The sequence below is a fragment of the Furipterus horrens genome, unplaced genomic scaffold, assembly GCF_987537825.1.
Source record: "Furipterus horrens unplaced genomic scaffold, mFurHor1.1.pri manual_scaffold_1, whole genome shotgun sequence".
NCBI classification, from domain to species: domain Eukaryota; kingdom Metazoa; phylum Chordata; class Mammalia; order Chiroptera; family Furipteridae; genus Furipterus; species Furipterus horrens.
This window is the reverse complement of record NW_028327171.1, coordinates 85,465,315-85,537,403: the sequence shown is the minus strand read 5'-3', so window position 1 is coordinate 85,537,403 and position 72,089 is coordinate 85,465,315. Positions and strand designations below refer to the sequence as shown.

Sequence of the window (72,089 nt, the reverse complement as noted above, 5' to 3'; positions counted from 1 at the left end):
CATATCTCTATTTTACTCTTTTCTTGCTCCATTTTGTCCTTCTTCCATTTTCTTATTGTTTTTTATTTTTTCCCTTTCTTTGTTCTTTTTTTGGGCAATTTCCTCTTTCTATTACTTAGGCTTATTGTTTCTCTTCTTTTCCTTCTCTTATAATAATTTTTCTTTCCTTTTGTCTTTTGTATTCTTTTTCTTCTTTTACCATTCTACTTCTCTTTTCACCTTCATTATCTTTTGCTGTTTTTTTTTTTTTTTTTGTTTGTTTGTTTGTTTTGTTAATAAGGTGGTTGTTGTTGGGGATTTTTTTGTTTTTTGGTTTTTTTGCTTGTTTTGGGTCCTGTTTTTTTTTTTTTTTTTTTTTTGTTGTTGTTGTTCTGTCAGCATTTATACAGCAGCATATAAGATATGGTGGGGGTTGAGCCTTTTAGGGATCCAGCTGGAAGGGAGATCCCAAGAACAAATGGGTCAACAAAAAGCAAGACCCAGATATAACTGGAGAGCCCACAAAACCCACACAAAGGACATTGCTAGAGCACCCAGCTCAGGAGATCAAGGAGACTCTGCTGCAGTGTCCCACAGGACTCCTATCACATAAGGCCACCCCGTAAGGATAAGGAACCAAAGCAGACCTACCAAACACATATAAACAAACGAAAGAGCCAGCAAAAATGAGAAAACAAACAAAATAAGGAGCCCCCATAAAAAGAGATAAATGAAATTGATGCAAGCTATTTATCAGGTATAAAATTCAAAATTATAATTATAAGGGTGCCCAAGGAACCCAGTGAGAACTACAAAAACCTTAGTGGGAATTACATCAGCATTAAAAAGGACATACAAACTATAAATAAGAACCAGTTAGAAATGAAGAATGTACTATCTGAAATGAAAAATACACTAGAAGGAATTTAAAACAGTCCAGTTGAAGCAAAGGATCAAGTCAGCTATTTGTAAGACAAGGTATAAAAAACACCAAACAGAGCAACAAAAAGAAAAAGAACTTAAAAAGAATGATGAATAATTAAGGGAATTTTGGGACAACATGAAACAACAATATCTACATCACAGGGACAACAGAAGGAGAAGAAAGTAAGCAAGGGATTGAGAAACTTTTGAAGAAATAATGACAGAAAACTTTCCTACCTGGTGAAAGAAAAAGTCATGCAAGTTTAGGAAGCACAGAGAATCCCAATCAAGATGAATCCAAAAGACCCACACCAAGACACATCATAATTAAAATGGCAAAGTTTAAAGACAAAACTTTTTAAAATATTTAATTAATTAATTAGTAAATTTTGGAGAGAGGGGAAGGGAGGGAGAGAGAGAGGGAGAGAAACATCAATGTGTGGTTTTCTCTTGCATGCCCCCAACTGGGGATCTGGCCTGCAACCCAGGCACAAGCCCTGACTGGAAGTTGAACTGGTGACCCTTTGGTTCTCAGGTCAGCACTCAATCCACTGAGCCACATCAACCAGGGCTAAAGATAGAATCTTAAGGGCAGAAAGAGTAAAACAGTCAGTTACATACAAGGGAGTTCCAATAAGACTGTCAGCTTATTTCTCAACAAAAACAATTAAAGCCAGAAGGGACTGACATGAAGTATTCAAAATAATGAAAAGCAAGGAACTGCAACCAAGGCTATCTATTCAGAAAGCCTATCATTTAAAATTGAAAGTGAAGGACTTCCGGCCAAGGTGGAGGCATAGACAGACACACTGCATCTCCCTCCACAACTAAGAAGAAATACAACTACCTCAAAACTAGAAACAACCGGAAGTTCCAGAATATCAAACTGCATGGAATTCCAGTAAACAAAGATATAAAGAAGAAATACTCATCTAGACAGGTAGGAGGGGCGGAGCCAGGGTGGAGAGGATGCGGTGTGGTGGCAGCAACAGAGGTGGCAGCAGCAGGCCCATGAAAAAGCACAGTCACACATTTTAAAGAGTCAGGAGTGACACCTGGGGAGCTTTCCCAGCTCCTCACCTGACATCACAGCTCACGGTCCCAGCACTGGGAAAAATCAAGCCTCATTGCTTCTGACAGTGCAAACCAGTGGGGGTTGGGATGGAGGCAGAAACTGCAGAACTCAGCAGAGTTTACTTATTTAAAGGACCCCCCCATGGTTCTAGAATGTCCACAGACCCACCTACTCTGGGAACGACAGCCAGGGCAGCAACTAGAGGGGCACCAGTCTGGTGCGGAAGTGGGAGAGGTGCCTGGAAAAGGGGCGAGTGCTGGGCAAGCGGCAGTGTTTCCTCTCGGACCCCTCCCCCACATACAGCGCCACAATGTGGTGAAACAGGTCACTCTGTCTGACAAAACCTTAAGGCTCCGCCCCTTACAACATAACAGGAGTGACAGCTCTACCTGGGACGTGGAGGCAAACAAACACAGGAGCTTGTCAGAATGAGGAGACAGAGAAGTATGGCCCAAAAGGGGAAACAGATCAAAGTTCCAGTGGGAGAACTAAGCGATGAGGAGAAAGCCAACCTAACAGATGAGGAAATAGACAACCTAACAGACGCAGAATTTAAAACCCTAGTGATAAAGATGCTCACAGGTTTGACAGATATGCTTGAGTATGTCAGACACATAAGAGAAGAAGTGAAGGCTATGATAAGTGGAACGAAGGAAAATCCTCATAAAACCAATGGTGAAGGGAAGGGAACTGGGGTTCAAATCAATGATTTGGAACATGAGGAAGAAAAAAACAGTCAACTAATGCAGAATGAGGAAGGAAGAATTGAAAAAAGTGAGGAAAAATTTCCAAATTTTGCAAAGGAGATGGACATACAGGTCCAGGGAGCACGGATGGTCCCAGGCGAGCTGGACCCAGAGAGGACCATACCAGGACGCATCATGATTGAAATACCAAAGGTGAAAGATAAAGACAGAGCCCTGGGGGCAGCAAGGAAGAGGCAGAGAGCTGCCTACAGGGGGGTACCTATAGGACTATCAGCTGGTTTCTCAGAGGACACTTTGCAAGCAGGAAGGGACTGCAAGCAGTATTCAATGTGATGAAAGGCAACCTGCAACCAGGATTACTCTATCCAGCAAAGCTATCATTTTGAATGGAAGGGCGGATGAAGTGCTTCCCAGACAAGGTAAAGCTAAAGGAGTTTATCATCACCAAGCTATTGTTATATGAAATGTAAAAGTGACTTAAGAAAAAGATCAAAACTATGAACACTAAAATGACAACAATCTCACAACTATTAACAACTTCATCTAAAAAATAAAAACAAGATCCAACTAAGCAAACCAGAATAGGAACAGGGTCATAGGTATGGGAATCATTTGGAGGGTTATCAGTTGGGGGGCTGGTAGAGGAGGAGAAATGGAGATATGGTGCAGGAATTAAGAGGCATAATCAGTTGGTACGAAATAGACAGGGGGAAGTTAAGAATAATATAGGAAAGGGTGAAGCCAAAGAACTTATATGCATGACCCATGGACATGAACTAAGGCAAGTGGGATTGCTGGAGTCAGGGGGATACTGGGTGAAGGGGAGCAAAGGGGAAAAAAAATTAAAACTACTGTAACAACGTAATCAATAAAACATGCTTAAAATTGAAGGTGAAATGAAGAGCTTCCCAGACCAAAAAAAAAAAAAAAAAAGGCTAAAGGAGTTCATTAATACCAAACCAGCATTGCAAGAGATGTTAAAGAGACTGCTTTGAAAAGAAGAAATAGAGAAAGAGACGGACATAGGTACGAAGGAATGAAATAGCATTCAATAAGTACCTATTGATAACAACCTTAAATGCAAATGAATGAAACGTTCCAATCAAAAGATACAGGGTAACACAATCGACAAAAAACATGACCCATATAGGTGTTGTTTACAAGAGACTCGGGTCAGAACAAAGATTTACACAGGCTAAAAGTGAAGGGATGAAAAAAAATATTCCAAGCAAATGGAGACCAAAAGAAAAAAATAAAAAAAGAAGAAGCTGGAATAGCAATATTTATATATGAGAAAATAGACTTCAAAACAAAGGACTAACAAGAGACAAAGAAGGTCACTACACAATGCTCAAGGGATCAGTACAGCAAGAGGATATAAGTCCTGTAAATACATTGGGCCCAGTATAGGAGCACTTAAATGTATAAAGAAAATCTTGGAGAACTTTAAGAAAGACCAATAGGAATACAGTCATTTTAGGTGATTTTAATGCCCCATTGTCATCAATGGATGTTCCAGACAAAAAATCAACAAGGAAACAGAGACCTCAAATGTCACACTAGATCAAATAGATTTAATCAATATTTATAGAACATTTCATCCCAAAGCAGCAGAATACATGTTCTTCTTAAGTGCACATAAATAATTATTAAAGATAGACCACATGGTAGGACACAAAATAAGTCTCAATTAATTCAAGAAAATTGAAATCATATCAAGCATTTTCAAGGATCACAATGGCATGAAACTAGAAATCAACCTAAATTTTAAAAGCTCAAAAACATTCAAATACATGGAAGCTAAATAACATGTTATTAATTAATGAATGTGTCATTGATGAGATCAAGGAAAAAATTTAAAAGTACCTGGAAACAATGAAAATGAACACAGAACAAGCAAAAACCTATAGGACACAGCAAAAGCAGCCCTGAGAGGGAAGTTCATTAGCATTACAAGCTTACCTCAAGAAGATAGTAAAATCTCAAATAAACATCTAATCCTACACCTAAAAGTACTAGAAAAACAACAAAGTTCAGAGCGAATAAAAGGGAAAACATAATCAAGATCGGGGTGGAAATAAATGACATAGAGACTTAAAAACAATTCAAAAGACCAATGCGTAATGGGTGAAAAATTAGAAGAAATGTAATAACAAACAATAAAATATTTTTTAAATGTTTGTTGGACAGATAAATAAATAAATAAATAAATAAAACAAAATAAACTGTCCCTGACAAAGACCAGATATCAGATATAGTAGATAAAGACTTTAAAACAATTGTTTTAAAGATACTCAAAGAATGAAAGTAATATGATGAAAAGGTCAATAAGATGATATATATTCAAAATGCAAATATTAATAAAAACATTACAATTTAAAAGGAGATTCTGGAGGGGAAAAGCATGATTTAAAAAGTTCTATGTTCTTCCCTCTATATAAGAAAAATAAATCTTTGCTCTTACTTCACACCACACACAAAAATTAATTTAAAATTTCCCATAGACCAAAACACAAAAGCTGAGCTATACAACTCCTACAGTAAAACAAGAAAATGTTGCAACTTTGAGAGCAGCCAGTTATTATTTTAGGGAGAATACAAAACATAATAATCATTAAAAATTTTTTGATAAATAAACCTTGTAAAAATATAAAACCTTTTCTCTTCATTGATTGTTTGTTTCCCTGATGTTGAGTTGTATGAGTTCTTTATATATTTTGGAGATCAAATGCTTGTCCAAGGTATCATTGACACATGTTTTTTCATACAGTTGGTCTCCTTTTCTTTTTGCTGATGTTTTCTTTAGTCATGCAGAAGATTTTTAATTTGATGTAGTCCCATTTGTTTATTCATTTCTTTTTAATATATTTTATTGATTATGCTGTTAAGGTTGTCCCAATTTCTTTTCCCTTTGCTCCCCTCCACCCAGCAACCCCCCTCCCTCCAGCAGTCACCCCCTTCCTTAGTCCATGTCCATGGATCGTGCATATAAACTCTTCTTAACACCCCCCTGTCCATTCTGCACCCTCCTAGTATTCTTCTTAATTCCTGCACCATTTCCCTCCTTCTCCCCTCTTCTGCCTCCCAGCTGACCTCCCCCTCAAGCTCCCCATTCCTATGATTCTGTTTTCACTATGGTTGTTTGCTTAGCTTGCCTTTGTTTCCATTCTCTAGCTTCTGTTGTTGATAGTTGTGATATTGTTTTCATTTTAAAGGTCACAGTTTTGATCTTCTTTTTCTTAAATAAGTCCCTTTAACATTTCATATAATAATGGTGTGGTGATGATGAACCCCTTCAGTTTTACCTTGTCTGGGAAGCACTTTCTCTGTCCTTCCATTCTGAATGATAGCTTTTGGGGATAGAGTAATCTAGGTTGTAGGTCCTTGCTTTTCATCACTTTGAATATTTCCTGCCAGTCCCTTCTTGCCTGCAAAGTTTCTTTTGAGAAATCAGCTGACAGTCTTATAGGTACCCCATTTGTAGGTAATTCTCCCCTTCTCTTGCTGCTTTTAAGGTTCTCTTTTTATCCTTAACCTTTGGCATTTTGATTATGCTGTGTCTTGGTGTAGTCCTGCCTGGGTCTAGTTTGTTTAGGATTCTGTGCTTCCTGGACCTGTATGTCCATTTCCTTCCCCAAATTTGGGTAGTCTTCCTTCTTTTTTTTGCATAATTTTTCATCCCTATAATTCAGATGTTGGCATGTTTAAAGCTATCCCAGAGGTTTCTAAGTCTCTCTTCATTTTTTTTTCAGTCCTCATTTTCTCCCTCTGTACTGGTTGACTGTTTATTTCTCCCTTATGTTCCAGTTTGTTAATTTGAACCCTGGTTTCCTTTCCTTCACCACTTGTTTCATGTGGATTTTCCTTTGTTTCACCCAAGATAGTTTTCATTCTTTCCTGGTCCTTTTTAATCTTTTCTGTCAAGTCTGTGAGCATCTTTATCACCAATGCCTTAAACTGTACATATGTTAGATTTGGTATCTCCTCATCTGTAAGATTTCTTATCTGCTCATTGCTTAGTTGTGTCACTGGGACCTTGATCTGTCCCCTTTTCTGGGCCATACTTCTCTTCCTCCTCATCTTGATAGTTTTCTGTGTTTGCCTCTGTGATTTATGTAGAGATATCACACCTTTTACATTATAGGGCCAGAGCCTTAGGTATTTGTTAGTGCTGGTGACTTGTTTCATTGAGCTTTGGCCTTGTATGTGGGGGAGGGGTCTGAGAAGGAACAGTGCTGGTTGCTGTCTCTTTTCCAGACACTTTCCCTTCCCGTACTAAGCAAGCTGCTTCCTTTTTGAGACTGGTAGCTTCTTCCTCTGCCCCAACCCCCACTGGCTTTCACAGTCAGAAGCAATGCAGTTTTATTTTCCCCATCACTGGAACTGCAAGCTACCCAGTCTGGCCCGGGGCTGGGATCGCTTCTCAGATTTAAGCTGTATGACTGTTTTTCACCATGGCTACAGTTGCTGTACTGCCATCTGCACCACAGACTGTACCCACCAGCTGCATGCCTGCCAAACACTGCTCCTCTTTCTCTTCATCCCACCTCTGCCCCTCCTACCTTTCTGGCTGATTATTTCTTATTTCTTTGCTAAACTTACCTGTAATTTCAACTTTCTGGATTTTCTGTTTTGTTTTATTTTAGTTTTGAAGTGGTTGTAAACTCCTTCTTAGTTGTGAGGAAATGCAGCATATGTATTTATGTCTCCATCTTGGCCATTTGTTTCTTTATATCCTTTGCCCTAGGAGCTATATCAGCAAAAATATTGCTGCATGGAATATCTGAAAGTTTACTGCTTATGTTTTCCTTTAGGACTTTTATGGTGTCACAACTTACAATAATTTTTAAAATTAACTTATTATTGTTTTATTACAGTTTTCCCATTTCCTCCCATTGCTCTTCCCCACCCTGCCCACTCCATTCCCTCTCCCAAAGTCAGTTCTCACCCTGTTGTCCATGTCCATGGGTCATTCATACTAGTTCCTTGACTAAACCCTTTCTTTCTCCACCCCCCTTCTCCCCTTCCTCTTTCCTCTTGGTCACTGTCTGTCTGTTCCTTGTTTTCATATCTTTGGTTCCATTTGTTTGTTTTGTTCATTAGGTTCCTGTATTACGTAAGATCATATGGTATTTATCTTATGCCGCTGGCTTATTTCACTAAGCATAATACTCAAAAATATATAATGCTTCACAAATGTGCGTGTCATCCTTGCACAGGGGCCAGCTAATATTATCTGTATCATTCCAATTTTAGTATATGTGCTCCCGAAGTAAGCACACAACTTATATTTAAGTCTTTTATGCATCTTAAGTTTATTTTGGTGTATGATGTAAGTTGGTGGTCTAGTTTCATTTTTTTGCATGTACCTGTCCAGATCTGTCAACACCATTTATTGAAGAGGCTAGTTTTATGCCATTTTAGGCTCCTGCCCCCTTTGTCAAATTTTAATTGACCATAGAGACATGGGTTTATTTCTCAGCTCCTTATTCCATTCCATTGATCTATGTGTCTATTTTTATGCCAGTACTAGATTGTTTTGATTACAGTGGCCTTGTAGCATAGTTTGATATCAGATATTGTGATTCCTCCTACTGTGTTCTTCTTCCTCAAGATTGCTGAGGCTATTCAGGGTCATTTTTAGTTCCATATAAATTTTTGAATTATTTTGATCTAGGTCTTTGTAATATACCTTTGGTATCTTTGGGTAGTGAGGACATTTCAATGATGTTAATTCTTCTCATCCATGGACATGGTATATGCTTCCATTTAGTCGTATCTTCCTTAATTTCTTTCTTCACTGTTATGTAGTTTTCTGAGTAAAGGTCTTTTACCTCCTTGGTTAAGTTTACTTGTAAGTACTTTTTTTTCTTGTTGCTATAGTAAATGGGATTTTTTTCTAGTTTCTCTTTCTGATATTTTAGTGTTGGCGTACAGAAATGCCTTCAATTTTTGAATATTGACTTTTTACCCTGCTATTTGGCCAAATTCACTTATTAGGTTGAGTAGTTTTTTGGTGGAGTCTATAGGGTTTTCTATGTACACTATCATGTCATCTGCAAATGACAGTTATACTTCCTCTTTTCCAGTTTAGATGCCTTTTATTTCTCTTTCTTGTCTGATTGTTGTGGTTAGAGCTTCCAAAAGTATGTTCAAGAGGAGTAGAGAGAGCTGACATCCTTGTCTTGTTCCTGATCTGGGGGGGGAATGATTTCAGTTTTTGCCCATTGAGTAGGAAGTTGGCTTCAGGTTTCTTGAATATGGCCTTTATTATGTTAAGGTATGCGTCCTCTGTTCCCACTTTGCTCTGTGTTTTCATCATAAATGGATGTTGTACATTATCAAATGTTTTTTCAGCATGTGTTGATATGATCATGTGATTTTTGTCTTTCGTTTTGTTTATATGGTGTATTGCTTTTATTGATTTGCAAATATTAAACTGTTCTTGCATCCCTTTGATGAATCCCACTTGATTATGGTGTATGATCTTTTTAATATATTGCTGGATCAGGTTTTCCAGTATTTTGTTGAGGATTTTAGCATTTATGTTCATCAGCAATTTTGGCCTGCAGATATCTTTGTTGTGTTTTGACCTGGTTTAGGAATTAGGGTGATATTGGCCTCATAGAAAGAGTTGGGGGTCTTTCCTCTTCTTGGATTTTTAGAATATTTTGAGAAAGGTAGGAGTTAGTTCTTCCCTAAATGTTTTATAAAATTCACCTGTAAAGCCATTCGGTCCAGGAATTTTGTGTGCTGGGAGTTTTTTTTTATTACTGCTTCAATTTCTCTCTTCATTATTGGTCTATTCAGGCTTTTTGCTTCTTCTTGATTCAGTTTTGGAAGATTATATGTTTCCAGAAATTTGTGCATTACATCCAGGTTGTCAAATTTCTTGTCATAGTAATTTCTTACAATCCTTTGTATTTCTGTGGTATCGATTGTGATTTCTCCTCTTTCATTTTGGATTTTACTTATTTGGGTCTTCTCTTTTTTTCTTGATGAGCCTGGATCAAGGCTTGTTTATTTTGTTTATATTTTCAAAGAACCATCTCCTGGTTTTATCAATCTTTTGAATTGTTTGTTTAGTCTCTATGTCATTTAATTCTGCTCTGATCTTGTTGATCTCTCTCCTTCTACTCGTTCTGGGCTTTGTTTGTTGTTCTTCTAGTTCTTGTAGCTGTTGGGTTAGATTTTTTTATTTGAGATTCTTCTATCCTTTTCAGGTAGGCCTGTATTGCTATGAACTTTCCTCTCAGGACTGCCTTTGCTGTGTCACTTAGGTTTTGGGCTGTTGTGTGTTCATCATCATTTGTTTCCAGAAACTTTTTTATTTCTTCTTTTATATCATTCTTAACCCATTCATTATTTAATAGCATGTTATTCATTCTCCATGAGTTTGAATATTTCTGAGTTTTTTCCTTGAGGTAGGTTTCCAGTTTCAAGCCATTGTGATCTGAGAAGATTCTTGATATAATTTAAATTTTATTGAACTTGTTGAGGCTTGTTTTCTGTACATCATGTGGTCTATCTTTGAAAATGTTCCATATGCACTTGAAAAGAATGTATATTTTGCTTCTTTGGGGTGAAAGTTCTACATATATCAATTAAGTACATTTGATCTAGAGTATTGTTTAATGCTTCAATATCCTTGGTGTTTCTTTGCTTTGATAATCTGTCCATTGTTGACAGTGGGATGTTAAAGCCCCCCTACTATGAGTGTGTTGCTGTTGATATCTTTCTTATGGTCTTCTAGTATTTCCCTTATATATTTGGGTGCTCCTATGTTGAGTGCATACATGTTTACCAAGGTTATATCTTCTTGAGGATTGTACCCTTCAGTATTATGAAATGTCTTTCTTTGTCTCTTTTCATGGCCTTTGTTGTGAAATCTGATTTGTCTGATATAAGTATCGGTACCCCAACTTTATTTTCATGTCCATTTACTTAAATTTTTTTTCCATCCCTTCACTTTTAGTTTGTGTAGATCTTTTGTTCTGAGGTGGGTTTCTTGTAAACAGCATATATGTGGGTCATGTTTTCTTATCCATTGAGCTACCCTATGTGTTTTGATTGGAGTATTTAATCCATTTATGTTTAAGGTTATTATTGATAGGTACTTATTCATTGTCATTTTTTCCTTTGTACCTGTGTTCTTTTCTCTCTCTCTTTTTCTTCATCTTCTTAAAGCAGTCCCGTTAGCATCTCTTGCAATGCTGTTTTAGTGGAAATGTATTCTTTTAACCTTCTTTTGTCTTGGAAACTCCTTATTTCACCTGCTCTGAATGAGAGTCTTCCTAGGTAGAGTAGTCTTGGTTGTAGGCCTTTGTTTTTCATCGCTTGAAATATTTTTTGCCATTCCCTTCTGGCTTATAGTGTTTCTGTTGAGAAATGCGCTGAAAGCCTTATTGGAGGTCCCTTGTATGTTACTTGCTGTTTTTCTCTTGCTGCCTTTAGGATTCTTTCTTTGTCTTTGAATGTTGCCATTTTAATTATGATGTGTCTTGGGGTAGGCCTCTTTGGGTTCATCTTCATTGGGACCCTCTGTGCTTCTTGGACTTGCATGACTTTTTTCCTCTTCAAGTCAGAGAAGTTTTCTGTCATTACCCTCTCAAACAGGTTTTCTAACCTTGTTCCCATTCTTCTTCCTCTGGTATCCCTATGCTATGGATATTATTACATTTCATGTTGTCCTGCAGCTCTCTTAAATCCTCTTCATCCATTTTCAGTCTTTTTTCATTTTGTTACACTGTCTGGGAATTTTTTTGTACCTTGTTCTCCTGCTCACTAATCTGATCCTCTGCTTCATCCAGCTTGCTTTTTATTCCTTCTACTGTGTTCTTCAGTTCAAAAATTGTATTCTTAATTTCCTCCTGTCTCTTATTGATAGTTTATATGTCCTTCTTAATTTTGGTGTATTTCAAATTAAGTTCCTTGTATCTTCCCGGAAGTTCATTGTAGTTTTCTCTGAGTTTGTTGAGTTCAATGAGCTTCCTTATAACCATTCTTTTGAATTCCATGTCTGATAATTTGCTAGGTTATGTTTCATCTAGCATCCCTTCTGGGGATTCCAGCTTTCTTTTAACTGGGGGATTGTTTCTTTGTCTTTCCATTTTAAGTGTCTCTTCTTATCTGTTTTGTTTCTTAGATTGGTCTGCTTTGACTTCCTTTCTTTGTGGTGTGGTCTTCTGTGATAGGAGACCTGTGGGATTCAGTGGTACAGTCTTTATGATCTCCTGAGCTTGATGCTCTTGGGATGCTCTTTAGACCATTTATTTGGACTGTCTGGTTGTATTTCAATTTTGGTTTTTGTTGTTTCGCTTTTTGGTGGGGCCTTCCTTCTGGCTAGCAGATTGAAAGTCACTCCACCAACAGCACTGTGAATACTTTTGTGGGGTGCTGTTATAACATAAACACTCAACCCATGCAAGAAACCTACACCCACAAAAATATCCCCACCCACAATCACACTATCAACAGCAAATGAGCTAGTAATGAGATTAAGACTATTATACTAAAGAAAAAAATAGATAAGAGTTGACTAACTGAAAGAAAAATGATTTTTTAAGACAGAAATTGGAGGAGCAATAATAGTAGCCTGTAGGGACAAAGCAATATGATACAGTAAGTAAAATTTACATTGTATGTTAAAAAGGGAGGGAAGAAGGCAGGATGTAGTAAGAGAGGGGAGGCATATATTATTAGGTATAAACAGAAATTACAGAATATATATTTAATGTGAGAGAGAACATAAACAAAACAAAATATAAAGAAGACGAAAAGGAGGAGGAAGCAAAAGTAGGAACTAAATTAGAGAAAATCTTTCTCTCTAGTACTATTGATAACAATTGAGCTATGATTAATATAGGTGGAATGGGAATAAGAAGGAAAAAAGAAATAAAGAAAAGCTTAAGAGATGTCTAGAGGAAAGGAAAATGAATTTGAGATGATAGAGCTAGGAGGAATAGTAAGCGTGAGGAATGAAAACCAGGGTAAGAGTGGGAAAAAAAAATTAAGATGAAATAAAGAAAGGGCTGGAGGAAGGTATTAATGGGGTAGAAGAGGGAAACTATAGTATTTGAGATTTGAAGTGCTGAAATAGTGAAGATCTATAAATAAAATTGCAGTAATACCACAACTACCACCATATCTACAACCAATGCACATGAATTTATCAAGTTGTAGAGAGAAAAGTGTATTTTATGAGCGAGAAAAAGAATGTGAGATGACTACTGAGAAGAAAAATGGTTTTGAGAGGCTGTAAAAAGGAAAAATAGTAAGGGTGGAATGGATACAAGGTGTAGTAAGAGAGAAGATAGAATTTAAAACTCGAGTAAGAAGAAGTGATTGATGTTAAAGTGGAGTAATAGAAGGGAGGAACAAAATATAAATTTTGGAATAAACTATAACCACTAGTGACTAAAACTGGGAGGACAAGAAAATAACTCGTGGAGAAGACCACGGTGGAATTCATCTCAATAATATCTGGTTTTTACCGCTTTCTTCTCTTTCTGGACCTACCCCTGGTCAAAGTTCCATGGGTTTCATATCTTCCTTTCTGGCTGGCTGTGAGGAGACCTAGTTGGATGCTGAGACTGCTGTTCTCTCACTTGTGGGTCTGCTAACCTCTCCCCTTACTGTAGCTCTCCGCTGTGAGCCATAGTGCATTGGGTCCCACCCACTGGTCCTGCGGTACCCTCTAGTACTCTGAGTTTTTGTTTAGCAGATCTGCTGGGCCTGCACACTGATGTCGAGCCCAAGGTTCCTGCCAAGCCTTGGGTCTTGCTTCAGCTTTCCTTCCAAAAGTCTCTGTGGCCCCTTCATTGCAGCACCAGTATGTATTTTGGTTTAGCAGAACTGTAGTGCCTGTGCGCAGGCCTACAAACCCAAAGGTCCCTACTGTGTCTTGGGTCTTGCCTCAACTTTTCTTCTAAAAGATAGTCTGTGTGGCTCTCTCACTGCAGTGCCATCCCCTCTGCACCTTTGTTTAGCAGAGCTGCTGTGCCCACATGCTGGCATGCATGCCCAGGATCCCTGCCAAGTCTTAGGTCCTGCCTCAGCTTTCCTTCTAAGAGTCTCTGTGTGGCCCCCATACTGCAGTATTGGTCCCTGAGGGCCCCATTCACCATGCTCTTCCCACCTCCAAAAATCACAGTCTCTCGCAGTCAGGGCTGGCCTCTGTCTTTCCATGCTTCCAACAGTTTCATCCAAAACTTCTTGCTGAATCCTTCCTGGACATCACTGGGAAGGGTGCCTATGGTGGGAGCAGAGTTGCCTCTGCACCACCCTGGCCTTCTCTTTTTGCCCCAGTAGATCCCGGCTAATGAGTTGGTCCGAGGCTGTCCCAATGTGGTGCAGCCAGAGATGCTGTGCTGGGCAGCCCTGGTGACTTCACGTAGAAAATGTGGGCCATGGTTTTTGCCCTATCCTGTGCTGTTCTCACACTCCTATCCCTGTTTGCCCTATCTCAAAGTTGCTCTCACTCACTGTTTGCTCCATGGTTGTACTCCAAGTGTGTTTCATGATGGGAGCAAGCAGACAGGACTGCTAGCTACTCTGCCGCCATCTTTTCCCCCTTGATAACTCTTTGTACCCATTACAGTTTACACCATTAAAAATGTATAGAATTGATGCTCTGCATTTTCTTCTCCTCTATTTATTATCTAAAAGTTTCCTGCTAGGCTAGTCTTCAATATTTATACTGACTTTTTAAATTTATTATAAATATAAATCAATGGCTTCAACGTATCTGATACGTAAGACTCATTTTATTATAAAACTAATGGGAGAGACTAGTTCAATGACTTCTTAGAACAGAAATAATAATAATATTTCCCTTTCTGCTAGTATCATTGGTCTTGGAAATCCATCACCTGAGAATCATTGAGGACAGTACCCTAGCTAATACTCTCTTTAACTTCTTAACTGAGGACATACATAGACAATTACTACTCTGTTGAATATATAATAAGGAATCTGAGAGTCTTCTCTAGAGACTCTATTAAAAGTTATATGCTTAGAGACTGTCAATAAGAAAACTTCTGTAATTATGAATATGTACCCATATTTATATGCAATACTCAGTGAACATTATTAGGGAATCTGTAGGGATTTCTTAGTAAAGGTAATATGGCTGTCATCAAATAAGAATAGTGTTTACATAATATTGATAAATCCCTAAAGTAACCTTGCACAAAGGGCAGATTTTTTCTCTGCTCTGGCCCACAGCCAAGCTGACTGCATGTTCCTCCACACTGCTATCAAACTGAGGCTGACTCATTAGAGCAAGCTGCAAGTGGTAATGGTGGCTCTCTGAAATTTCTTGGAACCCTTCTCTCTGTTAATTCTGATTCATTAGCACTTATTATTTTCCCTCAAATGTCTAATTCCATACTCCACCTCATACCTTCCTGGTAGTCATATCAAGACTTGATAGTCACAAGTCCTAGGTACTCCAAAAGAATGGTTTCCTTCTAATTTGGATTTAAAGCTGGCCACAGATTGCATTAACAGAAATGTGCTTCAGGAGTTCATTAATGCCTCCAATTTCTTCCCAAATCTCCCTGGACTAATTATGTTTAACAAACAGGACATTGGCCTGATCCAAGGCAGCAATATCCTAAATTATTAATGATTGTGAAAAAAAATAGTGATGTACATAAACTCTAGATATAGACCTTTCAGTTTTGAGGTCATGCTGTACCATTTACTGGCCATATAACTCTGGATAAATCACAAAGTCTCTATGTTACTGTTTTCTTATTTTTAAATTAGGGATTGGGTGAGAATAATATTGACTGCAGAAATTTGTTATGAAGATTTACAAGAGTAATCAGTGTAATATATTTAACACAGATCCTGGCACCCAGAAAGAGTCTAGCAAATGTTAGTCAGAGTATTCTTGGCAAAACTTTTCTCTAGTGATATTGAGCACCTTTTCATGTACCTGTTGGTTATTTTTATATGTTTTATATGTTTTATATGTTTTTTTGAAAAGAGTATTTATTTAGGGCCTCTGACCAATTATGTTTTTATAAAAAAAATTTTAATATGTTTTATTGATTATGCTCTTACAGTTGTCCCAATTTCCCTTCCTTCTGCTCCCCTCCACCCATTGACCACCCTTCCAATTACCCCCTTAGTCCTTCTCAACATCTTCCTGTCTACTCCACTCCCTCCTACTATGCTTCTCCCTCCCTTTCCCCCTTCCCCCTCTCTGCTGACCTTCCCCCAGTATGTTCCCCTTACCTATAATTCTTTTTCCACTCTCACTGCCTACTTAGTTTGCCTAGCTTCTGTTGTTGGGTGTTGTGATACAGTTTTCATTTTCATGTCCATAGTTTTGATCCTCCTTCTCCTAAACAAGTTCCTTTAACATTTCATATAACAGTGGTTTGGATCTAACAAACTCCTTCAGTTTTACTTTGTCCTAGAAGCACTTTCTCTGTCCTTCTATTCTGAATGACATTTTTGCTGGATAGAGTATTCATGGCTGTAGGTTTTTGATTTTCATTCCTTTGAATATTTCTTGCCAGTCTCTTCTTGCCTGCAGAGTTTCCTTTGAGAAATCAGCTGATAGTCTAATTGGGACCCCTTTGTACATGATTCTTTTCTTCTCTCTTGCTGCTTAAAGATTCTCTTTTTATCTTTAATTTTTGACAATTTGATTATAATGTGCCTTGGTGTGGTTTTCCCTGGGTCCAGTTTTTTTGGAGCTCTCTGTGCTCCTGGACCTGTGAGTCTATTTCCTTCCCTAAGTTCAGGAAGTTCTGCATTATTTTTTCACATAATTTTTAAATTTCTAGTTCTTCTTCACCTTCTGGAAACCCTATAATTCAGATGTTCACTTGCTTATAGTTGTCCCAGAGGTTTCTGAGCTTCTTCTCATTTTCCTCACTTTTTGTTTCCTTTTTCTGTGCTGGTTGACTGTTTGTTCCTTCCCTATGTTCCAATTTGTTGATTTGATCCCTGGTTTTCATTTCCTCACCACTTGTTTCATATGTGTTTTCATTCATTTCAGCAGGACTAGCCTTCATTTCTTCCCCGTCTTGTTAAGTCCTGCTGTTAGTTCTGTAAGCTGTCTTATAACTATAGCTCTGAACTGAGCCTCAGAAATATTATCTGTCTGTCCATTAATTCATGTATTTGCTGTCTGGTCAGCTGCATGATTGTGATATCTACCATGATTCCTGCCATCCTGACAGCTCTCATTTACCCTTCCTTCCTGGGTGGGACTATCACAGCTCCTACACTATCGGGGGCAGAGCCCTGTGCACTCATCACTATCGGGTGACCCTTCTCACCATGCTGTGGCGCTTTGTATGGGGGCGGGGTCCAAGATAGATTCCTGCCATTCACTCTCTGCTGAGAGATCAGGAGCCTCCTCCTTCATCCCCATGCACTCTGGGCCTAACAGTCCAAGGCAATGGGGGTCTGCCTTCCCTGGCGCTGGAATCGCAAGCTGACGGGTTTGGTCTGCAGGCAGGGGTGCTTTCCAGGTGCTTCTTGCTTCCCCTTAAATACAGGTGTCTGTGCTTACTGCAGTCCCACTGCTCATCGCTGCAGCTGCCGCTGCCAGCACAGCTTGATCTCTCTGCCCTGGCTTCGCCCCTCCTACCTGTCCAGACAAGCACCACTTGTTTATAACTTCATACGTTGGACTTCATGTAGCTTTATTTTCTGGAACTTCTGGTTATTTCTGGTTTTGTAGTAGTTGTAGTCCTTCTTAGGTGTGGAGGGAGATGGACCGTGTCAGTCTAGGCCTCCATCTTGGCCGGAAGTCTAATTTTTAATTAAACCATTCATTGTTTTGCTGCTGAGTTGTCTGAATTTCTTACATATTTTAAATAGCTTCTCATGACATTTCTCTGCCATTCCATAGATTGCCTTTCATTTTGTGTATTGTTCCTTTTGCTGTGCAGAAGTCTTTTATTATTTTCTTATTTTTTAAATTAAATGTATTGAGGTGACATTGGTTAACAAAATTATATAGGTTTCAAGTGTACAATTCTTTAATATATTACATGTATATTGCATTCTGTGTTCACCACCTAAGGTCAAATATTCTTCTGTCATATATTTGACCTGCTTTACCCTTTAATACTTCCCCCTCACATCTCTTTCCCTCTGGTAACCATCATACTATTGGTTGTGTCTGTGAATTTTTGTTTCATTGTCTTGTTTGCTCATTTATTACTTCCAGTTTTATGTCTCATTTATGACTGAAATAATAAAGTTTTTTACTTATTTGGTCGCAAATATTCACAAAGATATATGCACCCCTATATTCACTGCAGCATTATTTATGGTGGCCTAGACATGAAAACAAGCAAAGTGCCTTTTGATAAATTATTGGACAATTAAGGTGTAGCACATATATTCAATAAATACTACTCAGTCATAAAAAAGATGAAATATTGCCATTTGCGACAACATGAATGGATCTTAAAAATATAATGCTAAGCAAAATAAGTCAAATTTTTTTCTGGTAGCTATCCAGAAGAGAAATTGCTGAATTTTATGGTAACTCTATTCTTAATTTTTTGAGAAACTTCCATACTATTTTTCATAGTGTCTGTACTAGTTTATACTTTCACTAGCAGAAATGAGGGTTCTTTTTCTCCATAACTTCTTCAACACTTGTTATTACTTGTCTTGTTGATAATAGCCAGGTGTGAGTTGATATCTCATTGTAGTTTTGATTTGCTTTTCCCTAATAGATGGTGAATTTGAGCATCTTTTCACATATCTGTTGGCCAATTTTATGTCTTAGAAGAAGTGTCTGTTCAGGTCGTCTACCTATTTTTAATTGAATTGTTTTATTGTTGTTCTTGTATGAATTCTTTATACATGTTGGATGTTAACCACTTATCAAAGGTGTTGTTTGTTAATATCGTCTCCCATTTGATTGGTTGCCTTTTTGTTTTGTTGATGGCTTCTTTTACTGTGCAGAAGTCTTTTAGTTGATATAATCTCACTAATTTATTTTTATTTATCATTTTTTAAAATTTTATTTTTTGGTTTTTCAATTACAGTTGTCCCATTTTTCCCCCATTGCTCCCCCCTCCCAGCCCATCCCTTCTCCCACAATCATATCCCTCCCCATTGTCCATGTCCATGAGTCATTCATATACGTTTCTTGAGTAGACCCTTCCCTTACTCTGGTTTCTCTTCAGATCGTATAAATCTTTCGCCTTTCACTAATTTATTTTTGTTTTTACTTTCCTTGCTTTGACATCAAATTCATAAAATCTCTAAGAACAAGGTCTGTAAGTTTAGTACTTATGTTTTTTTCTATGTAATTTATTGTTTTAGGTTTTACTTTTAAGTCTTTGACCTATTTAGGATATAACATTATTCAACTCCTCTGCCTTCTTAATTCTTTATCTGAAAGATCTATTATTAAGAGTGGAATATTAAAGTTCCAACTACTATTGTGTTACTATTTATTTCTCTACTTATGTCTGTTATCACTTGCTTTATAAATTTAGGTACTGTGATGTTGGGTGCATAAACATTTATAGTTGTTACATCTTATTATATAACCTTCATTGTCTCTTGTGACAATTTTTAGATTACATTCTATTTTATCTGATATAAGTATAGCTACTAGTGTTTTCTTTTGTTTACCATTTGTTTGGAGTATTATATTTTATTTCTTCGTTTTTAGTTTATCTGTGTCCTTAAAGCTAACATGAGTCTTTTGCAGGCACCATATCATTGGATATTATGTTTTATTCATTAAGTCAATCTATGTGTTTTATTTAAAGAATTTAACCAATTTACATTTAAAGTAATTATTGATCGTTAAGGTCTTACTATTAACATTTTATTCATTGTGTTAGGACCATTTATAGATCCTGTGTTCAATGCTTATTCTCTGGCTGTCTTCTTTTGTGATTTGATGACATTTTGTGGTGGTATGCTTTGACTCCTTTATCGTAATCTTTTTTTATACCTACTACTGGTTTTTCCTTATGTTCTCCATGAGTCTTAGCTAAAACATCTCTCAGTAATAAATCTTAGTTTAAGCTGATAACAACTTAACTTTAACAGAATAGAATATACTTTTCTTCCCTCTCACAGTTTAGATTATTGAGTATATAATTTACATTTTAACATTTTGTGTATCCAATGTCAAATTACTGTAGTTATAGTTATTTTTAATATATTTGTTGAAGTGATTTTTGGGCTGCTATTACATATTATAATTACCATTATTGACTATATAATTACCTTTACTGATTATCATTACACATTCATATGCCTTTACAATATTGGCTAGCATCCTTTCATTGCACCTAACAGAACACTCTTTCGTATTTCTTATAAGGCAGGTTAGTGGTGTTAAATTACTTTTTGTTTGTTTGGTAGTCTATCTCTCCTGCATTCTGAAGGAAAACTTTATTGGGTATAGTATCTTACTGACATATTTTTATCTTTCAATATTTTGAATATATCATCCCACTTTTTCCTTAAAGCAAAGTTTCTCCTGCAAAATTGACTGACAGTCCTATAGGGTCCCCCTGTATTTTACAAGCCATTTTTCTTTTTCTGCTTACAAAATTATTTTTGTCTTTTATTTTTGACATTTGAATTATAATGAGTTATGGTATAACCCTTTCTGGTTCCTACTTATTTGCAGTCATTTGGGCCTCATGAATCTAGATATACAATTTTATCCCCACATTTAAGAAGTTTTCATCTATTATTTATTTTAAAAGACATTGTACCTTTCTGTTTCTCATCTTCTTCAGACAATTCCTATAATGAGAATTTATTTCTGTGATAGTACTTCCTAAATCCTTTAGGCTTTCTTACCTCTTTTTCCCATTTTTTCTTTTTGCTCTTCCAACTGGATAATTCCAAACAATCTGTTGTCTAGTTCATGGATTCATTTTCTACTTGGTCATATCTGTTGTTGATGTTCTCTGTTAAATTCTTTTTTTTTTCATCACTTATTATATTCTTCAGCTTTAAGTTTTTAAAAATTTTATTGTATTGTTGAACTTCTCATTTTTTCATGAATTATTTACCTAATTTCATTTAGTTGTGTATTCTTGTAGTTCACTGAACTACTTTAAAAGATTACTTTGAGTTACTTGTCAGACAATTTATAGATTTCTAATTCCTTAGGCTCAGTTATTGGAGCTTTAAATATTTCCTTTAGTGGTGTCTTGTTTACCTGATTCCTTGTGATCTTTGTATCTTTGTGTTTGTATCTCTATATTTAAGTAGGTGGTTCCATTTTACAGAATTTATAAGTCTTTTGGTGAAGGGAAAGACCTTTCCCATTTAACTCAACTTGGGGTGCTGGATGGCTCAACTGTTAATGTCCATGGGCAGGTTGAGCTTGTTATTAGAGTTTCTAGTTGGTTAAGGCCACTGTCTATGCTCTGAGGTGATGGTAGTGGGGTGCCACTGGCTGGTATCTGTGATTATGTGGTTCCACTGGGTGAGCTCCCTGGTCAGGCAGGGCTGCTAGCTATATTCCATGGTAAGTTAGAACTATTATCTGGGCTATGTAATGCCTATAACCAGGTTGGGCCTCAGGCTGTGTTCCCTGGCAGAGCAATTCCGCTAGTTAGATTGTATGATGATCAGGGTTATGGGCCATGCTCCACAATTACTTCTGGTCAGTAGGGGCTTCAGGCTGTGCTCCACAAATGGATGGTGCTGCCTTCTTGGCCTTCTTATTGATGTGAGTTCAAGCACTGGGCTTTATAACTGGATGAGTACTAAAACTATGCTTTGTGATCAGGCAGGTTGAAAGTTGGGCAGGCTTAAAGCTAGGCTTTGTGATCAGGTAGGCCATTACTATGCTCTGTTGTTGGGTGAGGTTATTGACTTGTCTTTCTAGGCAGGTGAGTCCTCTAGCTATATCTCACAGTAAATCTGGATTCTAAGCTCTGTGGTCAGGTAGGTCAAAGTCTGGGCTCCTTGGTCATTTGGGGCTGAAGGTTATGCTCCATTATTAGGCATAGTCATTGACTAGTCTTCTTGCCTAGGTGAGGCTACAGTTTGTGTTTAGAAACTTGGCATAGCTAGATGCTGGACTTTGCTGCTGGGTGTGGTTGTAGGCTGCACTCCATGGCTGAGTGGTACTGTAGGATGGGGTCCAAGCTATATTCAGCCTCCCTGGTTATGTGAGGCTAAAAGCTACACTCAATAGTTAGATAGAGCTGCTGGCCTGGCTCCCTACCTGGGCAGTCTGTAGGATGTGGTCCATGGTTAGCAGGGGTCAGTAGTCACAGTTCCTAGAGGGTTGAGACTAGAGGTTCGACTGAGCAGTTGTGCAGTACTACAAATTTTCTCTCCTCTCCTTGTGGCCAGAGGATGTGTTTCATAGCTACTGAACATAGATCCATTCTTTTTTTTAAATTAATTTATTTATTTATTTTGGGGGATACCCCTGCTCTGTAACAATTTCTCCCTCTCAGACTTAAGACCCTTTATAATCTTATAAAGGACAATGGGCAAAGGTCTTGTGCTCCTCTAGCTGCTTCAAGCTGGACATGGTCATTGTCTTACCTACCCTTGGGTCCAGAAATCCCTAATAAGAGTGGAAGTGTAGCAGGGACGGTGGCCTTCCCACATGGGGAAGGATCGTGCAGACTCCAGGTCAGTTGGCTGTCCCCGGACAATGGCATGATTGGTTTAACAGGCTGGCATCCTTGTTGTATTCCAGGGCAACAGATTTGGCAACAGGGTTAAAAGGCATCATTCAATCCATAACCACTAGATGACAAAAGGCAGGGATTAATTTTTCAATGTCCCACATTAGGGGGAAAAAAAGGCTTCTTTGGAGAAAGGTACATCACACCTGTCCAAAACCCTTTTGTGCACTATACTTAGTGGCTTTCCCACATGGGGAAGGATGCATAGATCCATTCTTAAAGAACCCCTTGGTTCAGACCATCCTTGATGGGATGTAGCTGTGCCATCTTCTGGCTAATCTCAATAAATAAAATTTAATTTAATGTAAAAATAAAAATTGTAAATACAATACATACAAAAAGTAAAGAAATATATATATAGCACAACAAGTTATTAGGGACTGAAGACGCATTTAATAATTATAAAGATCAAGACATGGAATACTAACTGCACTCAAAAGTGTACTGTGTATATATTTTTAATCACAACCTCTTCCTTGCCATATCATCATCTAATAATGATATTTCTCATTCTTTATTTAATCTGATTATTACATCTTTTATTTATTTTAATTTTCTTCTTGTTTTCTTTTTGTCTTATTTCATTGGCTAAAACTTTCAGTATAATTTTGGCACCACCAAAAGAAACTAGTAAAGCTCCAGTAACCAACATCAAAGAAATAGAAGTCTATGATTTGGTTGACAAGAAACTCAAAATAATCATTTTAAACTCAAGGAAATGTAATAAAACACAGATAGCCAACTAAAGGAAATAAAGAAAACAATGTATAATGAAAATGAGAAGTTTCATAGAAAAAAAAGAAACCACAAAAAGAACCAAACAGAAATCCCAGAGCTGAAGACTACAATGATAGAGAGCTTCCACAACACAATTTATAATTCATAAGGAATAATCAGAAAATTTGAAGGTATATCATTTAAAATTAGCCAGTTGGCAGAACAAAAAGAAAAAAAATTAAGAAGTCCTATGTTAATTATGGGATACCAAGAAGTAAACAAAAATTCACTTCATTGGAGGCCCAGGAAAAGAGTGAAAGGTACTGAAAATTTATTTAAAGAAATAATACCTGAAAACTTCTAAAACCTTGCTAGATATATGGATATTCAGGCTCAGAAAGCTTAAAGAACCTAAGCAGTATCAACTCAAAGATTACTCTGACTTACATTATAATCAAAATGTTAAAGTAAAACAGAAAGAGAAAATTGTGAAGGTAGCAAGAAGAAAATGACTCCTCACATAAAAGAGAACTTGTAAAGTTATAAGCAGATTTCTCTGTAGAAACCATATAGGCCAGGAAGAGTGGAATGATCTATTCAAAGTACTGAAAGAACAAAACTTCCAACTAAATATTATAGTCAGCAAAACTGCCTCAGAATTGTAAGAGAGATAAAGGCATTCCCAGACAAACAAGAGCTAAGTGAATTCATCCCCACTAAACCTATCCTACAAGAAATATTACAGGAAGGTGTTCAAAAGGAAATGAAAGGATACTATTAGGAACAATAAAACATATAGACATAAAAAAGTCACCAGTAAAGATAAATATATAGTCAAATTTGGAATACTCTAGTGCTGTAATCGTGATGGGTAAATAAATCACTTTAATTTCTAGTATAAAAGTTAAAGCAACATTAAAAATAACTATATCTACAATAATGATAATGGATACACTCCATAAAAAGATATAATATGTCAACAATAGCATAAAATGTGGCAGCAGAAGTAAAAGTGTAGCACTTTTCTATTCATGTGAAAGTAAACGGTTATCAGCTTAAAATAGGCTGTTAGATCTATAAAATGTTTTATGCAAGCCTCTTTGTAATAACAAAGAACCTATAGTAGATACACAAAAGATACAGATAAAGATATTAAAGCATACCAGTCCAAAAAAAAAAAAAAAAAAAAAATCACAAAGCATGACAGTAAGAGAAAGGAACAACAACAACAAAAGAAAAAAAAATTTTAAATAAAGGCCAGAAAGCAATTAAAATATGGTAGTAGTAAGTCCTTACCTATCAAAAATTACTTTAAATATAAGTAAATAAATTCTTCAATTAAAAGACTCAGAATGGCTGAATGGATAAAAATAATTAAGATTCAATGAAATGTTGCCTACAAGAGACTCACTTTACCTTTAAAGACACACATAGTAACATGCAAATGATAAAAAAATAAAAGAGAGCAGACTAGCTATAAGTATCAGAAAATAGATTTACAATGAAATCATTCACATGAGACAAAGAAACTCACTATATAGTAATAAAGGAGTTAATTAATCAAGAGGATACAACAATTGTAAATATATATGCACCAAACATTAAAGCACATAATCTCAAACAAATATTAATAGAACTAAAGAGAGAAAAAGGCATCAATACTATAATAGTTGGGGACTTCAGTACACCACTTTGAACATTGGATCATCCAGGTAGATAATTAATAATGAAATAAGACCTGAATAAGGATATAGACCATATTAACTTATGATATGTTATATGTATCTTATATATAACATTCCTTCCAAAAGCACCATAACACACCTACTTCTCAAGTGCACATGAAACATTCTCTAGGCTAGATCATATGTTGGGCCACAAAAAAAGCTGTAGCAAATTTACAGAGATTGAAATCATACTAGTAATATTTTCCAGTCACAATGGTGTGAAACTAGAAATCAATAACATGAGTAAAACTGAAGAATTTAAATATATAGAGATTAAACAAAACACTACTGAACAACAAATGGGTCCAAGAAGAATCAAGAGACGTCACAAAGTATCTTGAAACAAATGAAAACACAATTTACCAAAACTAATGAGAAGCAGCAAAGCAATTCTAAGGGATAAGTTGATAATGATAAATATATACTTAAAAAAAGAAATATCTCAGATAAACAACCTATTTTTAAATATAAAACAATTTGAAAAAACAGCCTAAAATTAACAAAGGGAAAAAAAAATCATAAAAACTAGGTCAAAAAGAAATAAAATAGAAACTAGAAAGATGAAGAGATAAAAAACTAAGAGATGATTGCTTGGAAAGATAAATAAAACTGAAAAATTGTTAGCTAATATAACAAAGAAAAAAGAGAAGACTCAAATAAACAAAATTATAAATAAAAAAGACATAACTATCACCTTAGAAATGCAAATTGTAAGAGGCAAATATGAACAACTATAAATCAACAAATTGGATAATCTAGACCCAGTGGATAAATTCCTGGAAACATACAACCTACCAAGACTGAATCATAAAGACAGAAAATCTGAACAGAGCAATAACAAGTAAAAAGAATAAATCAGTACTCAAAATCCTACCAACAAAGAAAAATGCAGGACACAATGGTTTCAAGTAAATTCTACCAAACATTTAAAGGACAATCAATACAAATTTTAAAACTCCTTCAAAACACTAAAGATCAGGGAACACTTTCAAATCTATTAACGAGGTCAGCATTAATTTGATACTAAAGTGGATAAGTAGATTACAAGAAAACTACACATTAATATTTGTTCTGAATATATGTGTAAAAATTCTCAGAAAGTTCTAGCAAATTGAACTCAATAGCACATTAAAAGACCAATACACCATGATTAAATGGGATTTATCCTAGGATACAAGGATGGTTTGATATTTGCAAATCAATAAATGTGATACAACACATTAATAGAATCAAGGATAAAGGTCATATGATCATTCAATGGGTGCAGAAAAGCATTTAGCAAAATTCAACATCATTTCATAGTAAAAAATTTCAATAAATTCAGTATAGAAGTAACACACATCAACATAATTAGGCCATATGTGACAAATTCACAGACTTGTAGAAATAAGACATGGACCAATTAAATTCAGATAGCATGATACCAAAGAGTTACTTTTTAAATCTGGGAATACACTACTGGGAGTATCCTTCAATAATCAGATGATCTGTCAATACTTTCCACTGAGAATTATGTGTTCTAGTGTTATTATTTAACCTTTCTATGCATGTAAAAGAAATACCCTCGTTACTCATCTGTTAATGAGAACCCAATGTGGTAATTTACCAAAATATATCTAAGACACTTACAAACTAGCATAGCTTTATTAACTGTAATAGCTTTAGATAACAGAAAGACCTCAACTATTTATTGGCCAGGCCTGATAAAATTAATACAATAACTAAATCTTTGGTGCACACTTTAGGAAAAGCATAACTGTCAATTATTCAATTAAGATAAAGGGCATATTAATCACTTCCAGATGACCAAACTCATCATAAGACTTATTCTCTAGGTTAGGCCTAGGCTAGATAAAAAGTGGAGTCCAAATATCTCATAATATTAGTGATTAGCCTGTGTAAATAGACAAAGAACAACCAAATGAGAAAAGGAAAAGCTATAGCAAGAGAGTCAGCCACCATCACTTGTATTTTGGGATAGACTCAAAGGCAGGAAAGGAGTAAGAAAACTTTGTAGTGGAAAAAATAATGAAGACTAAGGTCTGCCTTCACTAGAGACCATTGGCGTGAGGAAGCTCTAGGCAGGCTAACTAGAATTGAGACATCATGTGTGATTGGTTATGCATGTATATTTGATATTCTCTATTTTGTACTAAGTTGGAAACAGGGACAAAAATTAGAAAACTGTTAGTTATTAATCAAGTCCTGGTCATTTGCGGCTGACTGTTACATTAAGTATTATTTAGCTTCCTGAAATGTTACTAAAGATACCCTCACTTCCTACAAGTCTGACATATATAGCAGGCTGGCTTCCTAAGCTTTAGATAAGAAATTGATTTCTTAGGCTGGTTGCTGCAGGTTGTGAGGCAGAATTCTATTCCTAAATATGGTCTGGTCATTGTCTTTTGTATATTCAGTCTCTGAGTCTTCATACTTCTTCTCAGTACTGTCTAATGTCCATGTTCTTAAAATGTTATTTTGCAGCCATTTACATGATACTGTTTCAAGGTGATACTGAAGCTCTTCTGGTTAACTTTATTGCTCTGGTAGCTGAGAGTGACAAAAAAGAGAGAATTATAATGAAGGAAATGATAGTTGTCACTTAACTAAGTGGGAGGAAGGCAAGACAAGGACATTAAGAGTTGTTAACCATAGATGTTCATGCCCCATGTGCTTCTTAGCTAAAATCAAAAGATTTTTCAGGAACTAACTGTGTTAGTCAGTCCATCCTAGGATAAACTGCACTTCCTGATAGTGTTCAGACAACTAGCATGCTGAAGGGGAAAAAGTCAAACTCATAGTTTAAAAAGACTTTTTTTTATTGTAAATTTTGCCTTGCCTTTGTTTAGTGACTATCCATAAATAACTGATTTCCCTTATGTACAAATTTCAGTTGTTATTCTTTGAAAGGGCATTGGGTCAAATGGTCATCTGTCAGTGTGGTATGTGACATATGTTGAGAAACAAGAAGGACCTTTTACTTGGAAATATTGGTAATGATTTCTATTTGTTTTCAGCCTATCATGGTACAATACATTGCAGTTTACCTGTGCTCAGTTAAATGACTTTACAGATCATCTTTTCTAATTTCATCTCATTTTTCTATGAAATGGTAAGGTGACCTAAATATATTTCTGAAAATTAATGTTTGAAATTAATGCTATTATTCAAGTATAAGCTAATAAGAAGGGGAGAAGAAGGAGGAGGAAGAAGAAAATGGCCAAACTAATATTTCTCTTACACTCATAAGCATTTAATGAGTTTTGGAGATAAAATTGATGACTCTAATATCATCTGAAAAAGGCAAGCCAACAGAATATATCAAAAGTATCAAAAAATGTATTAGAAACTTGAATTTTTATCTACTATCATTAATGGTGAAACTCATCCTGAAATGTGTTTTGTGATACTAGCTATTGAAAACAGAACTCTTATTCTGTTACCACTGGATAAACAATTTAAAACTATGCACAAGGGCATGAAGGACTTCTGAACTGTTTTTAAAAATCTATGCTTAATATCATGTAACATAGAACAATATATTATGGTGACTAAGACCACAGAGTGAGGACTCTACAGTCAAAGTCACTGGGTTCAAACATTGGTATTGTAGCCTATAAGGTATGGGACCTGGTGATAGTTACTTAACCTCTGTGTGTCTTAATTTCCTCCTCTATAAAATTGGAATAATAATATAACCTATTTATAAGACTTATGCAGTTTAAGTGATTTTGTATATTAAATGAGAAGAGTACTAGAGCAAAGCAGCTGTTCACTAATTGCCAACTACCATTATGCAATACTCATTCCATTACTTTAAAAATTTAATTTAACTAAATGATGAAAGTTAAACACCCCTAATTACCTGTATGCATTTCAAAATTGGCAGAAATAATGCAGAAGAACAATATAGCAACAAAGTAAAATGTGTTTATTATTAAAAGCTGTTGCACAATAAATCAATGAATAGAACAAGTAGAGATACCACTTCACTTAAAAATAATCATTTTCATCATTCACCGGCAAGCTCCTGCGACAAAGAAGCTGAAGCCAGGAGTGCATGTAAAGAAACAAGATGTCATTGATATGGTTATCTTTTTATTAAAATAATCCTTAAAATACTTTAATTTTTATGATATCTTAAATTGAGGAGAGGCCATGCACAATACAGAGGTTCTCAGAGACTATGTCCATATTTAAAAGAGTTGTTGAATGTAGGATGAGTTATATGCTTTTCTTCTAATATAAGATGGTTATTCTGAATTAGATGATCCATTCTCTGATCAGAAGCAGCTATTCAACCAATATTTAAAAAGTAATTAACACCTTTATTTTTCGCTTAATATAATGTGATATTTAACTAAGTGAAAGCAACTGTATTTCAAAAGAAAATCATGCAATACAGATAAAACTTTGAAAACATATTTGGGTTTCCATATCCTGATATGATTTTCTGGGCAAAGCTTATATAAGTAATATAGTAAAAATTCTCATGTCTGGCCCTGGCCGGTGGCTCAGTTGGTTGGAATGTTGTCCTGTACACCAAAAGGTTGAGGGTTCGATTCGATCCCAAGTTAGGGCACATACCTAAGTTGCAGGTTTGATCCCCAGTCAGAGCGTGTACAAGAGGCAACTGATCAATGTTTCTCTCTCACATCAATGTTTCCCTCTCTCACTCTCTCTGTCTCTCTTCTTCTCTCTCTAAAATCAATAATAAACATATCCTCAATTGAGGATTATTAAAAAAATTTCTTAGGTCTATATATAGATTTTTTAACCTTGGAAACAGAATTTTCTAACCAACATAAATATATTACAAAGAATTTCAAGGAGATTTGAGCCTATTTTTTAATATAAAAATTTAGCAGTTTTTGATTCGTTTCCAAAAGTAGCTGAATGACATCAAAGAATATGGCAATTTATTAGCTAAATATTAGAAAAATTCTTTAAAAATTAGGAGTTAGTATTTAAAATAAAGTGCCACAAAGTACCATAATTTTGTAAATGTACTAAAGGGCACACTTTTTTATTTCAACAAGTGAGTATTTGTAAGGAAAGGAGGATCTATTGTAATACAAAATATGGAGAGAAAACAGCCAGAGGTGTAGGAGTAAAACATTTTTCACAGAAGCCTGAGGAGGCAATGAATTCAGAGTATGGTCAACAGTACCAAATCATATAGTTATTTAATTAGGATAATAAATGTCATAAATGCTTCGGATTTGGTGGTTAGGATATGAGTAGTGAGGTTGGTGAGGGAGAAGTGTTAGCAAAATGGAGGGACAGAAGCAGAACCAGTTCAACCCAAACCTCCCAACTCGATCTCCTATTCCTAGCATACCCCTGACTCTGGCTACCCTGATTTACTCTTCATTCCTTAAATATTCCCTGTGATTTAAAGCTTCCATGCCTTTACCTTTAATCTTGCTGTTTCTTCAGCCTGCAATATTTTACCACATATTTTCTGTTACTGAAATCTAATCTATCCTTCAAGAATCATAGGAAATACCACTTCTTTGCAAAGTCTTCTCTTTCTTTTAACTTATATCCTTCTTTGTGTTCCCATATCCCTTGTATACAGTTCTACTTTGGTATTTAACTCAGAATGAGATGATCTACATACAGTTGTGTAAGTGATTTACTCTTAGATTGGCAGCTCTATGAAGGCAGGGTTATTTCATATTTATTGATGCAACTTTCTTCCCAGCTCCACTCCTACCGAGGGGTCCTCTCTATTCTTCCTCAGTAACTTGTCTTTTATAATCACTCAAAGAATGTTGAATTTAATTTAAATAAAATTTCTGCAACTAAATCAACAAGAATTCTTTGAGGGCCTACATTATCTGGTACAATATGAAAAGATTTGCAGTATGAAAAGTCAAAAAGAAAATTCAGCTGACAATAAACAAGACTTAAATAAAAAGAAAAACTGAACAAATGAACATCCAAGTAAAATATAATTAAGGGCTCTTTCTATTTTGAAGACCAGAATGTCGCAGATGTCTTCATGAAGGGAATCAGACTTCATATAAAGATTAAATAGGATTGGACAGAGGAATAGGTTAAAGAGTGCGAGGGCATTTTAGGTGAGAAGTAGATTCTGAGTAAATATTCTGAGTTAGGATTTAAACCTAGTGCACGAACAAATAGGAAAGTGATAGATATATTTTTGGAGATAGGTTCTTAAAAATTAATGGTAGAGACTTCCGGCCAAGATGGAGGCTTAGACGGACACGCTAGGTCTCCCTCTACAACTATAGTGGAATACAACTACTTTAAAACAAAGGATAACTAGAAATTCCAGAAAATAAAGCTACACGGAAGCCCAACATATGAAGTTATAAACCAGCGGTGCCATTTGGGCAGGTAAGAGTTAAAGAAGGCAAAGCTGTTTGCGGAGCGGCGGGGCGGGGCGGCGAAAAATCCTGGAGGTAATCAAGCCCCTGGCGTGCGCGACTCCAATCAAGCCCCTGGCTTGCGCGACTCCGGGCGCTGGGGAGCAGCCGCAGCATCGCCTTGAACAGTGAGGCCCAGGGGGGCGGGAGGACGGATCCCGGTCTCCTAGCTGAATAACTGTGTGAATCCATCTTGGACCCCCGCCCCCACAGAAAGCACCACAGAGCTGCGAAATAGGTCGCGGACAGGCAGGCGCCGGCGGTCGCTGATTTGTGACGCCTACGCAGGCACTGCCCCCTGCCCCCGACAGCCGGCCCAGGAAAACAAAACGCATCTGTCAAAATGAGGCAGGCAACTATAGAGATCCCGGTAACACAACTCACCAGGCAGCAGATAGAGAACCTGACAGATGAACAGATAAGAAACCTGTCAGAGGCTCAGTTCTGGGCCATTGTCATCAGGTGGCTTACAGAATTCACAAAAGAGCAGGAAAAAGATATGAAAGAAGCGAAAAACTTTCATAACGAAAGGAACAAAACCACATACGAGACAGATGGTGAGGAATCCAGAGTCCATTTCAACAAACTGGAATATGGAGAAGGAACAAGCAGTCAACCAATGCAGCGAGAGGAAATGGCAAGCAACAATGAGAGGATCAGAAACCTCTGGGACAGCTATAAAAGGCCCAACATAAGAATCATTGGTTTGCCAGAGAATGAGGAAGATGAACTAGAACTTGAAAAATTGAGTGAAAATATAATAAAGGAGAACTTCCCAGACTTGGGGAAGGGAATAGACTTGCAGATCCAGGAAGCAAGGAGAGTTCCCAAGAGACTTGGAGAACCACTCCAAGACACATTATAATCAAAATGTCAAAAATTAAAGATAAAGAGAGAATCTTAAAAGCAGCAAGAGAGAAGAAAAGAATTATGTACAAAGGGGTCCCAATTAGACTATCAGCTGACTTCTCAAGGGAAACCCTACAGGCAAGAAGGGACTGGCAAGAAATATTCAAAGTAATGAAAATCCAAAACCTACAACCACGAATACTCTATCCAGCGAAATTGTCATTCAGAATAGAAGGACAGAGAAAGTGTTTCCAGGACAAAATAAAACTGAAAGATTTCATTAGATCCAAACCACTGTTATATGAGAAGTTAAAGGGACTGGTTTAAAAAACAGAAGCTAGGGAGATGAAACAAAGGCAAACGAAACAGGCAACGAGAATGGAAAAGGAACTGTGGGTAAGGGAAACATAGTGGGGGGAGGCCAACAGGGAGGGGGAGTGGGGAGAGGGAGGGAGATGATATAGGAATTGGGGATCATGGTAGGAGGGAATGGAATAGACGGAGAGAGGTTGGGAGGAACTGTAAGCACAACTAATGGACATAATCTAAAAGGGGGGGACAACTGGAGGGAGGGGGCCACCGGGTGGAGGGGAGCAGAGGGAAGGGAAAGGGGCACAAATGTAATATTTTAATCAATAAAACACATTAAATCTGAAAAAAAAAAAATTAATGGTAGAAAACAGAGTCATAGGTGAAATAAGCCTGGTCCATGGAGGCCTTGAAATACTAACATAAAGGGCAAAGACTTGGTTTGGAGAGTAATGAGGAACCAAAAACATTTCCAGTCCATAAGAACATAACTATAATATAAAAAGGGTGGATATGGAAGAACAATTAAAGTTCTCTTGTGATGTATAAGTGAAACTAAAGAACACAATGTCTGAGTTGTTTCAGAGGATGAATCAATATAATGGTCATATTCATCAAAATGATTATAGAAGAAGAATGTAACCACATTTTTGCCTTTTTTCCATAAATCCAAATCTCTCTTCATATTTTGGCTTAACTTTCACTTCCTCCATTAAGTGATCAATATGATTTTCTTCTCTCCACTATAGTTTTCAAGTAAAGAGGATGACAGAAAGAGAGAGAGAGAAACAGAGAACAGAGAGGGGGAGAGGGAGGGAAAGGGAAAGAGAAGATATTTCAAGTGTGTAAAAGATCAACATAATCTTTAGCTGACTTTAGTGATGGTCATTTAATTTAACCCCTGAATCTCAAAGAACACATCTTTCATTGATTCTCTTTGGTTTACTTGTGTTTTGGAAACCATGTCTCTTAGGTTAGGCATCTCTGCTGAAATACCATGATGTCAGTGCCAAGAAAATCCCTTTAGATTCAACAGAAAACTTTAACTTTTCCTGAGGCTAACATAATTATTGTCTCTTAATTGAAGACACTAGAGAAAGCCATAAAGACACACAGTACAGTGGATCATTCCGTCCTATTCTGAGTTCAAAAATATCATTATCGTCTTAATAAATATACAGGTAAGGCTACAGATAATTCTGTAAAATAATTATGGGATGTAAAGTAATATTGATTTCTAATTCAGTTGAATGATTTGTATTTCACATTGGGGGAGAAAGAATGAGTTTTCACTCATTATTCTGATACATTATGTTTTACATAAAATAGTGATTATTGAAAACTAAACCAGAGTTCATATGATAAATATTTTCAATTAATTTACCACTACGTTTTGTTAAAATAATAACTAAAAAGTCATCTTTGCATACTTTTGCTAAGTTTTTCCAAATACTATAATTCTAAAAGGTATTTTTTAAGTGTGATGGACCTAAAATATAAAGGGCAAACATTTTATTCATTTGATTATAACCCTCTGGGGATAAGAGTCCAGAAAACCTTACCATACTATATGAGCAAATAGAAAAATAGTATATTAAATCCAGTGTAGACAATGATAATAAACAGAAAAAACTAACCAAAATATGTTTTAAGAACAATGTAGTTTGATTAACCATTGTAGGTCCTTCAAAATTTTCTATTTGAAAAATGCTGAGGCCAAATAATTTTAGCAATTTCTGGAAGAAAAGAAAGATGATTTTGGCACTCTTAAAAACCTATAGTTTCTTGCTAAACTATAATAAATATGTAATAAACTTAGGTATCATTGAATTTCAATAAATATATGGGGGATCAGAAATAAATGAGTATATAAATGTAAATAATCATATAATAAATGAAGAACCTCCATGGGATTCACCAAAGACGAAGACATTAATTGCTATATGAGAAGTTTCAGAGAGTACAAGGTAGGTATTTATCATGAGGAATATGAACACAATGAATGGAGACTTAGTAGCCAAATCTCATAATACTAGACATGCATGTAGGATACTTAAAAACTAGAGACAGAAAATATTGATTAATAGATAATTAAGAATAATAATTTCTTGGGAGATATGTAATATTAATATAGAAGTGAGATTCAGAATGTGTTGAAATAAATATTAAAATATCAAAATTAACGTATATTCTTAAACTGTCTTAAAGGTGAATAGGTCTTTCTTTGAAATATCCTATGGTAAACTTAGCTGTGAAGGGATACTGAGCCAGAGAAACCATCTTAAAAATCTACTGTGATTCTGTGGAGTTCATAATATTAGACAGTTAAAATGCCTAAAGAGCAATTTATTTTCAAACACCACATTAGTTCCACAGGAAAGTATTTTAAACCATTTTTTTTTTTCCTGGAGAAAAAGACACCATAAGAAAATGTCTTTTAATTTTGGAAGTGCCAAATTATATACACCAACTAGGACTTTTCACATCAGCATTGAATAATTCATTCAGAAAAAAAACTATTCTCTCTCGGGAAGTCACACAAGCATTTCTTGACAATCCTGTGTACATTATCATTGATACTTCTCTTCTCATTGACTTGACCTACTGTGCTAGTTTTCAGGAGACAGCATAGGATGACTGAAGAGAGTTTTTATTTTTTTTATTTTTCATTTTGTATATGGAAGTATTAGGCGGCAGAATTATACCATTCTACCTTAGAGTTTCATTTCTCTGTTATTTCTATTCAGCCAAGAAGCCAGAAATGGCTAAGGAAAATTGTTCCTTGACAACTGAGTTTATCCTCATAGGATTTACAGATTTTCGAGAGCTGAAGATCCTCCTGTTTCTAGTGTTCTTTGCCATCTATCTAATCACCATGATGGGTAATCTTGGCCTGGTGGTACTGATATTAATGGAGCGTCATCTTCACACACCAATGTACATCTTTCTGGGCAACTTGGCTCTGATGGATTCCTTTTGTTCTTGTGCCATTACTCCCAAGATGTTAGAAAACTTCTTTTCTGAAGACAGAATAATTTCCCTCAATGAATGCATAGTACAATTTTATTTTCTCTGCCTTGCTGAAACTGCAGACTGCTTTCTCCTGGCCACCATGGCTTATGACCGCTATGTGGCCATATGCAGCCCACTGCAGTACCACACCATGATGTCAAAGAAACTCTGCATTCAGATGATTATAGGGACCTTCATAGCTAGTAACCTGCATTCCATGATCCATGCAGGTTTTTTATTAAGGTTAAATTTCTGCAAATCTAATCAAATTGACCATTTTTTTTGTGATATCCTCCCACTCTATAGACTCTCCTGTATAGACCCTTACATCAATGAACTAATGATATATATTTTTTCAATGCCAATTCAAATCTTCACCATTGCCACTGTTTTTATGTCATATATTTGCATCCTTTTTACAGTTTTCAAAATGAAATCCAAAGAAGGGAGAAGTAAAGCATTTTCTACCTGTTCATCCCACTTTCTGTCTGTCTCAATATTCTACACTTGTCTTCTCATGTATATTCGACCATTTGAAGAAGGGGATAAAGATATACCAGTGGCTATTTTTTATACAATAGTAATTCCTTTATTAAACCCCTTTATTTATAGCTTGAGAAATAAGGAGGTAAAAAATGTTCTGAAAAAAATTATGAGGAATCATGTTCTTAAATGAACTTCATCTTCAGTTGGAAACATTTTAATTTATTAATATGGTTTCATAGATAAGGAACATAGAAAAATGAAAATATGTTTTTATGTAAAATAATAATCTCTAAGTCATTAGCCTGTGTTTTAAAAAGATATGAATGGAATTTCAAATTTTTCTGGTAAATCTTAATCCAAATTCCATCATTACTAAGTAAAGCAAGAGAAAACTCCATGGTAACTTTTATTACCAGCTCTTGTTACTCTCATGGAATTGTGTCAGACTATTATTAAATTAACACAGCATTAAAATCAAATGTTTAATTGTGCATCAGAGTCTGCCTTGATTAACCTTGTCTGGTTAATGGAAGATATTATATCTAATCCAATGTAGAGTATTTGAAATATTTACAATCTCTTGGCAGAAGTCTGTTCATTTTCGTTCAGAAAAGTGACCTGGCAGACATACATAGATTAGTTTGTGGAGAGAGAGACTAGAAGCAAACTAATTGCAGTAATCTGTTTTTAAAGTAATGAAGTTTAATATAGATAAGGTTCACGAATGGGGAGAAAAATAGAGTGAGAATACACACACAGAATCAAATATACATTTTGTAGAATAATTACTAATGAATTATAACAAGCTGACTACAGTAGATTAAGATCAACTTTAACCTGAAGTATGGTTAAGGTCCTTCACCTTTTTAAAAGCATCATTCATGTTATGTATTATGGAATATAGAACAGCAACTTATATGGTAAATACTCAATAAGCATTTAAAACCATTAATGAAGCCACTGCTTTATTTTCTTAGATTTTAAAGTAATAGTGAAATTAATTAATATTTTATCTGTTTATTGACCATTTTTACTTCTATGAATTACCTGTTAATTTTTTCATTAAATCTTCCTGTTATTTCCTAATTTATCTGTAATGCTGTTTACAGAGAAAAGATATTAAAGTGTTGAAATTATTTGTGGCAAATGATTTCTGTATGTTAATAGTATTTTAATATTTGTTATTTATAAATTGATAAAAATTAAAATTTGACATACACATATATATTGATTTTTGCATTATGTAATCCTTTATGCTCTTCATTTAGATTTCTTAATCTAAGACATACTATTAATTTTTTTTCTCTTTTAGCTCCTCCTTCTCCTCATTTTATCCTTCTCTAGTTTTTTTTTTTTTTGATAGTTTAAATTTTTGCACTTTACTCCTGATTTTGCCTGGAACTTACTTAGTATATGGCATGAGTTGAAGATGTAACTTTATTTGGCTTGTTTCTCCAAAAATCATCCACAGATTAATTTAACTCAAATAAACATCCAAGGAGGACTTCTTTGAGAACATGGCAAAATAATTCTAAAATTTTTCTAGAAAAATAGTAATCATTAAAACTAATAAACTTGATATTTATAGATTAAAATATATAATGAAGTTCCAATATTTAAAACTATTTGATTTTAAATCAAGAATCAGTACATCAATCCATTTGAAAAATCATATCCACATATTGCTATTCTCATATAAAATAAGAAGAGCATCACAAATCAATGAGAAAAGAAAGGATTGGTAAATTAATGGTCCTAGAGAACAGTTTATTTCTTCCATTTGTGCTAAAATTTATGTTTTCCCTCATTCAGATATTTTATAAACATATTTTTATCTTTCTTTCCCCATAACTTAAATTTTATACATAGCACTTACTCAACTGGGATTTATTTTAGAATGTTGTAAAGTGAGAATTAAAATTTGATTTTTTAATGGCTAGCCAGTACTTCAACAGCATTAATTAACTAACTCTTCCTTTACTAACTGATTTCTTATGACTCCTTGTTCATTCACAATTATCCACTCACAGGCACTTGCATATGCCGAAAGGTCTGTTTCTAGTCCATCTAGTCTGCTCAACAAAAACAGTCCCAATATCTACATTTATATTCCAGTAGGGAGGAGAGACATTTAAAGAAATAATTAAAGTAAGCAGTAATGACTTTTATGATTGGAAAAGATTCTTCTGCCTCTAACCATAGTCTGAATGTTAGGATTTTATAAGTTTCGGGTATAAGATACTTTATTCTATACTTTCCATTCTTTCTTTTTATGTGACACTATATAATTTTTATAGCTTTTAATATCAATATAAAGATGAATCAGAATGTATATTTCTAGTTCTGACACATTTACTAGATCTCCAGACTCATGTATCCAACTGCCAAGCAGGATGTAATTATTTGAATATCTCAAAGGCATTAAATTTAACATGCTCAAAAAGCAGCTTAGAATTTCCCCCAAAACATGGATTCTGCCTGGTCTTCTTTGTCTTGATGGATGGTAGCAGCCTCCAATCGTTTGGGCAAGGAAGAAATTAGGAGTAATTCTTCATCTCTCTCTGCTATCATATCCAAACTTTCACAAGATCTATCACTGTCTTTAAAATATATCTAAAATGTGCCTGAATCTCTCCATTTACACTAACTGCTTTTATACTATTCCATGCTGCCATCATCTCTCACCTGCATATTATCAAACAACTCAGACTAGTCTCCCTCTCTGTTGCTCATTTTATTTTATTTTTATCTTTTAATTTTTATTCAGAAACCAATTTTAAAAATAGTACTAAGAGGTGCATTCTAAAATGTCTAGTTTCATGCTCACCAACACCTATACATTTTAGCTATAGCCACTTTCTAATTGTTTTAGCTATATCTCTAAACTTTTACCTTTATATTTCTTAGTATCAACTCTAGACATTTTAATCAACTTTCTGTTGTGGTAAATATTTATTTATTTATTTATTTATTTATTTATTTATTTATTTATTTATTCCTCTCCACTCTCTCATCCTTGATGGTTTATCACACGTTTCAATAATTTGATAATCAGTTTTATTCGAAAAATGCAAATCCTTTTCACCACTGAAACAACTAGTGTACCATGCTTATATTTTCTTTTCTGTGTGATTTTTTAAAAAGTTAACAAAACTTTATCTTCCCATTTGTTCAGTTAAGTCCGTTGTGTGTCTATCAAATGTCTTCCTTAAAAACTCAACTTTATCAAATAATCTTTTGTTCTTTTTTTATCTTAGAGACTTTTCCTGGTGTCCTCTGTCTTCTTGTTCTGGTCTAGAGAGATTGTACTCTGGGCCAAATGAATCAGCTGTCCTACTGAGACTTCCCTTTGCTGATTTATGGTGTTAGACTATTTGCAAGCTATCTTCCTCTTCAGGGTTCATTATCTCTTTTGGCTAAGAAAATTTAGTTGCCTCTTGCCAGTTAAGAATTTGGTCTTGACATGTTGCAAATTATCTTTGTTCTTTCTTCACACATGATTAATAATTTGGTTTCTATAGAATTCTAGATTTGAAATAATATTCCTTTTAACATTGAAGGCATTCTTCCCTTACATTCTAGCAAGCTCTGCTAATTTTGAGAAATTGCATGTCTTTCTAATTCCCATTCTTTTGTTGTCTCTCTGGACACTTCTAGAAATTTCTTTATATCTGACTTTATAAAATCTCAGAAAGATTATTTTTGGCATTTTTTCCATTCAATTTTCAAATTAGTGGTGAAATATTTGTTTCTTTTATCTTTGCCTTATTGGCTCTGTTTTCTATTTTCTTTTCTCTTCTCTTTTTTCTCTTCTTTTCTTTTCTTTTCCCTTTCCTTTCCCACCCCTCCACATCTCCATTTGTTCCCTTCTCTTTTTCCATCTCTTCCTTTCCATCTGTCTACTCTCTTTTCCTCTACTCTTTTTCTCTCCCTACTTCACTCCCCTGTCTTCCCCCCTCTCTTTCTCTCTCTTTCACTATACAGATTCAAGCCCAAGAACATGATAAAATAGATACAATTCCCATAGAAAAAGCAGAATTAAGAAAACTAAATACCAGTTTTCCAAATAAGTTGTTTTTTAATATCTTACTAAGATCACTAACATTTTAAATATTACCATTATAGACCCATAGCTTTTTATTGTTTTATAAGCCTTAATCCATTATAATTATTATTCTTTATATCAAATTTGGCATGTAGGAACTTAAAAACTTCAAGATGGCTTCTGAGTTCTTCTGATATGACTACAGTAGTCTCTGACAGATTACTTGTTATCTGCTATAAGATGGCTATGCTAAACTTGTGCATTTCTTGCCTGACAATTGGAATTAGATATTTTCTGAATAGGCCCTGTAAGTAATAATGTTCATTAGTTTATGGTCCATATTTCTTCCTCTGTTATTTTTAAAAATTAAGAAAACACACAAACATACATGCATATCTACACAATCTTATTTCCCCTCTTTCTCACTCAAATGGTAGCATGCATGCACACACACACACACACACACACACATACTTTGTGCCTTAATATATATATTTTTTTATTTTACAATGTGATTTGGAAATCATTTCATATCATATGTACTCGGTCGGTCGGTCGGCAGCCGTCCGTCTCGAGAGACGATGGTGTAGCTTCTTAAGAGTCTTATCTGCACCGCCGAAAATGGCTGTGCAGTCCAACTCAGGAGTGACACGGTATCTGTCTCCTCCCGTGTTGAATCGACATCTTGCGATGATGCTGGAGTGTCCTCTCCAGTGGAGCTGAAGCTACAGAGCCTGGGCAGGGTGATATGGAGGGTCTGCTGTTGCCCATGCAGCAGACCCCCCCTCTCTTCGCAGCTGAAGGATCCAAGGGAAAGACGGAGTCAATACAGCTTGGCTTCAGGTGCGCCGCAGGAGTTGCTGGTGTTGACTACAACGTCAAACCACCTTAGGGACTCCGGCTCCGGATTTTCTGTCAGGGTTTACTCCCTTAGCCTTTCCTCTGAAGAGGTATGCCGCAAGGCAGCGGAGGTTTTTTGGAGTCAGAGTTTTCCTTCTCTGATCATATGTACTGATATTTCTCTTTTTATATATTCATGAAGTACTCCATTGCGTATATATTCAACTGATCTCTTATGAATTAGTTGTTAGGTGGTTTCCTATAGTTTATCAGATACCTTTCTAGTCATACACTTATTTGGAGACTTTTTGAATCACTTTGTTTTAGTTTTATCTCTGTACAAAGTCTAGACCTCAGATTCCTTTTTGATCAAATTTGAAAATCTTTTTATTGTAATAGTTTAAATTATCCCATTTACATTAATTTCTATGACTGATTTGTTTGGCTTAAACTCTCATATTATTTAACTATTACCAACTATAATGTTATCTTTACTGTTTATTTATAAAGCTTATTTTATTAAATTTTTATATTTCTTTTCATATTTTAGGTGGTTTGAATTATTGTTTTAGTTGTTATCTTTATGTTAATGTATTTATTGTATATCCAATTCCCCTTGTTCTGTATTTATGATGCTACAATTAGTTTGTCAGCTTTCAATATTATCATTTGACTATGACTAGTATTTATGTAGCAATCTATGAATTTATTCTATTCCTCCTCTGTTTGTTTTTAAAATTTTTTACTTTGAAATGATTTTAATTTTCAGTGAGTTCCTAATGTGCTCTTCATTCAAGTTTCCCTTAATGTTAACATTTTAAATAATCATGGCACAATTATCAAAACTAAGATGGTAACTATAAGCTTTATTTTAGATTTTACAGTGTAACCACTAACATCATTTTTCTGTTTCCAGGATCCAATTCAGGACACTAGTTGGCATTTAATGCTCATATCTGCTTACTTTCCTCCAGCCTGTGACAGTTTATCAGTGTTTCCTTGTCTTTTATGACCTTGACCATACAGAAGACTTTTGATCAAATATTTTGTGGAATGTCCCTAATATTAGTTTGACATTTGATCATCATTAGACTTGCATTATTAGTTGGAAGAAGAATATCACAGAAGTAAAGAGACCTTCTCATTGTATCATACTGGGGGTACATGATGTCAACATGACTTATTACAGTACTGATAATGTCAACCTTGATCACTTGTTTAATGTTAGTCTGCTAGGTTTCTCCCCTGTAAAGTTAACTATTTTTCTTTGTTCATACTTCATTTATGAGAAACAAGTCACTAAGTCCAGAGTGCACTCAAGAGGAGACTATCTGTATCTCCTGGAAGTAGTATCAAGGAATCTGTGGGAATATGTTAACTCTGCCCCAGTAACTAACAAGTATTTTGGGGACTTATTTTACAACTATAAAAATATCCTTTTCCTCCTTAAAATTTTTGCTCTCCACAGCAATTATTACTGTGAAATTTCTATTTCCCTGATTCTCTCTACATATCTTAATTGAAAAGTAAAGCTTACCTAGATATAAAATCCTCAACTCACACTTTTTCTCCTTGAGCTTATTGAAACTATTGATCCACAGTTATCTTGCTTTGTATGTTGCTGTTGAGTGCTATTCTGATTTTTGTTCTATGTGAAGGTGCAGATAATTTTTTTATCATCTTGAAGTCTAATACTTTTACTGGGATATATCTTGAATTTCCTTTTCTGCAGTATCACAAGTATATTTTAAAATGTATATTAGTCTTCCATTATTCCCCTGATTTTTCTTGGATTATAATTTTAAATATTATTTGTATTCCATTATTCCTCTTCCTTCTCAGGGATTCCAGTTTTATGTGTGGTATATAACCCTTGCTGTTCTTCCATACCATCATACTCTCTCCAATTATTTTTACTCCTTTATTTGTTTCACTTTCATTCTCTTAGGTATTTCTTCTCTTCAATGATTCTTATATAATAGCATCTCTTACCCCTTAAGAATCTTGTAATTTAATCTTAATTTCTAAAATGATTGTCTTCTTTTCCATTGTTTTTTACCTTTAGACAATTTTCATTTTGTATATTTCTTTTTGTCCCTCTGTTTTCATTTTTGAATTTTTGACAAAAGGTGTCATTCATATCTGCAACTGACTTTTTAAAGAAAATGACTTTAAGTTGAGGTGTTATGTTAGAATTTTCTTTCTATAGTTGTTTACCTTGGAAAAGTTTTCATAAAATATTTCTATTCATATTTTCAGTTTTCTTCTTTAATTGGTTTTGTGTGGAGGTATCCTTTCATATTTCAATTTTGGGGTGAAACACCTAGTGTTTCTGGATAGCAATGATAGATAATTCTATTTAAGCAGGAATGAGAGGATACTATAATTCACTAAGTTATTAGTGAGAGCACTTTCCTCTACTGGTACAATGATTTGTTACTTCACAGGTGGTTTGTCTTTGAGGGGTATGGTTATGTGTGTCTTCTGACTTTATGATTTTTCTTTGGCTTTTACAGTAAGTTGTTTGAGATCCCCCCAAAACAAACTCTGGCCCTTGCTGTCATGGCTCAGTAGATTGAGCTCTGGCCTGCGAACTGAAAGGTCACTGGTTGGATTCCCAGTCAGGGTACATGCCTGGGCTGCAGGCCAGGTCCCCACGTCGGGGCGTGTGAGAGGCTATTTATCAATGTTTCTTTTATACATCAGTGTTTCTCTCACACATCAATGTTTCTTTCCCTCCTTTCTCCTCTCTCTAAAAATAAATAAAACCTTAAAAAAAAACAGACTGAAATGGAGATGTGCATGCAAAAAAGTTTGTTGAAAAATATTCTCAGACTCAATACTTATTGAAGAAGAGAAGGAAGTAAGATTGGGCTGAAGAAGTTGAATTCAGTCACAACAAAGGCCTTAGCCAATCCTGTGAAGAAGTGAGCATTTGGGATTTTCCTTCATAGTTTCTATGCCACAAGGCAGAAGCCTGGAACATATTTTCTATGGAACTGTTATTGAATGGAGGCTACCATCAAGGAAGGGGTCTGACCTTGAGAAGAAAATTCTCTTCAGATAAGAATATTTAATAGAGATGGAATCAGTTGAAAGCTATCAGATACTAGCCCTTTTAGAACTGGGGAAATAAAAGTGGGATCTGGGCTACAAATCACAGATACATTATAGGACATCTTATTCTGTTCAGGGGTAGGTTTTTTTTAACAATAAGTTCTGGGGAAAGCCCTTCCCATCCCCACCCCAAGCCCCAGATTTGAGTCTTTTGCTTTTCCTGGAATGTCTTTCAAGGTGAAGTTAAATAACACAACCTGCAGTTCCCTTTGTTGCAGCTAGTCTCAAGGCCATAATACATTCATCTTCTTCCTCCTCTTAATTCCTATCACCTTCACCTAATACCTCTGCTGGTCCAAGAAACTAAATGGTGGGATAATCCAGAATTAGGTCCCTAGGGAATCTGAGCCTCTCATCACCGTGCTCTTTTCTGGCCCCGGTTGTTGCATTTGTCTATTTACTGTCGGTTTTGAGCAAGGGAGTACCAACAAATGCCTATGAATCACTTGAATGCAAAACATCTTTTTTCATGCCCCCATGGGGTAACAGTAGCCCTATCTCTTTCTGGTAACAGAGCCAGATACCCCTGTAAGCCTCGTGACTTCTTTTTCTGTCTGTTGGTCTCTTGGAACGAGAAATCCAAAGTGACTGGGTGGCAGCTGTAGCTTTACATAGGATGAGATTCTTACTGTGTTCCCTGGTAAAGCATTTATCTCTGAAAGCCAGGACTTTTAAACCTATGTATCTCAGGGATGTGGGGATGTATAGTACAAATTCTTCAAGTGGGTTACTTGGAGAGCTCTTGGATCTAAGTATTCCACCTTGGTCACTGATTTCTGGTAATTATTGCACTCAGGAAGATGCAGTCCTCATACCTCAATTATACCTTTGAAGAGACATTTTGTCATTTATTAAGCCAGTAACCTCTGGATGATGTGAAATAGAATAGAACCAGTGTACCATTGATTGCCCAGGACCACTCCTTGTTTATTGCAAATTAGATTTCTTGGTTTAATGCAATGTTACATAGCACCCTATCAGCCTCATATGGTGGTGCTTCCTGCTGCCTTAAGATAGGAAAGATAATGCATACTTACATTATGTTGATTTCATATCAAAATGAATTTCTTCCCCCTTCAGAGTGGAAGGGATTCATAGTACCCACTTTCCACCAAGTGGCTAGCTGATTTTATTGAGAGGTGTTGTCATATTGGGGGCTCCTCAATGGCCTTTGTTTTTGTCCAACTAGTTGTACACTTCTAGGAAAAGTAGCTAGATCAGCCTGGAAAAGTTGAAGCCTATCCTATTAGGCACATGCATGCCTCCATCCCAGACACTATAGCCACTATGCTCATGTGTCCATTGTGTCCATTTATGCATTGGAATAGCATAAACAAAGCTATATGACCTCAGTAAGCAGAATCATTCTGTTAATTTGGTTGTTTAGTATCTCTTCCATGGTAGATGCTCTCTGGTGAACATTTATATATACTATGAAGATCTCCATACTTTGTATCCACTCTAGTAGACTGATTCATATGCCTCTTTCTCAGATTTCATGGTCCCTGAACTTTTCACCTGTCTCTCTCCAGGTCATTGACGAACATCAAACCATCCACCTCTAACCTGAATCTATATATTCTTAGTTGAACCACTCTATTTCTATGCAATGGAAATGGATGATTAATCTATTTCTGTAAGGAAGGATTCCCCCTTATCAATACTTTTCAAGGTCATTCTGGGTAGAGCTATAGTTCAGCACCAAAACATTTTGGCTTGCACCAATATATCAAGGTGACCATCTAAGAATCAATTTGGTCTTTTGAGGCCAGATGTGAGCTGAGGGAAAGATATCAGTGCAATAGTGGATGACATGGAGGTCTGGGTCACCTGCTTTTGTGACTTATTGTATTCTCTGGCCCAGCTCATACCAGATCCTTCAGTGTGTCATCATCTCCTAACAAATTGCTCCTGGACCTGCTCTGTCTTATATAAACTAGTCTGACAAATTTTAGCTTTGGAAGGCAATTCTGGCCACGTAGTCACTTGACGTTCCAAAGTCAGGAGCTCTTTCTCTGGGAGGGTATATAGCACACCAGAAAGTTATTTTTTCAGTAGTTTATAATTTCCTGCTGCAGATCATTCTCCTATTAGAGTTTTCCATAAACTTCCCATTAGCTCCACATCTCTTCCCACCTCAAACATCCTTAATATCACTGGCTGATGAGTCATATGGCCCAAATGTCAGGGTGCATACCTCACAATTTAGACCTGTTAAAGGGTCCTCTCCTGTTCTAGGATCCACTCAAAACTTGCATTCTTCTCCCATTTGGACAGATGTATCTGTGTGTAGCATATTGTCAACTGGGCCAGACATTAAGAGAAGTTTGGAAATAAATTTAAACAAGTGCTTGAACTGTTGCATCATAGTGTTAAGCTAAGAGTTAAATAATATGTTATGTATCATCACATTTCTTTTTCTAAATATGGTTGTTATTTAATTAATAAGTGTTAGTGGGAATAAACAATGTTTTATAACATTGATACAAAAGATTTTAATATTTTTATTTAGTCTTATTGCTTTTTAATTTCTATTTTCATATTTTGTAGTATATATAACATTTTAGTATAGTAGGACATCTATCTAATTTATAGGTAAAAGTGTATGTATTTAGAACATATTTCAAATTATTTTATTGATATGAATATATGCCAAAATGGCTTGGAAGCCAACACCAGATGGAAGATAGTTGAAAACACAAGAGTAAATGAGATAATCTAGGAAAAGAAGGAGGCCAAGGATATAATCAGGGAAACATGAGCCTTGTTAAAGGCAAAGAGACAAACACTGTGCAGCATAAAAACCTGAAATGAAATTGTCAGGAAGACACATGCAGTGAATGTATCACAAAGACTTTCGCTAGTACTAAACACTACACTTGATTAGGAAGGTAATTCTTTGGAGTTGGCATTGAGAGTTGGTTTTGACCTTATAGAGAGAGTATGTGGTGAATTGGCAGGGGCAAAAAATAAATACATGGAAAGAAAGCAAATAGAACAATTTTCTATTTCCCCATTCTCTTTGTATTACCTGTATGTTTCCTTATATCATAAGTATAAGTAAGCTTTAGTCACCATAGTTTACTATCAGTTTTTTAGGTTTAATTTCAAGCTTTCAGGCTTTACCATGCACGTTCCCTAGGCTTCTTTTCCTTATGCTCTTTGCCAGTTATTATTCTACTTATCTTGCAAGGTTCATCTGAGATGACACTTCCATTTGGGAAATGCTTTTTTCTTCTTCCATTCACTGCCTTCACTGTGTGTGTGTGTCTGCTTTAGTGTCAGGTGTTCATTATCCCCTACCCCACCAAAGTGGGACAGCTCACACACACAGACATAGGCACCAGGGGTGAGAACAGCACCCCTGGCCTCTGAGAGGAGGGCAGGGCTATGTCTTAGCCCTTGGCTCCATGGTACAAGATGGGAGAGGAGGATGGCTTCATTGAGGACTGAGGAGACCCATGAGCAAATTCTGCCCCTTAGAATTACTATAGTAAGTGGAAAATGGATTTGCCTGGTCCAAACCATTACAGGGGAAGGTGAAAATGAAAAAAGGCAGAGGTAAGCCCTGGCTGGTGTGGTTTAGTGAACTGAGCACTGGCCTATGGACCAAGTGGTCACTGGTTTGATTCCCAGTCAGGGCACATGCCTGAGTTGTGAGCAAGCCAGGGGTGCACAAGAGGCAACCACACATTGATGCTTCTCTCTCTTTGTTTCTCCCTCACTTTCCCTCTCTCTAAAAATAAATAAATACAATCATAAAAAAAGAAAATAAAAAAATGGGAGAGGTACAGTTTGGATTAGGCCATGAAAAGGGGGCAGGTGACACCATCAGAAGTATATGTGGGGATAGGGGGTAGTTATTGGGCTTATACTCTTTGTAGTCCCTCCTGTAACAGGGAGGGTAGAGGAGATGGATGGGGCTTATTGTTGGATATTGATGATGTCCACAAATTTGGGTTTGAGGGATGCACTTTATAGGAGTACGCCATACATATCAGATTGGCTTGCCAACTTTTTGTAGCTTGCCTCAGTCACAGAACCTCCATAAATGATGTGGGTGGTCTGAGTCACTGCATCAGAGACATTGAACTTCAACCATCCCTGGATCTTTTCATGTACTTCCTGAGCCTGATGGAATGTTGTAGTCTTGCTTGTACCAGTGGCCCACACAGGCTCATAGGCCAGAACAACCTTGTACCAGTCCTTCATGTTATCTGTGATGACCTTGATTTGTTCAAAAATAACCTTCTCGGGCTGCCAGATTCCCTCTCACCTAGCTTCTCTTCAATGCAGGTGATCACTCCAAGTCCTTCAGCCAGGGCATGGGCCACTTTCTACCCAATCAGCTCATCTGACTCCCTAAACAAGTGCCTTCTCCCCAAACACCTCAAGACCAACCATGTGGCTCCACAGTCTTTGATCATACCAGCACTGGTCTCCCCAGTAAATGCTCCATTGATCATGTTGTAGCCATTCTGGGCAGCCACAGCAATCTTAGGATCTAGCTTCTGCCTGACAAAGTCAATATAGGTGGTGGGGGCACACAAACCACCTCAGGGTCAGCCAGCCACATTCAGAGTGCTGATGAGTTCTTCCAGATTCATCTTCCATGCATCCACCTTCCAATTCCCCCTCATGAAAAACATCCTGGAGGGTTCTATGGTGCTTGAGCCAACAAACTGAAGGTCAGGATCCCCCTTCACTATGTTTTTATAAAACATGCTTCCACTTTTTGCTATCACAGCCTAAATTCAACATTACTTAGCAATGTAAGTTCTTTCTCCCCACTGTATTATGAGATTCTTGTCTGAAGCCATAAGTAAAAACTAAGAACTTTCTATCTCTACCATGTTCACATCCTGTGCCCACTCTACCCACTGCTTTTTCCAATACAATGTGTATTGCAAGTACTTGGTTAAGGGTAAACAAATTGAAATCCTAGCAATCTATGTAGTATATATTGAAGATCTAGTTCAGTTTGTTGTCAGGAGACCCAGAGATATATAACATGATCAGTGAGTTAAGTCAAGACTTTTACAATCGAGGGACATATAAGTCACACTTGAGAAAGTTGTAATTTTATTATAAAAGCAGGTATTATGTAGATCAGAGAAAAGAAAAAATTTGATTTTAAGAACCTAGAGAAGCCCTCATTGAGAAGATCAGATCTGATCTCAAGGATGAGTAAGATTTGGTTGGAAAGAGAGGGAGAAGGTGTTTTAGGTGAGAGAAATTTTATGAGTAAATTAATTAAAGCAAGAGGAACAGTGAAGGGATATACATTGCCAAGTGCCCTGAGGTGAGAGGAAGAAACAGGTGATAGGTGAGATATGGACAGACTGAGGTATCTGGGATACCAAAATAAGAAAAATCAACTTGGTTTTGGAAACCATTGAGAGAAAATTTAAAATTCTTGAGCAGAGGAGTGTCAATTTTTTTCATTCATTCAACAAATACTTTTTGAGCACTACAGAAAACCAGACACTGTTCAAGGTATTGGAAATAAAGGAATGAACATAACAGAGAAATCCCTTTATCTCATGATAGACATTCAGGTTGTTTCATTCTTGGTTATTGTGAATACTGTTGCAAAGAACATGAGAGAGCAGATTTCTTCGAAACAGTAGTTTCTTTGCTAGATATCGAGAAGTATCTATAAATATAAATATATCTCTCTCACATTTATACACACACACACACACACACACACACACAGAGTCCTCACTTAAAGTTGTGAATAGATTCTTGGAAAAAGTGACTTTAAGCAAAACAACATATAACAAAGCCAATTTTACTGGAGGCTAATTATTATAATCAAGAGTTAAATTCTAACAGAACATTTTTGGTCACAAAAACATCACCAAACTTGGAAATAACCCAAAACCGTTCTAATATTAAACATTAAAATAAATGTGAGCTATACATACTTCTAAGAAAGATTAATAAAAACAAATAAGATAATGATTTTCCAATGTGCTTAGTCCAGTTCAGGGTCATGAGTAGCTGGAGCCTCTCATGACAGCTCAGGGAATAAGGTGGGATCCCCACCCTGGACAGGACACCCTTTCATCACAGGGCATAGTCACACACCAACATTCACGCTTGGACAATTTAGACATGCCAGTTCACCTCATGTGCACGTTTTGAGGATGTGGGACAAAACCAGAGGCCCTCAAGAAAACCCATGCAAACATAAGGAGAACTTGCAAACCCCACACAGAAAGTGGCCTCAGCTGGGAATTAATTGTTTCTCTCATTAATAGTAAAACAAAATGATATTGAATGAAACAAATTTATTTGAGGACCTGCTGTGTGTATAATTATGTTTTTATACATTAATATAATATACACACAATGGAATGTTATTCATCCAGAAAAAAGAAAAAAATCCTGTCATTCGAAATAATATAGATGGACCTTGAGGGCATTATGCTATGTGAGGATAAGTCAGAGAGAAAGACATGTATGGCATGATCATACATATAGATAGAATCTAAGAAAGCTGAACTCATAACACAGCACCTGGATCTCACCCTCATCTGCCTGACCTCCACCTTGTGTGCCACAGCTTTAAGCATTGCTCCAGGGTGCTCGCAAAGGCACCAGGGCGCATTCTAGACTCCGTGGACTCAGAACTCTCACTTGTAGAGCCACTCTCACTGCCCGCACCCTGACAGGACCAACAGAAGAAGAACAAGCGCAGGAAATGACTCTCGAAAGTCACCTCACAGTCTGACACCGTGAAGGCTCAGGCTAGAAACTTTGATCTTTAACCTTTCCACCAGTGTGCAGGTCACAGGTGGAGCAATGGAAGCCCCGCCCACTTGCTGAAAAGCACTAACGACCAGCCAGCATGGTGCAGTCAGCCCACACATGTAGTTGGATGAGATCTGGTCAAGATGGTGATGTAGGCAGACATGGCTCACCTCTTCTCACAACCACATCAAAATTAGAACTAAAATACAGACCCATCAGCCAGAATTTTCAGAAATCGAGTTGAATGGAAGTCTGACAACTACAGAATTAAAGAAACCACATCCATTGAGATGGGTAGGAGAGGCGCAGATGTGGAACAGGCTGGTCCCTCACCCATGTGTGGTGGGTAAATATTCAGGATGGATATCTCAGGAGTGAGGAGTCCCAGCCCCACACCAGGCCCCCCAGCCCAGGCTTCCAGTGCCAGGAAGATAAGTCCCCACAACTGCTGGCTACAAAAACGAGTGGGGAGTGAGTCGGTGGAAAAAACTGCTGGGGCCACGAGCAGTTCACCTTAAAGAACCCACACATAGACTCACCTACTCATTCCCTCTGAGCTCCAACACCAGGGTAGCAGCTTGAAAGGCACCAGTGGCAAACAGGGAGAAACTGAAGTGTCTAGCATCAAGGTGAGCAGAGGCCATTGTCCCTTTTCTAAACCCTCCACTAACAGAGTTAGCAAATGGTGCCATAGCTGAGACTCCATCAACTTGGCTAACACTGTCTGACCCATCTTAGAGATCCCAGAGATTCTGCCCCACCCAACTTAGAGGCCCATCCAAGCTGCTTTTCCATATGAATGGCTGGGCTTGTCTTATGCTTCACAACTTTCTAAATCCTAGCAAGCTACAGCTGGCCTCCATGAGCTCCAGGCCCACCACTAGCAGTAGTCAGCATAGATTCACAGCTTGACTTTGCCTGGAAATCCCCAACCCCCGCACAAGTAGCTGCCATCTCAGCTTGCTTTATAGCTCAGGCAGGGTGCCCCAGACATAACACAGGTGTGGGTAGACCTTGGCCTGCACCATCAGGGAAACTCCATGGACAGGTACAGACCACATTGGAGCACCACAGCCCTGCCCCTGCACAGCTGATCCTCTACGGAGGGTGGAGGTTGGTGATCAGTAGCCACAGCCAATCTTTGCAGCTGACTGATCTGGGTAAATTCAAGGCTCAACTATAAGGGGTGGGTGTACTCAGTGCACAAAAAGGGTACACCTCAAGTAACCAACCAGCTTGGGTGATAGGAGAGACTGGGCCATTGAACCGTATAGGACACCTACTACATTAAGCCACACTACCAAGACACAGAGTCAAAGCAACTCTACCTAATGCACAGAAACAAACAAAGGGAGGCCGCCAAATTGAGGAGGCAAAGAAATATGGCCCAAGTGAAAGAACAGAAACAAAACCCCAGAAAAAGAACTAAATAAAATGGAGATAGCCATCCTATCAGATGTAGAGTTTGAAACACTGGTGATCAGGATGTTCAGAAAAATGATTGAGTACAGCCACAAAAGAAAGGAAGAAGTGAAGGTTATACAAAGTGAAAAAAATAAAAATATACAGGAAACCAACAATGATTGGAAGGAAGCTAGGCTTCAAATGAACAATTTGGAACAAGGGAAAAAACAAGAATTGAAAAAAAATGAGGAGAGGATTAGGAACTTCTGGGAAAACTTAAAATGTACCAACATCCAAATCATAGGCAGGCCAGAAGGAGAAGAGAAAGAGCAAGAAATCAAAAACTTATTTGAAAACAATAATGAAGGAAAACTTTCTTAATTTGGTGAAGGAAAGAGATGTACTAGTCCAGGAAGCACAGAGAGTCCCAAACAGGACCCAATGAGGACCACACTAAGACACAACATAATTAAAATGCTACAGGTTAAAGATAAAGAGAGTCTTAAAAGCAACAAGAGAAGAGAATTACCTACAAAGGAGTTCCCATAAGACTCTCAGAGAATTTCCCCCCCCAAATTTTGCAGGCAAGAAGGGACTGGCAAGAAGTATTCAAAGTGATGAAAAGCAAGGACTTACAACCTAGATTACTCTATCCAGCAAAGCTATCATTTAGAATGGAAGGGCAGATAAAGTGCTTCCCAGACAAGGTGAAGCTAAAGGAGTTCATCATCACCAAGCCACTATTATATGAGATGTCAAAGGGACTTACTTAAGAAAAAGGAGAAGAGCACAACTGTGAACAGTAAAATGACAACAAACTCACACTATCAACAAATGAATCTAAAAACACAAAAACAAACTAAACAATGAACTAGAACAGGAACAGAACCATAGATATGGAGATCATATAGAGAGGGGAAAGGGTGAATGGGGGGAAAGGGGCAGGGATCAAGAAGTACAACTGGTAGGTACAAAATAGGCAAGGAGATGTTAAGAATAGTAAAGTAAGTGGAGAAACCAAAGAGCTTATATGCAAGACCCATGGACATGAACTAACGGGGGGGGGGGGGGGGGGCAGGGAATTGCAGGAGGGAAGGGAGATACCAGGCAGAGAGGGGCAAAGGGAAAAAATTGGGACAACTGTAATAGCATAACCAATAAAATATACTTTAAAAGAAAGATAGAGGGGGCCGAGTGATGAGGACTGTAGGTGGCATCTAGATGTATAGAGTAGCACCAAGCTGACAGCCAGCAAGAAAATGGGGACCTCAGTCTAAAAGGATTAGATTCTGTCAACAACTTGAAGGATCATGAATGCAGATAAGAGCCCAAATGATGGACAGCTTGATTTTGGCCTAGTGAGACCCTATGCAGAGAACCCACATAAGCCAATGCAGACTTCTAACCTACTGAACTGTGTGATAAGAAATGGGTGTTGACTTCTGGCCAAGATGGAGGCCTAGACTGACACACTCCATCTCCTTCCACAACTAGGAAGAAATACATCTACCACAAAACCAGAAATAACCAGAAGTTTCAGAAAATAAAGCTACATGGAGGTCCAGCCTATGAAGTTATAAACAAGCGGTGCTTGTCCAGATGGGGGAGGGGCAAAGCTGGGGTGGAGAGGTCAAGCTGTGCTGGCAACAGCAGATGCAGCGGTGGAGGTGGGACGGTGGTAAGCACAGACACCTGTATTTAAAAAGAGGCGAGAAACACCTGGGGAGCACCCCTGGCTGCAGACCAGACCCGTCAGCTTCCAATCTGAACACCAGGGAAGGCAGACCCCAATTACCTCGGACCGTGAAGGCTAGAGGGAGCAGGGACAGAGGAAGAAGCTCCCAGTCTCTCAGCAGATAGGTAAGCTTTCTGAGGCACAGTTCAGAGCTTTGGTTATACAAATGCTTACAGACCTGACAGCAGATCTTAAACAGGACAGGGAAGGAATGAAGGCTAGTTCTGCTGAAATGAACAAAAACAAATACGAAACTAGTGGTGAGAAAAAGAAAGCCAGGGATCAAATCAACAAATCAGAACACAGAGAAGGAACAAACAGTCAACCAGTACAGAAAGAGGAAATGAAAAGTGAGGAAAATGAGGAGAAGCTCAGAAACCTATGGGACAGCTATAAGCAGGCCAACATCCAAATCATAGGGGTTCCAGAATGTGAAGAATAACAACTAGAAATTGAAAAATTATGTGAAAAAATAATGAAGCAGAACTTCCCGAACTTGGGCAAAGAAATAGACTTACAGGTCCAGGAAGCACAGAGAGTTCCAGAAAAACTGGACCCAGGGAGAACCACACCAAGACACATGATAATCAAAATGTCAAAAATTAAAGATAAAGAGAGAATCTTAAAAGCAGCAAGTGAGAAGGAGAGAATTATGTACAAAGGGGTCCCAATTAGACTATCAGGTGATTTCTCAAAAGAAACTCTGCAGGCAAGAAGGGACTGGCAAGAAATATTCAAAGTAATGAAAATCAAAAACTTACAGCCACAAATACTCTATCCAGCGAAGCTGTCATTCAGAATAGAAGGGCAGAGAAAGTGCTTCCAGGACAAAGTAAAACTGAAGGAGTTTGTTAGATCCAAACCACTGTTACATGAAATGTTAAAGGGACTTGTTTAGGAGAAAGAGGATCAAAACTATGAACAGTAAAATGAAAAGTGTATCACAACAACCAACAACAGAGGCTAGGGAATCGAAACAAAGGCAAACCAAGTAGGCAACAAGAGTGGAAAAACAATTATAGGTATGGGGAACATACTGGTGGGAGGTCCGCTGGGAGGGGGAAGGAGGAAAGGGAGGGAGATGGTAGAGGAATTAAGAAGCATAATAGGAGGAAGCAGAGTAGATATGAAGATGTTGAGAAGAACTATATGCACTACCAATGGGCATGGACTAAGGGTTGGGGGACAAGTGGAGGGAAGGAGGATCACTGGGTGGAGGGGAACAAAGGGAAAAGAAATTGGGAAACTGTAACAACATAATCAATAAAGCACATAAAAATAAAATAAAATAAATGGGTGTTGATTTTAACAGCTAAGTTCATGGTGCAGAATTTGTTAAGCAGCAATAGAAAAAAAAATACACCTTGATCATTTGCTTGTTGGATTTCATTAAAAAAATAAGTTGCATATTTATATGCTAATAATGGATTACCAAAAATAGAAATAAAGTAAAGAATCCAATTCACAATTGCTTCAAAAATAATAAAATAACTAGGAATAAATTCAACCAAGAATGTGAAAACCTATACTAGGAAAATTATAAGTGACTGAAGAAAGAAACTGAAGAAGATATAAATTAGTCAAACTATATACCGTGTTTATGGATAGGAAGAATTAACATCATTGAATTGCCCTCACTATCCAAAGCAATCTACAAATTCAGTACAATTCCTGTCAAGATACCAAAGGCATATTTCACAGAACTAGAACAAGTATTCCAAATATTTATATAGAAATATAAAAAGCCCTCAAATAGAAACTGATATTAGGAATCACACTGCCTAATATCAAACTATACTGCAAGCCCATAGAAATTAAACAGCATGGTACTGGCATAAAAGCAGACATATAAGTCAATGGAACAGAATACAGAACCCAGAAATAAGTCCATGCCTTTTCAATCAATTAATATTTGTCAGAGGAGGCAAAAACATAGAATGAGCTAAAGACAGTTTATTCAATAAATGGTGTTGGTAAAGTTGGACAGATGCATGCAGAAAATGAAACTAGACCACCTTCTTATGCCACAAACAAGAATACATTCAAAATGGATTAAAGATCTAAACATTAAACTCAAAACCATAAAGATCCTAGAAGAAAACATTGGCAGTAAAATGTCAAACATTGTTCATAGCAATATTTTTCTGATATATCTCCTCAAGCAAGGGATACAACAAACAAACAAAAAAAAAAGAAAACAAAACATAAAACAGATGGGACTACATCAAACTAAAATATTTTTGCACAGCAAAGGAAACTTTCAACAAAACAAAAAGCCCACTGAATGAGAGAACAAATTCACTGATACATCTGATAAGAGGTAATATCCAAAATTTATTTTAAAAACTTACAAAATTCAAAACAAAACAAAAAAAAATCAGTCTAATTAAAAAATGGGATAAGGACCTGAATAAAAGAAATTTCTTCAAAGAGGATACACAACTGGCCAACAGACATACAAAAAGATGCTCAACACCACTAATTACCAGAGAAATGTAAATTAAAACCACAATGAGATACCATCTTACACCTGTCAGAATGGTTATCATCAATAAATCAACACACAGACTTCTGGCCAAGATGGAGGCGTAGACAGACATGCTGCATGTCCTTCCACAACTAAGAAGGAATACAACTACCTCAAAACTAGAAACAACCAGAAGTTCGAGAAAATCAAACTGCATGGAAATCCAGCAAACAAAGATATAAAGAAGAAATACTCATCCAGACAAGTAGGAGGGGTGGAGCAGGGGCAGAGAGGACATGGTGTGGTGGTGACAGCAGCTGCAGAAGCAGCAGCAGCATCAGCAGCAGCAGCAGCAGCAGCGGGCCAGCAGAAAACACAGTCACACGTTTTAAAAAGTCAGGAGGGACTCCTGGGGACCATTCCCAGCTCCTCATCGAACTTCACAGCCCATGGTCCCAACACCGGGGAAAATCAAGCTTCATTGCTTCTGACTGTGCAGACCAGTAGTGGGTTGGGATGGAGGCAGAAACTGCCAGTCTCAGCAGAGTCTGCATGTTGAAGCGCTCCCACAGTCCTAGAACATCTTCAGACCCATTCACTCTGGGAATGACACCAGGACAGCAGCTAGAGAGGCACCAATCTGGTGAGAAAGTGGAAGAGGTGCCTGGAAAAGGGGTAAGTGCTGGGAAGGCAGCATTGTTCCTTCTTGGATTCCTCCCTAACATACAGCGCCTCAACATGGTGAAACAGGTCGCCCCGTACTGACGAATCCCTAAGGTTCTGCCCCTTACAACATAACAGAAGCGACAGCTCTACCTGGGACACAGAGGTAAACAAACATGGGAGCCTGTCCGAATGAGGAGACAGAGAAGTATGGCTCAAAAGAGGAAAGGGGTCAAGGTTCCAGTGGGAGAACTAAGCGACGAGGAGATAGTCAACCTAACAGATGAGGAGATAGATGACCTAAAAGACACAGAATTCAAAACACTGGTGATAGAGATGCTCATAGGCTTCACAGATATGCTTGAGTATGGCAAATGCATAAGAGAAGAAGTGAAGGCTATGCTAAGTGAAACGAAGGAAGATACACACAAAACCAATGCTGAAGGAAAGGAAACCGGGGTTCAAATCAATGATTTGGAACATAAGGAAGAAAAAAATAGTCAACCAGTGCAGAATGAGGAAGCAAGAATTGGAAAAAATGAAGAAAACTTCCCATATTTTGCAAAGGAGATGCACATACAGGTCTGGTAAGCACAGAGGGTCCCGGGTGAGCTGGACCCAGAGGGGACCACACCAGGACACACCATGACTGAGATGCCAAAGGTGAAAGATAAAGACAGAATCCTGGGGACAGCAAGAGAGAGGCGGAGAATTGCCTACAGAGGGGTGCCTATAGGACTATCAGCTGATTTCTCAGAGGACACTTTGTAGGCACGAAGGGACTGGCAAGCAGTATTCAATGTGCTGAAAAGCAACCTACAATCAAGATTACTCTATCCAGCAAAGCTATCATTTGGAATGGGAGGGCAGATGAAGTGCTTCTGAAACAAGGTGAAGCTAAAGGAGTTCTTCATCACCAAGCCATTATTATATGAAAAGTCAAAGGGACTTACTCAAGAAAAAGATCAAAACTATGAACACTAAAATGACAACAAACTAACAACTATCAACAACGAAATCTAAAAAATAAAAACAAAACCCAACTAAGCAAACCAGAATAGGAACAGAATCATAAGTATGGGAATCATTTAGAGGGTTATCAGCTGGGAGGGAGGAGTGGGAGAAAAGGGGAAATGATGCAGGGATTAAGAAGCATAATCAGTTGGTACAAAATAGACAGGGGGATGTTAAGAATAATATAGGAAAGAATGAAGCCAAAGAACTTATATGCATGACCCATGGACATGAACTAAGGTGGGTGGGATTGCTGGAGGAAAGGCGGGTACTGGGCAGACAGGGAGCAAAGGGGAAAAAATTGGAACTACTGTAACAATATTATCAATAATATATACTAAAAAAAAAGTCAACAAACAACAGAAATGAAATCTCACTGGATCATAAGGCAGTTACATTTTTAATTTTTTGAGGAAACTTCATACTGCTCTCCACAGTGACTGCAACAATTTGCATTCCAACCAACAGTACAGACATGTTCCCCTTTTTCCAACCTTTCTTTTTTTAAGAAAATTCTACATATCTTTAAATGTTAGGGTCAAATATCTTCTGGGTTAATCTGTAATAAGTCAATCTGCTACTATGTGTGTGTGTGTGTGTGCGCGCGCGCGCACACACACACACATGCTTTTTATACACCTGCTGGGTCTAATTGGTAGAATATTTTAATATGATTGTTATGGCTATATCTTTGCAGTTAGGTTTATAGCTCCCCTTAAGGAGTGGGCATTCCTACTGTGAATCATATAGGGCAGACATCAGCCCTCAGACAAGAAGTTGGTCTTCTGTCTCTCACACTCTTGGAAATAGATCCCCTTGGACAGAGCCATGATTGAATTTCCTGGTGACTGGAAAAAGACAGCATCTGCTTCTCAGAAGTAGACCTGGATATAAGTAAGGAGGACTCTCTATTCAGAACCATAAGTGCAAGATGAGCAATTCATTCATATAAACCAGATCAGCAGCCTTCAGACTATTTTAACACCCTGATCTGTCACAATCAGCTGAGATGCAATTAACGCCTTCCTAACAATAAAGTACCACAATTAATATGATTTGTTTTATATAATTAGTGATTTACACATTATCTGAATAATACCTTCCTCACTCTCTTACATGATGATATGCTATCTTGAATTGGAGAAAAATGAAGAGGAATCATAGCTAAGGTAGCAGACGAGTGCTCATTGATTACATGAGAAAGCTCATGGGAGTGTGTCATAGTCAACATCATTTACAAGTTGCTTTCTCAGTGGAGAGAAAGGGCTGAGAACTACTGTTCTAGTTGTATATTACTGCATTTTGTGGTATCTCCAAGTCTAGTAGAGACATGTACAAATGACCCCTCAATCTTCTCTATGCTTCAGGGAAACATTGGGGCCAGCGGGAACGGAAGAGCAATGCCTTCTTGTAGTCATGGCTTTGGCAACAGGAGTGACTACTTCCCCAGGGGAATAATGAAGATCTGGGAACATGTTTGTAGGCTGTGGAGATTTGCTTCTCCCACAAGATTTGCTCTCCACTGACAAAATAAAGTGTTGTTTTATTATGGAAAAGGCAGTTTTGTTACAGAAAGCTCTTTACCACCCCCAGACAAATTAAGTCATTCCCATCTGTTCTCCCGTAGTTCTGAATGTATCATTACACTCTAGATGCTATCACTTTGCATTCTAATTATTTGTTTACATGACTGCCTGCCAGTATATTGAGAAGTCACAGCAAACATGGATGGGGCCTTATATTGCTTTGATTTACTATTGCATATTAGCACTGCTTGGCCTTGTGATAAGCACTATCAATGCTTCATCAATGAGTAGATGTGACCAAAAAAGCAAACAAACATTTACCACATTAAATTTAGAGTCTTTTTTGTTGTTTTAATTTTTTAAATAACAATCTTAGTTTAGGACATTATTCTTTATTCTACATCTTTAATCATATATGGTACATAAGGGGCACTTAAACATTTGTTAATTTATTATCTGTGCCATACCGATATGCAAAATGTAACATAGGGAAGAAAGCAATGAATCATACACAGAGTTGTTTATCTGAACCTCAGATTTGATAGCATAAGCCCTTGACAAATTTATTCGTGGCTTGCTAAATATAACTCAAGTTCTTTGATTTGGGATTTTTAGGATACTTCCTGTAATTTCTACACTACTGCGTTCTACTCCCACCAGGTATTTTGTATGCTAGATAATCTGGCTTAATATAAACCAGAGTTTGAGAGACTTCTCTCCCAGTACCCTTCTCTTTTCTGCCTTCCTACACTCCCTAGATTATTTTACTCAGTTTCAAGTCTATACATTAAATTATTTATATACCAATGACTCCTCATCTTTAGCTATATCTTTTATATTCAATTGCCTATTCAATGTCCCCAATTACATAACTAAGCACCTCTAACATAGCATAGATAAAATAAAACACATTTCTAAACCCAGACCATCCTCCCCGGCCTCCTGCAAGAAAGCATTCCTCTCTAGTCTCTTTCAACTCAGATGCTGAAGGCAAAAATTGTAGGCATTTTCCCTGCTAGCTTTTTTTACTCCCTCACATCTTCCTCTCAAATGTAAATCATCAGCAAGTCCTGTTGGCTTTCCCTCCAAAAATAATCCAATTCTATTTACATTTCTCCATGTCCACTACTATTCTACTCATTCTGAACAACTGCAATATCCTCCTAGCTGGTCTCCCCACTTCTGCTCTTACCCTTCATCATCCATTTACTGAACAAGTGGTAGAGTGTTCCTTTTTAAAATGTAAATGAAGTAGTGTCATTTCTGGCTTTAAAAAACTCTGGCTTGGTTAGCAGAACAATGGTCCCCCAAAGGATGTCCTTATCCTAAACCCTCGAAAGTTGTTCACATGGTATGTTACATGGCAAAGGGGGAATTAAATAACCCTGGATTATCCAGCTGGCCCAATGTAATATAAATGTTGAAAACAGGAGCAGAAGAGTCAGAAACAGAGTGATACAATGTGGGTAAGATTTAACTTGTCATTTCGGTATTTGGAGATTGAAGAGGGGCAGGAACCAAAAAATGTGGACAGACTCAAGAAGCTGGAGAAGGCAAGGAAATGGATTTCCCCCTATAGCCCCCAGAAGGGATGTTGACACCTTGATTTTAGCACAGAGAGACTCATTTCAGACTTCTAAGCTCCAGAACTGAGAAATAAATTTATGTTGTTTAAACTGCTGAGTTTGTGGCAACTTTTTACAATAGCAATAAGAAACTAATACCCACTCCTAAGGCTTCTCATTGCATTGAAAATTAAATGCATACTCCATACTGTAAGTTACAAACTTAACAAGATCAACTTTTCAGTCTCATCAGCAACCACTTTTCCCCACCTTTTATGGGTTCCTCAAACAAGCAAAGCTTATTTCTGCCTTAAGGAATTTTCACTACCTTTCCTCTGTCTTTAACATATTCTTTCCCAAACTTCCATCGCTGGCTTCTTGCTGCTCATGTCTCAGCTTGACTGCTCACCTTTCCTGTAGGTGTTTTCCAACCACCTGTGAGAAATGCTCACAATAAAAACCAGGACAGCTCCAAATGTGAGAACAGTGGGCAGAACATACATTCCAAGGACAGGGGTGGGAATGAGGACCTGGGTCCAGCTCATGGGTCAAACAGGGGTGATGTCCTCTAGATGACCTCCTTCAACGATAGTAGACACTATAAAGTATTTATTGTATGAATGTGTGAATAAGTGATGCAATAAATGGCAGCTGTTTTACAGTACTGAACATAAGAACTTTTTAAAATTTTTAAGAAAACATAAAAGTTCTCATAAATTTGTAAGAAATAAATTTAGAATGATAAGAAATGAGCTATATGGGTTCTTTTTCACTGAGTCCATAATTGACCCCACATTCTTTCATGGATAAGAGGTGAGCTAAAAGCAACATCCATCATTTTTTCACAGTTGCTTTGGTAGACCCTTTTCTACAACAAGTCTTAACAAGCTCTCATTATAGGAGAAAGTTTCACCTGGTGCCATATGAGCACAGACACTGTCCTGCATTATCAAAGAAATGTATTCCTCACCTGAAATAATCACATTGCTCTGCAATTTAATTCTGAGGGCAGGGATTTCTTTTTCTGCTTTGTTCTTTGCTGTGTCCTCAGGGTACATGTTGGAAATATGCATAATCCTGATATTAATGAAGTTGCTATCAAACTGAGCAGAATAAGACTTACACCCATGAAATGCCAGAGGACCATACAAGGCAAAATTTGAGACTCAAGATGTGTTATATGGGTAACAAGAGCTAGGGAGGTTGGGAAGAAGACAGACGAATTTGTCCTAGGGAAGTTGGATAGACCTTGATCAGAGCATTAAAGAAGGGGTAGGATTTGGGTAAATAGAGGGACACAGTGAAGGTAATACAGGTAGGGTAAAAGGCACCAAATGAAGAAAAAAGTGACTTATTTAGAGAACCATGAAGAGAATGTCTTGGATTAGGGGTGGTACATGGTGAATGCAGAATATAATGAGATAAAGTGAACTCAAATGATGTAGTTAGAAGAATCAAGATAATTAACCAAACAAATTGAAACTTGAAATTGATGGGCAGTATGGATTCAGAATAGTATAAACTATTGAAGGAGTCCTAATAAGAAAGTATTTTGAGAAAAGTCTTTTGAGAAGCAAGAAAAATGTAAAGGTATCTAAGGTATCATATTAAAGGCATTATAGAGATAATTTCAAAGGAAGATTCTAGAAATTGTATTACGACTTTTAAGAGAGGTGGGAAAGGTGCTGCATTACAACCTCTGCTCATATCACAATTCTTTCCTGAGGCAAAAAAAAAAAGAAAAAAAAACAAACTTAGGTCAGTTCCCACTTTCTCTATAAAGCCTTTGATGACCAATTTAGTGGGGTTTTTTTCTTCCTACTTAGTTAGGACTTTATATTCAGACTATTGAGATGGGTAAATTAGTTAATTCAAATGAATTAAAGTCAAAACAGGGCTCATTAACATTTACTTAGAAATGGGAATTTGCCTTAAGGCTTTTTCCTTATAATTCTTATTTTTCAGATTTTGAAGTTCCATAAATTATTTCCTTTAACCTAAAATCTATTGTATAACCACTAGTCTAATTATTGTAATTAATCTGTATCACTTCTGAATTCAAGAGAAGCCTGAATTTACCAAAAATATATAAGGCACACTTTTGTAGTAACATTAGTGAAGTTTCTGAAACCTCTTTGAATAACATTTGCCACATAATTTACAAATTAGCAGATGAATGGGCTATTGACCTCTACAATGAAATGGTGTTTAAAATGTATGTGTTGGACATTCCCTATGAATTAAACAAATTATATAAGGAACTAATATAATTTTAAATCATTCTTTTAAACTTTTTTTTCTAATGAAGTACAATTTTCTCTATCAAGGCTCAGATAAGCTGCCTCTCAGATCAAGCACTCATGAGTGCCACAGTCCCCCGACTGAGGGGCAGGCAGACAGAGGAGTTGGGGGCAAAGGTCTTCCATGTCCCCCAAAGTGGAGCAAGGGAGGGGACAAGATGACGGCGGAGCCCTGTGCTGGTATAGTCAACAGTTAGGGAGGTGGGAGTGACATAAGAAACCCCAGGACCAGAAGGCTAGCAGTACCTCCACTTGGGGGAAACTGAGGCTCCACCTGCCTGAGGAGGGTCCAGGGAAAGCAGAGCTCATGACCTAGGCTGGTGGGTCTCCTGGGAACTGCCCTCCCAGGAGTGAGAGCTTGTAGTGGGAAGGGTCTGAACAGGCCCCCCCTCCCCCGGCAGTTTGCTGGGAGTTGGGGCACAGGCCCTGTGGTTGGCAGGCGAGGTTCTGGTGGCCTGGGTGGCCCCCAGCTCGGCACCCCACCCAAGTTCTGTGGGAGCCTCATCAGCACACTCCCTGAGGGCCGCCCACTGGCCTCTACTCTGGGAACCAGCCCGGAACTGATGGAACCAGAAACCAGCAACCACAGTATGTAGCTCCCTACCCTAATGGGGCCTCCCAGGCTCTAGGAACTCAGCCCCACTTGGCCTTTCCCCCAAGAAAACATGTTTCTTGGGACCCCAGGGTCTTGTAGGAGGTGACAGCTTACTTCAGTGTCTGCCCCCCAGCTATGAGTAAGGCCGGATGAGGTGGGTCAGTTCATACGTTCCATGGGCCTCAGACATCATTTTCTGGAGTGGGGGTCAGAGGAGGAGATGGGGGTGTTCTCTAGAGGTCTGGAGGCCCTGGCGGCTCTGGGAAAGCAGGAGAGCATGGGGAGGCCCTGGTTTGGGTTGTTAATATAGCCTTCCTGTTTTTTCTTTCCCCTCCTTTCCCTCTCTCCTCCCTACTTCTAGCCACATGAATCCTCCTCTCTCCAACCCCACCGTGTTTGTCTTCAAACCATTTCATTTTTACATGTATACTTAACTAACATTGAAGATAATAAATTGCTAAGAATATGCAAATGAAAATCTTAAAAATTTTTTTCTTCTTGTGGTAAAACACACATAACACAAAATTTACCACTCTACTTAACTATACAGTGCAGGGGCATTAAGCATATTGTGCAGCCATCATCACTATCCACCTCCAGAAGTTTTTCAACTTCCCAAAACTAAAACTCCATACTTATTAAACAACAACGCCCCATTCCCTTCCTCCCTGACAACCACTCTTCTACTTTCTGTCTCTATGAAGTTGACTCCTTTAATCCATGTAAGTAGAATCACACAGTATTTGTCTTTCTGTGTCTAGTTTATTTCACTAAGCATAATGTTACCAAGGTTCATCTCTCTTTTAACATGGGTCAAAATTGCATTATTTTTTATGGCTGAATAATGTTCCTTTGTATGTATATCCCACATTTTGTTCAACCATTCAATCATCAATGGACATTTCAGTTGGTTATTGTGAATAATGCTGCAATGAACATGGATGTAGGAAACAGTCTTTTAAACACATTGTTAGTCTGAATGTATAGTCATTGAAATTGTTTGATAACACCAATGCCAATTGATGACATTTAAATTATGAATCAGCTTTAATTAAATCATATTAGAAGAACCTATGTAGAAAAATATTTCTCTCAAGACTTCATAAGTCATCTTTGTGCATCAAATCTCGTGTTTTTCTGAAAATATGCTGTAAAAAATGTTAACTAAGAAATAAAAAAGGTACTGGTTTCAGGATATTAATACTTGCCCAGAATTGGTCATGCACCAATATCCATGTGACATGTGAAAGCATTATAGAAGATGATCCTCATCCTCATGGGCTAGAAAGAGATAAATTCAGTAGTTGAATTGAGTATGTTGTAAATCAGTACCTAATTTCTCCACATTTTTTTTCTCAACAGAGAGGTCAAGAATGGCTGAAGAAAATCATACCATGAAACATGAGTTTATCCTCACAAAATTTACAGATCACCCAGAGCTGAAAACCCTTCTCTTTGTGGTGTTCTTTGCCATCTATCCAGTCTCCATTGTGGGTAAACTTGGCCTGATGATATCAATTTCAAGAGTATTGTCCTTTGCTGTGCAAAAATGTTTTAGCATGATGTAGTCCAATTTGTTTATTTTTTCTTTTGTTTCCCTTGCCTGGGGAGATATATTTGATAAAATATTGCTATGAGCAATATCTGAGATTTTTGCTGCCTATGCTTTCTTCTATGATTTTTATGGTTTTGGGCCTAACATTTAAGTCTTCGATCCATTTTGAATTTATTCTTGTGTGTGGTGTAAGAAGGTGGTTGGTCTAGTTTCATTTTTCTGCACATACCTGTCCAATTTTCACAAAACCATTTATTGAATAAACTACCTTAACCCATTGTATATACTTGCTTCCTCTGTTGAATATTAATTGACTACAAAGGTATGGGTTTATATCTGGGCACTCTATTCTGCTCCATTGATCTATGTGTCTGTTTTTATGTGAGTACCATGCTGTTTTGATTACTATGGCATGATAGTATAATTTGATATTAGGTAGAGTGATCCCTCCAACTTTATTCTTTTTTCTCAGGATCACAGTTGCTATGTGGTGCCTATTGTGGTTCCATATAAATTATTGAAATATTTGTGAAATATGACATTGGAATATCGATAAGAATTGCATTGAATCTCTAGGTTGCTTTGGGTAATATGGACAATTTAATGGTGTTAATTCTTCCTATGTATGAACATGGTATGTCCTTCCATTTATTTGGATCTTCTTCAATTTCTTCCTTTTGTGTCTTATATTTTTTTAGTTCAGGTCTTTTACATGCTTGGTTAAGATTATTTCTAGGTATTTTAACAACTATGGGACATTTACACAATGGAATACTACTCAGCCATAAAAAAGAAGAAAATTTTATCCTTTGCTACATTATGGATGGACCTGGAGAACATTATGCTAAGTGAAATAAGCCAGTCAGAAAAAAAATACCATATGATTTCACTCATATGTGAAATCCAATGAGCAAACTGAATTAACAAGGAAAATGGGTACAGACTCATAAATGGAGAGTAGGATGACAGCTGCCTGGGCTGGGGGAGGTTAAGGGATAGAGGGACTGAACTAAAAGGAAAAAGGACTCAAGGGCATGGACAACAGTGTAGGAATTGCTGCGGGAAGGTGGTATAAGGGGACTCAACGGTAATTGAAAAAAAGTACAATACTGATTAAATTTAAAAAGTAAAAAGATAGAAATAGTTTTTTTTAAAAAAAGAGCATCATCTTCATACACAAATGTACATCCTTTCTGAGCAACCTCACTCTTGTGGATTCTTGCTATGCCTGTGCCATGACTCCTAAGATGTTAGGAAACTTACTTTCCGAGAACAGAATGCTTTCCCTCTATGAATGAAAGGCACAATTTTATTTTCTTTGCACTGTTGAAACTGCAGGCTGCTTTTTTCTTGTGGCAATGGCCTATGATTGCTGTGTGGCCATACGCAGCCCACTGCAGTACTACACCATGACGTCAAAGAAACTCTGCATTCAGGTGACCACAGGGGCCTACATAGCTGGAAATATGCATTCCGTGATTCAGACAGGGCTTCTATTTAGGTTAGCTTCCTGTGGAGCTGATCATATCAACCATTTGATTGTGATATTCTTCTTTTTTGTACAGACTCTCCTGTGCTGACTCTTATGTCAATAAACTGATACTATTTATCTTTTCACCCTGGCTGGTTTGGCTCAGTGGATTGAGCGTCGGCCTGCGAGCTAAGTGTCGCTGGTTCGATCTTCCAGTCAGGGCACATCAGAGAAGGAAAACTCTGACTCCAAAAAACCTCCGCTGCCTTGCGGCATACCTCTTCAGGGGAAAGGCTAAGGGAGTAAACCCCGACAGAAAATCCGGAGCCGGAGTCCCTAAGGCGGTTTGACGTTGTAGTCAACACCGGCAACTCCTGCGGCGCACCTGAAGCCAAGCTGTATTGACTCCGTCTTTCCCTTGGACCCTTCAGCTGCGAAGAGAGGGGGGGTCTGCTGCATGGGCAACAGCAGACCCTCCATATCACCCTGCCCAGGCTCTGTAGCTTCAGCTTCACTGGAGAGGACACTCCAGCGTCATCGCAAGATGTCGATTCAACACGGGAGGAGACAGATACCGTGTCACTCCCAAGTCGGACTGCACAGCCATTCTCGGCGGAGCAGATAGACTCTTAAGAAACTACACCATCGTCTCTCGAGACGGACGGCTGCCGACGACGATTTATCTTTTCAGGCTCAATTCAAATCTTCACAATAGGTAGTGTCTTATTATCTTATCTCTGCATTCTCTTCACTATTTTCAAAATGGAATCTGAAGAGGAAAGGGTCAAAGCCTTTTTTACTTGTGCATCCCACTTTTTGTCTTTTTCATTATTCTATGTCTCTCTTTTTATCATGTATGTTAGACCAAATTTTCTTGGAGAAGGAGATAAAGTTATACCAGCTGCTATTTTGTTTACAATTGTAGTTCCCTTACTAAATTATTTTAGTTGTAGCCTGAGAAATAGGAGTGTAATAAATGTTCCGAGAAAAATTCTGAAAAAAAAAAAATCTCAAGAATGTTTGAAAAAAAAGATTACTTCTACTATAGCTTAACAACTTAAATGGAGAAAAATTTTTTAAGTAGAATTAGAGAAAAATGCACAAGTTGTACATAAAATATTTTAAAATATCATAATACAATTAATTAAACAGCATAAAGGAAAAAATATATACTACAGAGTAACTGTGCTAAATCTTAACTCAAAAGTAACAAAAAAATGCGAACCAAACTGAATTCACCCAAGAAAGAACTTAGTATGTTGCCAAGATCATGGAATGTGTCAGCATGAGTGATTATCTACATCCAAAAGAAAAGCATACAGGAAACTAAAGAACAACACAAAGGAACTAAATAGAACAAAGAGCAGAATAGCAGTCAATAGGGGGAGGGGAGAGGAAGAGAAGGGGGGTAAGTAAGGGAAGGGTTTAGTCAAAGAACCTGTATAAATGACTCATGGACATGGACAACAGGGAGGGATATGATTGCGGGAGAAGGGGTGGGTTGGGTGGGGGAGAGAAATGGGGGAAAATGGGACAACTGTAATTGAAAAAGCAAAAATAAACAAACAAATAAATAAATAAATAAGAAAAGCAATAAAGCTGGAAAAAATGAAAATTTTAAAAATTGTAAGACTGAAAAGGATAAAAAATAACAAAACTAGCAATTACAAATATAAAGAAAAATTCTAATAAACATTTGTAGATAGCTCACTTTAATATCTTGGAGCATGAACACTACAGTAAGCTAAAAGAGTGTAACTGTGAGCCTCCAGCCAAAGAAATCACAACCATGAGCGACAAAGCTGAGGCAAGTGAATTTTGAGGACTCTGTTTTCATAGGGTTTTGGCGGGCACTATTGTATTTAATAAAAAGGCAGAGAGGAAACAAAAGTGTCAAATAAAACTGAATATAATACAAAGAGGGGACCCCAAAACATAAAATTGATTTATTAAAAATTGTATATTTAGTCTTACACGTTTAAGCTCTAGTCAATGTCAAAGTACTCTCCATTTGATGCAATAGACTTATTGATACTTTTCTACTGCTCAAAACTGTTCTGAACTCATCGATTTTGATTCCTTTTAGTGTGTCTGCCATTTGTTGTTGTTGTTGTTGTTTTTTTTTTGTTTCACCCTCTTCCACATAAGCAAAATGTTTCTCTTTGAAGACTTTTTCATCCAGGGAAACAAAAGTCACTCTGGGCAAAACCAGGTGAACGAGGAGGGTGGAGCGCAGGGGTCATTCTGTTTTTGTTCAAAAACTGCTGAACACTCAGTGCAGTGTGGGCAGGTGCACTAGTAAATCACCCATTGTGAAATGGGCAGATGTGTTGAGAGTCTTCAAAAAAATTCACTGAAGCTAAACACAGCCTCTCACAACAACGCCAGCTGATACACTGATACAGATGGGTACCTAGAACACTCACCTAGCAGGTGAAGCTTGTACTACAAGGGACCCGCCCTCCAGGATATAAGATAGTCGAGGTTTTTTGTGTGGGGGTTGGGGGGTGTCCCGCTCATATTTCCAAGTTGAAGATCCTAAGGAATTGAATAATTAAACACAAAATGTCAATTTTCAGGAGTAGTTATCTTCACAGAGGTTTATTTACCCTCATAGGTACATGTATAAAACTTCCAAACACAAAATTTCAGGCAAGTAGTCAAACCTCATGTAGGATTTGAAGAGCTTTTGTTGTCAGTGAGATAGGCTAAATTTCTTTATCTTCCTTCCTTAGAGATGAGGAAGCATTACTTTATAAAATATATATGAAGAAAAGCCTCATTGTTGGACTTCTATAAAATAATTTATTTTTCTTCTTTTCACTATTGCAAAACTTGAAATTGTGGTATGTGGATAGAACTCAATGATCTTAATGTGACATAATAAATGAATTGCTTTCCAATTACACATTCAACATAGATTCATTGAGAGCCTGCTATGTAGAAACACTGCTTTAGAGATCTTAAATAATAGAACATTGTTATGATTTTAATAACTTATGAATCAAAGAGGACCCATATTAAGTAAATTTCTCCCTTCATCACTTCTCTTGATGCTCTGAGGTTACAACTAAATTTCCAGAAGGCAATTGTTAGGTTGCAGGTAAAGTCAGGCTAGCCAGCCACCTGAGGCTGACTTCACATGAAAAATCAACATGTTCAATCTACCTAGAAAAAGCAGTGGGAACACAGATATAGTATTTCCAAATCCCTAACTCATCAATCCAAAATTATAACCACTTGATTCCTCTTCATCTCCAAAAAAAATTAATTTATTTTATATTTTAAATCTGTCAGGATGGGACTATTTTGGACTGTTTCTACATCAGAGCAAATAAAAGATTTCCTTGCATCCTTGGATGTGTCTGAGTCTTGTTTGTCTTTCAAAAATTTAAAACTACTATCATGAATTACTTGTATCAATTTGAAGTTTTCATTAATTTGTTCATTAAAACAAAATTTTAACCAAACACATGATTTTTCTATTTATTTTTCAAAGAGATAAACATATTTGGGGATTAGGTTCATTCATTCCTTGAAAAAAATATTTATTAAGATGTCCATAGGAGGCAATAAAGGAAGTATGTTGTAAAACAAAACAACATGAATATACAATATAGCACAGTACAATAACTATATTTATTCAAAAATATTTTATGTGTATATACTTAACAGATATAGTCATAACTAACTTTCATCTTCTGTAGCTAACAAGTCACCAGTAGGAGAGGTTATATTGTGCTGGTATCATTACAAATTTACTAATACTCTATATAGCTTGTAGTTAATAGATAAATAATTTCAAAACTTCAGAAAACTGAATTTTAAAAGTAATTTTACTTTCCTAGGCAGCTTCCAAGATGGCAGAGGGGCAGTCCCTGGTCACCTTGGACCTCCTGGAAGTGTGAGATGAGATCCCACTGCTGTATGACAAGAAAAAGCAAATGGTGGTTCCTGCAAGCCCTCAAGGTTGTCATCTGAAGCCTGCAAGGAAGTTTGCTTACCTAGGGCACTGGCCTTAGCCCTGGCCTGTGAAGTTCGCTGAAAGTACCAGGCAGTCACAGCCACTCTGGAGCAGAAGAAGAAGGCCAAAGTCCATTACCAGAAGAAATAGCAGCTCACGAGGCTATGGAAACAGGCCGAAAAGAACGTAGAGAACTGACAGATAACAGAGAGGTTCTCAGCTCATGAATTCTTTAGTGTGAGGGCAATAAAGTTGACTGTTAATTCCTCATGCATGGCCTGGCCTGCGCTTCCTCCATTGCTGCCTTAAGATATGAGGGACCCCCAGGGGTTGTTGGTCCAGGGCCACAGGTGACCTACGCCTGAGAATGCTGGGAACACAGAACGGAACTTAGTCACTACTGTTTTTAAAACTCCTTTAAAAAAGCATATATGCCTCTATGAGCTGTACCGCACAATTTGCCTGTGACCTACTTATTCATGAGTTTTGGGAAATCAACACTTGGAACAACTAGTTCCACCTCAATAGTTACAAGTAAGCTGGAAAACTCAAGTTTAAACTTCCCACATGGTCAGATACTATACAATGCAGCTTCTGGGTGTGAGCAAACACTTGGGGGCAGGATGAGCCTGGTGTTGTACAAGGGAACTAACAGATACGGAGACTGGGACTGACAACCATGGAGAGCGTCACAAGCATTGCCCTTGCACATTCCTGTGCCTGGTGATCAGAAGTGAATAAGTTATTTTTCAAATAGCAATAATCATACCTTGGATAAACCTCATTGGCTATGATACTGCCACTATGCAAAGCTGTGAATAAATTATTTTTAAAGAAAGAAATAATTAGAAATATATATAACAATCTTCTTTATGACTTTATAATAAAAAAGGCAATACGTTTTAAAATATTTCTTAAGGAAATATTTAGTGACTACTCAAACTCTTTAAAATCAAACATATCTCATAAACATTAAAATGATAATAAGAGAATATTATGAATAACTCTATGCCAATTAATTTGATAACATAGACAAAATTGACAAATTCCTTGAAAGACAGTCTGCCAAATTTACACAAAAAGAAATAGACACACTTGAATTAGTTTATATCTATTAAAGAAATTAAATTAATAATTAATACCTTTCAAAGATAAGAAAGCACTGCACCCAGACAGGTTCACAGATGAATTCTACCAAACATTTAAGGAAAAATTT

The 72,089-nt window shown here is 37.1% G+C and overlaps 1 protein-coding gene, 2 non-coding genes and 2 pseudogenes across 3 annotated transcripts; 2 read left to right on the top strand and 3 right to left on the bottom strand.

Annotated features, from left to right (window-relative positions):
- Positions 1 to 7,859: 7,859 nt before the first annotated feature.
- LOC150021422 (U6 spliceosomal RNA) lies at positions 7,860 to 7,965 on the bottom strand. The gene has a single exon (XR_016513425.1). It is a non-coding gene; the product is annotated as a U6 spliceosomal RNA (small nuclear RNA).
- Positions 7,966 to 35,098: 27,133 nt separating this feature from the next.
- On the top strand, positions 35,099 to 36,043 carry OR5K4 (olfactory receptor family 5 subfamily K member 4). Its single transcript, XM_090259092.1, has one exon. It carries the CDS (start codon positions 35,117 to 35,119, stop codon positions 36,041 to 36,043), a length of 927 nt encoding a protein of 308 aa, XP_090115218.1. The 5' UTR covers positions 35,099 to 35,116.
- Positions 36,044 to 47,779: 11,736 nt separating this feature from the next.
- Positions 47,780 to 48,282, bottom strand: LOC150021420 (triosephosphate isomerase-like; annotated as a pseudogene).
- A 16,974-nt stretch (positions 48,283 to 65,256) lies between these two features.
- On the top strand, positions 65,257 to 67,962 carry LOC150021419 (olfactory receptor 5K1-like; annotated as a pseudogene).
- Positions 67,963 to 71,549: 3,587 nt separating this feature from the next.
- On the bottom strand, positions 71,550 to 71,687 carry LOC150021418 (U4 spliceosomal RNA). Its single transcript, XR_016513595.1, has one exon. It is a non-coding gene; the product is annotated as a U4 spliceosomal RNA (small nuclear RNA).
- Positions 71,688 to 72,089: the final 402 nt, after the last annotated feature.

Excerpts from the sequence above, each read along its gene's own strand:
- OR5K4 (XM_090259092.1), top strand. The coding sequence starts at position 35,117 with ATGGCTAAGGAAAATTGTTCCTTGACAACTGAGTTTATCCTCATAGGA.